Here is a 53,588-nt window from a genome sequence, read left to right on the forward strand (position 1 = left end):
GATACTGCACAAACAACTCCGAATCCAGCATATTTGACTTGGTATCGCTAAGATCAGATAATTACCAGTGCTTTACTTGGGAGCTGTTCAGACACCATACAACCTCTTATAACTTCCGCATCCACTACTTGTGATGCCTGGCAACGGCACGTTGCTAGCTAGGCTAGTGCCTCCCGAGGACGGATCCTTTCCCTCAAGGCCAAGCTTACTAGAAATCCGAAGGGTAATCGGTCAGTCACCGCATTTACTATCTACATTCCTCCATGTACTATATATAGGTTGTAATTTACATCAATAAACTTACAGTTAATTCCTTCACATACGGAGTATTTATAAATTCTTTCTAATTTTATGGGACCCTTCCGATCCATTATCTAATAATAATAATAATAATAATAATAATAATAATAATAATAATAATAATAATAAAGTGAAATGTCATTTTTATCCTCATATTTAACAGTCCTAACACTTATTTAACGGAGAGGAGGAAAATAGCCACTTCAAAAACAATTGAGGGGGATAAAGTGGTTACATAAACAACACAGGGGGAAAAAGTGTCATTTTCCCTTCTTCTTATTATATAGTACTTCACCCACATCAACATTCTCAACATTATTATTTTTATTCATAGTATGCTGAAACTTATATGCTAATTACTTATATATATTATTACTCCGTAATAAACATCAACAAAAAAAAAAAAAACTATTTCATTAGAAATTCATAACAATATTAAACAATAAAATTTATAATAAAAGACTTGATCAAATAAAATATTTAAAAATATAATTACAAGTTGCATAAAATAAAAAAAATAAAAATATATAAGTATTTATATGAATATTATGAAACATATATTAAAATTTAATGATGAAAAATTTGCTTTGTTCATGTATTTAGGGAGAATTAGAGAAAGTTAGGGATTAAAAAAATCATAGAAAAAAAAAATAAAAATCAATATAAACAAGCAATAATGAAGTAAAAATAATATTATTTCGAATTTTTAGATGAAGATTCTAAAGTTTAGGAGAGAGAGAAAATTGGTAGAGTTGGTATGAGGAAAATATAGGATAATGAAGAAAAAAATAATTTTATTGAATTTAGATAGGTTTATAGAGTTTAAATAGGGAGAAAAAAATAGAGTTTGAATAGAGAGAGAAAACATTCAAAGTCGTTAGAAGAAAATTTGAAATCTTGGGGTTGATGGTTGGATTTCAACTATTTATATTTGAGAAGGAAAAGTCTACAAAAGTCTTAAAATTAAAAATTTTACAAAAGTTCATAACTTTTTGAATACCACATGACTTTTAAAGACTCTTTAAACGTTTTAATCGAATACCACACGACTTTTAAAGACTCTTTAAAAATCTTGATTGAATACCGTCTGACTTTTAAAGACTCTCTAAAAGTTTGAATTGAATACCTCCAAACTTTTAAAGTTCATAAAAGTCTTTAAAACTCCATGAAAGTCATGATTGAATACACCCCCTAAAATAATTTCTGTGAAATATAGCCAAAATGATTCAATTCCGAAGGTCAAAAACGAAAATATTCGAAAGTCATTAAATTCCGCACTGTATAAATATTTGAAAGTCAACCAATATAAATACCGCTGCGCCGTCGCTGGCCCATTCGACGTCAGATCAGTCGTCGTCACCACCACAAATGTGTCACAATAATTTCAATATTTATCTGAGGAAAATTTGAATTTAGGTACTTATACAGTTAGGGCAACCCCAATAAGGGGTTCATTCCCACATTTTAGCACAGTAAAATCTCCATGAGTTGCTTTTCGACAAATGGGATAACAAAGTTTGGCCTACATTTTTCTCCTGCAACTCACAAAATTTTGTCAGAAATTTTATAAAAAAAAAAAAAACAATAAATGAAGGGTGAGACGCGCAGGTGCGTCTCACCCTTCTTCCTAGCGGTACACGCGCCCGCCAGGGCGTTTCAGAGTGGCCGCCAACTGGCGGCCACTCTGAAATTAAATTTTTTATTTTCGGCCGTTGCCATTGGCAACGGCCATGTTTCCGGCACACCTTATTTTTTGTTGTGCCTTGTTCTTATTTTTTTTTTTATATATTTTTTATTTTATTTTAATAAGTGTGATTTTATTTGCTATAAATAGTACATCTTTGCGCAAATTTGATTGAGCATATATAGAATAAATAATGGCAATTAATTTAACCGTTTTGTATTTTAATTTTTTATACGTTTGAATTTATTTTTAACCACTTTGTAGTTGTTTAATTTTCATTTTATAACTATCGTATTAATTAATTAGGCTTACTATGTTTATTTTAATTAAAATGGTGGGTCCACAAAAAGTTGTGAAAAAACGTAAACTAATGGGAAGAAGAGATTTTGTGATTGAGTGAGATATTGGATGATGAGGTGGATGTTGGGGCCCACAAAAATGTGGGGGGAAATCCTCAACTATTGAGGATGCCCTTATACCGCTTAATGGCCCATGGTAATTTTATTCTTTAACTTATCTTATATATGATACAAAGATATGAGAGTTTCTGTTTTTGTTTTCTTGTGGCTGCGGATGAAGCTGCTTTTCTTAGGCCTATCTAATCAAAAATCAATTGCTTTTCTTAGGCCTATCTAATCAAAAATCAATTGTTATGTGACTATGTCATGCACGACTGGAAATCAGTAATTTTTCGACCACCGAAAAGTGGTCGAAAATCGCCAAAATTCGATCAAAAACTCATGTTCCGACCAATTTTCCGATCAAAAAAGGGATTCGAAAAAAAACCCTCATCGGTACTTCCGACCACCCGATGTAGTGGTCGGAAATACCGTCCACATATATAGTGGCGTAGGAAAAGTTCGTCGCATGGAAAAGTTGGGCTGCCCGGGGTTGTCCGACCACCATCGGTGGTTGGAAAACTAAATGCAAAGAACATTTAACATTTCAAAGGTAGTCGGAAATGTACCCAAATATATATATATATATATATATATATATATATATATATATATATATATATATATAGTTTCAAGTTGGTAAGATATATGCTGAATATGCTAACATAAAATACACATTTCATATGCTTGAAGAGAATTCATTCATCAATATACAATCAAAATCTAACATTCCTATATAGTCTCTTAATAATTTCTAAATGTATAAACAACAAAGTGTACATTATTTGAAAGTATATCTGAACTCCCTTACTCACTTAGTTGCTGATAGTACCTACTAACTTATTTCTCACAGTGACCAACTTTCCCGCCTTTAGCTGCCACACAGCTGAAGTATACAAATGGAAAAACAAGCCAGACCTAGCACTGCAGCATAAAGACTATACTCATGTTTACATCACAAGGTCCTGTTTGAAAAAATCTTATCACCTAAACAGGTCTAATTGTTGAAATGTTCATAGTTCAAATGAAACTAACAAAGGTGTATTAATATGGGAGGGAAAAATCTTAGGAGCATATGCAAGCAGTACAAAATAACAAGCAGCACAAAATAAAAAGCTGTACACCAAAATAAAGCCATGGAGATTTTCTTGTGAAACTCAACATACAACAAAACGTGTGAAACAATGTCTAGTCTGGTTTGTTATAGGGAATCGAAAATCAGCTAGAGTTGTCTTCAGTTCAATCTGGGAGAAAGATTAACCAAAAGACATTATTTTTTTAGCGAAAGAAGTCAAACTACAAAAGGTCAATAGTTGAAAAATATTACTAACTGGAATAAATGAAATGTCATGTTAAAAATCATCGAACTTGTTTGGATAAACTTATGTAAGTCATTGATGAGCATACCTGACTCTATTATTGTGGTCTGGATATTGGTTTGTCACTGAATTGCCTTCCACATATCCTAAATCATGTTTAAATACATCCCAAAAATCATAAGCACATTAATCATATCCACATGTGTCGGTCGGTTGGAATGCGACTATCGGTAAAGACGATGGAATGCGTCGTCGTCTTGTCCTGCGTTGATGTGGTGTTGGAGGAGTAAAGAGGAAGGCCGAATGGGATGAAGGCACAAATTTGGGGCAAAATATGAGTGGAGGAGTGGAGGAGTGGATGAAGGCAAAACTTTGGGGCAAAATGTAAGTGAAGGTGCGAGGTTTTCCTTCTTAAGGTGTGTGGTTTTCCTTCTTACGGTGCATGATTTGTACTAAGTCAAAAGTTCCTTATACGAGACTTATGTTACTAACAAGTCATACGAAGATTATTGAATTGCTTTTCGAATTGAAGAACCTTGAAATAAAATGTTAGAAAGTTGAAAATAATGTTGCAAAAGCGGTTTCAATATAAGAAAGTGAATAAAATGTGAATTTCTTACTTTACCCCTAAAATTTTAAATTTTTTTTAATTTTTCTGTCAGTTTTAACGGTCGGGGACTAAATGAGCCACTTCGCTCATAACTGAGGGACTAAAAATTGATACGATCATAACTCAGGGACTGAGTCGTCACTACTATTATAACTCAGGGACCAAACTCGTAATTTTCCCTTAAAATAATGTTAAAGAATATGCTCTAACGAGTCACGATCCAAATGAAAATTGGAACTTTGAAATTGAATAGAATCTCTAAAAATGTATAACGGAACTGTCACACTGGACAAAATCTCTTAAAACGACATTGAAGAATATTCCTTTATTGAAGATGTTGAAGACTATATGTCTATAGATCATATGTGCTTATCGCCTTAACATTTTTTCAAAGGGCAATCATGACCACTGTCATAGGAGACACCGTAGCAGCGTTAGAGATGGTTCGCTCAGATGAAACAACGATAAAGCAATCTGGAATGGACGCCATGAGAAAATCTAGACTGCTGATACAATATGAATGTTTGTATTATGTAATAAAAATAAAACACAGTACAATACACGATGATATATAATACATTATGTAGGATTATGAAATTCAATAGAACTATAATTGTACAGTCCTAACAAGAATAAAAGTTTTAAAGAGTTGAAGTTAGAAAATTATTTCATGTATCTACATGGAAAAGGCAGCACAGTCTTATATTTCATAGCAAGAATAGTGAGAATGTATCTACTAGTAAACTCTCTGCATCATGGTCGGTTAAAATCGAAAAACAAATATGAGTGAAATAATCAATGATAAAAAGATAAAAATCATGTGGTCATCAAACCATTGAACCACAACAAAAAAAACAAAAAAAAAAAAAAAGACACAAATTTCCGACGGGAATAGTTGTAAAAATTTAAACTACCGAAAATATTTCCGACCACTATTTAAAAGTGGTCGGAATTTCCTACCACTCTTGGAAAGTGGTCGGAAACTTCCGACGACCCTAGCATTTGATGGAAAAAGGAAAAAAATTCACTTTTTGTGACCATATTTTGAGGTGGTCAGAAAAATGGTCGGAAAATCGCTGATTTCCCGCAGTGATGGAATTAGGTCCACCTTGCAGGTCCAAAACAACGGAATTCTGTGTGTTTGGAATAATGGTGTCGTTTCGTCAGCTAATGATTTTTTTTTTCCTGAATATAGAGTTAAAAAATTGTGAATATAAGATTCTGCAATTGTAAATATTGAGTTATGTAATTTTGTATATTGAGATCTAAAATTGTGAATATTCAGTTCTAAAATTGTGAATATAGAGTTCAACAATTGTGAATATTGAGTTTTGTAATTTTGTATATTGAGATCTAAAATTGTGAATATAGAGCTCAAAAATTGTGAATATAGATGAATGAATTCTGAAGACAAACGACAAGTTAATGACAAGGAAGTAAACAATTAAAAAAAAAATCAGATGAAGTTGTTTTGAAACGATGCCGTTTTAGACCCAAATTCAAGGTGGATCCTGGTCCACAGCATAATTTGCCATTAAAGAATAGAGACATAGAGTGGACATACTGTGACCACCTTATCCAAATACCACGCATATTTAACTTCCATCATTATATATTGGCATTAATATGAAGGGGATTTCTTTTTCTGTTTAAAATAAAATATAAAATATCACATTCAACTAGTTAAATTATTTATTTGTAATTAATTCGGAATAAATATTAGTCTTCCCTCAAAAATATTGAATCCTCAACCCTAAGAGCTCCACACTCCTGTCCGATAAAATATTTGAGATGATTAAATTAATGTGACTCAATGGCTCAGCAGACATGGCCAAATATCAGTGCACACAAGAAATATTTATCCACATTAAGCATAATCCCTACACTGTCGTTGCGGAATAAATATTAGTCACTCTTATCCATAGTTGTCTCTTAAATTTATAACATCATAGCTTAAAAGAGTTAATGTCCAATATAGTCATCAACTATAATGGTTTTACTCAATTTTGTCCTAAATGAATTTTTGTACTCAATTTAGTCATCGACTTTGATGGTTTTACACAATTTAATCTTTTGTTAAAAATTTTGTTTGTCGACAGTTAGAAATAGGTCCTAATGGTAATTTTTCATTCTTCATCCCATTTAGGATGATTCATTTTTCTTCCCCTTATTAAGCTCCACGTTGAAATAGAGATATTCATACCCAAATCAACTTCAATCCTAAATAAATAAATATTTGCCTACAGTTTTTTTAAATAGCTTTTTTAGTTAGAATTGGGTGCCCAGCCCTTAGAGAAGCAGTAGAGAAGTGGCAGAGAAACAGTAGTACACCGTCAATGTCTGCTCGGGTGCATTGCAGAACTCCAGTACACCTCCTACCGTCGTCGTCTACTGTCGTGGCATGTCGCTGAAGAACGCCGTCGTCGACTCCTCGTTCATTGCACCGTCACTCCATCGTCGTTTGCTCGTTGCGTCACTTCCGGCCGGCAAGTTAATTCAAACTTCCAATGGCTTCCATAATTCAATAATTTTATAATCTATGAAATTATCTGTGTGAGCCTTAATTAAGGAAGGAAACAGGTTAGCCAAATAGTTATTTATTCCTTATTTATTTATTTAGGGTTGAAGTTGATTTGGGTATGAAGATTTACATTTCTGCGTGGATCTTAATAAGGGAAAAAAAAGGAATCATCTCAAATTGGATGAAGGATGAGAAATTACCATTAAGACCCTATTTTTAACAGTCAAGTAACAGAACTTTTAACAAAAGACTAAATTGTGTAAAACCATCCATCAAAGTTAGGACTAAATTGACTACAAAAAAGTCATTTAGAACTAAATTGAGTAAAACAACTAGACCTGGCAATTACGGACACGACCCGTTAACACGACACGAAACCGGACACGAAAATAAAGTGTTAATGTTTAGCCTTAACGTGTTCCGCGTCGTTAACGGGTTGACCCGTTATGTTTCGTGTCTTAATGGGTCAACCCGTTAAACCTATTAAGAACCTGTTTAACCCGTTAATATTATCGTATAACCCGTTTACACAAACCTGTTTATAACCCGCTAAAACCATTGTCATGAATGAGATTACAAAAGATATCATGAACATGACTAATGATGAAATTACTACATTAGGTCAAGATCCTATACCAATTATTGATGATCAACAATATGAAATTTGAATTTTTATTGTGTTCAATTTTCTTCTAAAATCTAACATGGACTTCTTTAATTATGATTTTTGTATGTTATTTTATTATTTTATGAATGTTATAAATTGAATATTTTTTTTAGTTTATTTGATGGATTGAATTGTAGGTTTTATTTGTTTTTTATATAACTTAACTTTAAATTTTAATTTTTTTTAATAAATTAATAGGTTTAGCGGGTTTAAACGGATTTCGTGTCATATTGTGTCGACATGACCCGAAACCTGTTAATAAAACGTGTCTATCGTGTCAACCCGTTTAACCCATTGACAAATCGTGTTTGTGTTAAAAATTTGAATTCGTTAACCTTAACGTGTCGTGTTCGTGTTTAACCTTATCGTGTACGTGTCGACCCGTTAACGAACCTGTATACACGAATTGCAGGTCTAAAAACAACTATAGTCGAGAACTATATTAGGTACTAACTCTAGCTAAAAATTATAAGTTAATGTTATTCAATCACAAAGTCTTAAACATTATATTTACTTTTATAAAATATATACTCCTTAATATTCTAAAACATACATGCACATATAGAAATCTTCTTTTGGACATAGAAACTAGAAATGAAGGGAATAACCCATGACAATGGTTATGTGACTAGTATTTGATGATAAAAAATTAATTCGATACGATATATTATGATTAATTAATAATTTAATCATTAATTAACATAATGTACTATATTTAAATTAAAAAAAAAAACTTACTACAAAAATATATCTATCATTTTAAATACTATTGTCTAGGGATGTGCATAATTAAATAAAATTTTAGTTAATCGATCAAACTTATAAATTTTAATGTAAATTAACCGAATTAACCAATCTGCTTATCGAACTATATATAAATAAAAATGTTTTATTTTTTTTATAATTCATATATATATATATATATATATATATATATATATATGATACAATTAGACTAATTTTTCTATTTTTATTCATATATTGATATAATAACTATTATATAGTGTGACATTATGAATTGAAAATTTTTATTTATAAATTTAAATTTTTTAAAAATTAAATAGAATATTTTGATTAATAGGTCAATAGAAAAAATATCAGTTTATTTAATTCAAAATTAAAAAAATTTGTATTAAATTAATGATTAAAGTATTTTATAAATTTGGTTAATTCGATTCCGTTATTAATCAAATCCAACACCCTATGGCAAGGCATCCCACCAATCCACCATTGCTTCCGTGAATAAAGTTAATTTGCATTTAATTTGTTTGTATGCTGAAATGTAATTAAGAATTCAATTCCGCACTTCTTCTTCTTCTTTTATTTTTTTCCTTTTTTTTTTTTTTTGGAGAAAAACCAGATAATATATATATATATATATATATATATATATATATATATATATATATATATTAAGAAATCGTTGATACAAATCAAAGTAGAAAGATAACAAGGAATAGATTCAAAACACTCAACCATCCCGACCCTCGGATTACATAAAGACTTCTTAGCCAAAATCTGGGCCGACATATTTCCATTATCTCGCTGCACGAAACAGATCTTAACTGAATCAAGCTGTTGCAGGAGCGTATGAATCTCACTAATAATGGCACTATAAGGAGTAATATTGACTCCATGTTCAATTGCTTCCGTCACCACCTTAGCATAAATATGAATAAAGAATCTAAGCCCCGAATTCAAACCTATGACCACCCATTTTAGAATGGTAATCGAGATGCCATCACCCTACATGGTAGTTTGGCAATTATTTTACTCTTTAGTAATATATACACTCATGTCATTTTTTTGGAGAAAAAAAGATAAAATATATCATGCACAAATTGAATAACAAATAGATGGGACATACCGTGACAAAATCCAAACAAATTGTTTGTTTGAGACTTAGGCGATTATCATGAGACATAGTCGTTGAAGAGTAGGTGATGATAAAGGCATTAATATTTGGAAAGACAAATGATTACTCGACCATGAAGATCCTACGGTTTCAACTTTCACTTACTCTTACTTGGCATAGGCCAAAGTTGCCGCTACATTATGAAGATCTAGGGAAAAATTGGAATGAAGAGATTATCTGAGATATCTTGAACCGTAGGAATGTAGATCTTAGTAGATCTTAAATTTAATGAACCAATTACACAAAAACTATAAATTTAGTTTTGACACTACCCATAATAATAATTAGGTTATGATGCTAAGAACAAGAGAAAAGAGAAAGGAAGAGGGATTGAAGAAATAAGCTGGAGGCCAGAGGTACGGTCCTCAATATTATTATATTCTCAAATCTCAATCATTCAAATTTCTGTGACACCAAATTCTTCCTTCAATTCATTCTATCACAAATATGAAATATCTCAATCCTTAAGCGGCTTTCAATGTGTTCCCAATATCCAAAACAAATCTGTATTTCACATCCGCGTTGGCAAGGCGCTCAATTGCAGTGTTCACATAGTCCACTGGAACAACCTCAACCTCAGGTACTACGTTGTGCTTTGCCGAGAAATCAAGCATCTCTTGCGTCTCTTTTATCCCTCCTATCAGACTCCCTGCCACTACCTTCCTACCTGTTTTTCCAGTTTATGATAAATGGTACATTAGATTTCTCAGTTTACGCTAGACTAATTATATACTTGAGAGGAAGTTGCCCCATCAATCTCAGGTTTCCACCCCTGCCTTTAAAGTAAGACTTGGTGATTGGTTAAACCAACTGAGCTAATCTTGCCGGGCGAAAAATGTAAAGAATGAGTGAAGGACTTACCCATTAGCAAGGGGAAAACTGGGAGTTCAAGTGGCTTTTCTGGTGCACCAACCATGACAAGTTTTCCATTAGTCTTCAATAAGCTTAGCAGCGGCAGAAGAGGATGCACTGCAGCAACTGTGTCAATTATTCCATCCAATGTGCCTGCTGCACCCTAATTAAATTAATCCACCCAAAAAACATCATTAGAACAACATCTAAACATGATCAAGAATACAAAAAAAAAGTTGCCCACACCAGCATCTCATTATTTCTTGAATAGTAGATTGCCAGCAAGAACACATGATCGAGCCCTAAACAGTATGGATTGGGTGGGCTCCTTGTGAGAGCCAGGTACTCGTCATCCCACCTAATGGGTCACTAAAATGTCCCAAAAGAAGTGATTTTGTTACCTGCATCTGATCAGCATCACGGCTAATCAAGAAAGAGTCAGCACCAAATTTCTCAATGGCTTCTTGCTTCTTACTAGCTGAGGTGCTTATCACTGTCACATGACACCCAAAACTCTTAGCGTACTTCAAAGCCATATGGCCAAGCCCACCAAGACCCACAACGCCAATGTGCAATCCAGGCTTGTCAAGTCCGTAGTATTTCAACGGGCTATACGTCGTGATCCCGGCGCAGAGGAGAGGTGCCGCCTCCAATGGCAAATTTTCCGGCCAACGGACCACGAAGTGCTCATCGGCAACCATGATGTCGGAGTAGCCTCCGTATGTTATGGTCCCGGCAGCATTGTACGTCAATACGAGTTGTGGGCAATAATTTTCCAGATCGTTCTCACAGCTTTCGCATTTGCGACAAGATCCTACTAAACACCCAACCCCAACCTTGTCACCAACCTTAAATTTCTCAACCTTGCTGCCAATCTCAGTCACCACACCAACAATCTCGTGCCTGTATGTATATCGTATAATTGGAGTTCTGGGGGCTTAAGATTAATCTGGCAAAAAAAAAAGTGAAATAAAGATTGAAGATTACCCGGGCACAAGTGGATAGACAGTGTTACCCCATTCATTCTTCATTTGGTGAAGATCAGAGTGGCAAATGCCACAGTACAAAACCTTGAACTGCACATCTTTTTCACCTGTTTCTCTGCATCCATATACAAACCCAATCTAAGTACGACAAGTATAAACTCACAAGAGACCGATCGATACCAAAATGCGTCTCAGTTATAGCGATCCAATCAAAAAGTTATGGACTTTGCATACCTTCTGGAAAATTTGAAGGGAGAAAGAAGCCCAGATGTGTCCCTAGCTGCAAATCCAAGGGCCTTCACAGGGTGCTCTTCTTCATATGATGTTGCCATCCCGCCGTATAAGAGACAGATAAATCTCTGGAAAGAAATCAGAAATGCTGAGAAAATGGAATGGTGGTATGGAGAGCTAGCCAAGTGGGGTGTATATATATATAGGGTTAAGAACTGGAGTATAGGGTAAAATAAGTCATCAAACTTTATCCGACCCCTGAATTTTTTAAAATAAATTATTAAATCCATTACACTTTATCTATTTTATGTAATTAAAATAAATAGTCAATTATTTAAAGGTAACGAGTAAAAATGTTAACATGCTAATATATTAAAAAAAAAAAAGAAAATTAAAAATAGAGAAATCGACAACTTCTCTCTCCAAACTCTCGATGAAGAAGACAGAGGTCGGCGAAAAGGATGCCGGAAAAAGTTTATTACAAGCGATCATTATATATATAATTTTTAAAAATAAGTTATTTCTAATTTTTGTTATAAAAAACTTGCATGTCACCTTATATAACATTAGATTTATCGAATAATTAACTTAATTGTAACAATTTGATAAGTTATCAGTTTATTTGTATCAAATTGACGAGTTTGGCGGTCATTATATATATCTAAAATACATAATCGGCATCAAATTAATATCATCCGTCATTTTCTTATTTAGGCTTTGTTAATTATGATAATATTTTAAAATGCACAAGGAAATCAAATCAATTTTCATTTATTACGATTTTGGTTTAGGATGGAAAGCCGATCATAATACATTGAACTGATTGAAGTTGGATAATCATACAAATCTGATTGTCTCAATTAAGTTGTTTCAAAATTTCTCAAATGAAAAGGACTAAAATAAATATCCCAATAACGAATAACCTAATTTTGGAGGTGTAAAATGGATGAGTTAATTATCTACAAAGTGTTTTTTTCCGTTCCTTAGTTTTATTATAGTTGAGTTAAAAATAATGTCAATACTTATCAATATGAAAATGTAATACGTATATTGAAAGATGTAATACTAATTAGAAATAAAATATTTCTTACTTATAAGGGAATATGTAATACTTTTGAGGACAAAAGTAATATTTTTACATTTTTTCTTTAAAAAGTATTATATTTTACCATATAAGTAATAAATATTTTATTTCTTAGTAGTGTTACATTTTCTAGTATAAGTATTACATTATATTTTAACTGACCAATCTATGGACAATGATCCGTGAGACGTTCACACCAACTTTAACCATAAATTAAATGTCACCTAAATTACCATATTTTTTACTTTTCTGATCTTATTTTATTAATTAAAATATTTTGATTGTTATGGCATCCCAACTCTATCTTGGTCCTTATGACGATATATGAAGACGAGTTTGGTTGTTGTCATCCAAACCCAAATGAAGGCGAAGTGTCTTTCTTCCAAAATTGGGCAATGATGCTTTGTCTTCATCTAGACTAGATCAGAACCTGGAGGGTGTGGTTGAGTAGAAGAGATTCATCCATCCTTAACCAAAGGTTAATGGTTCGATCATTGACTTTGGGAATGAAGCAACCTTAAATCTCCAGATCAGCTGTCTGTGCCTACAATTTAGCTAAGGGATTAGGTCTCACCCAAAAGAGGTGCCTAGTCACTGTGTCCGACAATGGAAATCTGTGTATACCCAGAAAATTAAAAAAAAAAAAAAAAAGGAATAAGGGTCAAATAGGCCATCGAACTGCACAAGATAATGCAATTAGGCCACTGAACTTAAAAAATCAACAATCGGGTCCCTAAATTAACCAATTTCAAACAAATCTTCCAATTTGTAGGTTTCTAACGGATTAACAGGTCATCCTCCCAAATTAATTATTTTTTAAAAAATAAAATTTAAAAATTAATTATTTAATTTAAAAAAAAAAAAAAAAAAAAAAAAAAAAAAAAAACAGAAACGGCCGGAGACGAAGAAACTTCTTCGTCTCCGGCCAGTTTCTTCGTCTCCGGCCATGGAGACGAAGAGTTTCTTCTTCTCCATGGCTGGAGACGAAGAAACTCTTCGTCTCCATTGTCGGAGACGAAGAAACCGTCTCCACGGCCGGAGACGAAGAAACTCTTCGTCTCCGGCCGTGGAGACGAAGAGTTTCTTCGTCTCCAGCCATGGAGAAGAAGAAACTCTTCGTCTCCATGGTCGGAGACGAAGAAATCTTCGTCTCCGGCCGGGGAGACGAAGAAACTGGCCGGAGACGAAGAAGTTTCTTCGTCTTTGGCCGTTTCTGTTGTTTTTTTTTTTAAAAAAATTATTATTTTAATTTTAATAATTAATTTTAAAATTTTATTTTTTAAAAAATAATTAATTTGGTTGTTGACCTGTTAGAAACCTTCAAGTTAGATGAATTGTTAGGAATTTGTTAGTTTAGGGACTCAATTGTTGGTTTTTTGGGTTCAGTGGCCTAATTGTATTATCATGTGCAGTTCGATGGCCTATTTGACCATTTTTCAAAAAAAAAAAAAAAAATCTAGACTAGATCAGATGAAGATTGTCAAAGTTTAGATGAAAGGTCTTCATCAATCATCTAGATTTAAATGAAGCTAGCTTTGGTAGCCATTAACTAAGAAAAGATGTGGAGGGTTGTGGGCAAAGAGCATATATAGGGCCAGGCCACAAGCAATGGCAATGGCAATTAGAGTAATGGTCAACTTCATTCGTTTTATTAGTTTTTATAGCAACCAAGGTGAATGTTGTCATGGTAGTCGTTTTTTATTCTTGTTATTCGGTAGAACGAAAGAACTTTATCTTAATCAAAGATATAACTAGATTGTTATGGTAATTATTATTATTATTTTTTAAAGATGATGTTGCATCTAATATGACTTTTAAGTTCTTGTTCACATGTAATGATAGGCCATAATGGTTCGATTACTTCTTCTTCTTCTCTCTTTTTTTTTTTTTTTTTTTTTTTTTTTTTCTTAAAGGTTGAGCAATTTTTGGTAGTTTAATAGTCTAGCTGTATTTTTTAAAAATAATTTAAGGACTTATTTTACCTACCCAAAATTTTATTTGATAGAAAATAATTTTATTCTGTATATTCTATCAAAGAGCTATTAGATGAGATAAATTGCAAATCGACTAAAATAAAACTTTAAGGTGATTGGTCGAATCAACTAAGCTAGTCCCTTGTGGTCACTTTTTTCATTTGAATAATGGCTTAAATTGATTTAACTTAGTAAATACTTTAATATTTTTTTAAAAAAATATTTATTTTGATTAAATTTTTTAAGAAATATTTTATTATAAAATGTGAATATATTATATATGACATAATTAGGAATTTGTTAAATTGATATATAACGAGTTATTTATGTAAAAATTTATTAAATGATCAAAAATTAAAGAAATAATTTATATTGGCGGAACAAAAAAAAAAAAAAAAAAAAATAGAGCTATCTGTTGCATTGTGTTTTTGCATTAATTTATTTATTTTGGCAGATGCCCGCAAATTATGCTGTGCAACCGTGTGCACCATATATGGTGCACACGGTTGCAAAAACGACGTCGTTTTGACTAAAAACGCGTGTTCCACTTTAAAAAAAAAAATAAAAAATTCAAGTTCGATTCCTGACAATAGCATTTTTTGTGCATAATTTGAATTATATATCTACAAATTCATAACTATATATCCACAAATTCATAACTATATATACACAGTGAATGAATAACACAAAATCCAGAATGAATGAACTAAATATCCATAAATTCATAACTATATATCCACAAATTCATAACTATATATCCACAATAATTCTGTTGAGGGGAATCGAAACTGATTTTTTTTTTTAAATGAAACGCATGTTTTTAGTCAAAACGACGTCGTTTTGCAACCGCATGTACCATGCATGGTGCACACGGTTGCACAGCATAACTATTGGCAAATGACGGAACTAGTTTTGCGCTGGCCCAAACAAGTAAACATGGTTTTATTTATTTATTTATTTTTTGGGTATACACATGGTTTCCGCAAATTATGCCCTGGAAACGTGTTCACCATGAATGGTGAACACAGGTCCAAACGGTGTCGTTTTTACGAAAGATTTTTTTTTTTTTTTTTTTTTTTTAGTTAATGTGTTGTTAACGACGCGCGTTTGTTCAGATTATGAATTTTCTGTTATGAGATTATGAATGTACTGTAAATTCATAATCGCATAAAAGAAAAACATTTATTAAATTATGAATTTTCTGTTATGAGATTATGAATTTACAGTTATGTAATTATTAATTTTCTGTAAATTCATAATCTCATAACAGAAAATTCATAATTTCATAACAGAAAATTCATAATCGCATACCAGAAAATTCATAATCGCATACCAGAAAATTCATAATCTCATAACAGAAAATTCATAATTTCATTACAAAAAATTCATAATCTCATAAAAGAAAATTCATAATTTCATAACTGCACATTCATAAATCTATGTCTGCGCATTCATAATTTATGAATGTTGAAGAAACTTGCGCGAAGAGGAAGTGAAACCGCGAAATGTGAAAATGAAGAAGAAAAGTCGCGCGGTTAATTAAGAAAAAAAAAAGAAGAAGATAACGGTGCACCGTACCGTTGGAACCGTGTTCACCATGGATGGTGAACACAGTTCCATGGCATAACAATTGCATGGTTTCCACCATCGCTGAATTGTAGGCACCTCTTTTGGGTGGGACAGCTGACTTGAAGATTTAAGACTGTTCCATTCCCAAAGCCAATGATCGAACCATTGACCTTTGGTTAATGATGGATGAGTCTCTTCCACTCAACCACACCCTCCGAGTTATGGTTTTAATTTATGAAATCTATATTAAGATTATAAGATATCATTAGTGAAATTCTTGAGTGATACTTAAACATATTTATAATTAATTTATTATAAATATTATATTATAATTAAATAAATAATATTTTAAATTTTCAAACATTTTTAATATTTAATTGTTTTCTTATCAAATAAATTAAAATAGATCTTCAATTTTTTTTAAAGAGAATATTTGATAGATGGTAAATCACAATTCAACACATATATTATAAATATCACACTCATAAGTACAATACATATATTAGATGTGTTTAATTTTCACATATTTTACTTTATTGAAAAATCATAAGGCAATGTTTTTAAAGAGGTAAATGCTCAAGAAATATGATAACTTTACCAGTTAAAAAGTTTACAAGAAGTCAAAATAAGTTTACAAAGCCATCTTTTATTATAAATTCAAGGGAAAAGGGTCAAATAGGCCCTCGAACTTTAGCTTAAAAGTCAATTAAGTCCCTAAACTTTTTAAAGGTGCAATTACACCCATCAACAATTCATTTAAGTGCAATGAAGCCCAAAAACAAATTAATGACCTGCTATCACAAGTCATTAGGGTTCAGGCCACCTTCCGGCGAATTTTTCGACAAAAAAAAAAAAAAAAAGTGACCGGCGAAATTTTCGGCAAATCTGGGTCGGTTTCTGGTCACTTTTTTTTTTTTTTTTTGTCGGAAAATTCGCCGGAAGGTAGCCTGAACCCTAATGACCTGTGATAGCAGGTCATTGTTTTTGGGCTTCATTGCACCTAAATGAATGTTAATGGGTGTAATTGCACCTTTAAAAAGTTTAGGGGTCTAATTGACTTTTAAGCTATAGTTCGATAGCCTATTTGACAATTTTTCTTAAATTCAATAATAAAATTTTAGGACTTTACATTAGACACTCATTCATCCCAAAAGGTCGAATCCCCCAACCTAGAAGTTTGTTCAAATTTATGTTTTTGGTGATGCACGGGAAGGCGCGACCACACTTAAACTCAACTTGACCCCCATGCCATGTCACACTAGCTAGTAAGATTTGATCCCGAGTCATTGTGTCTAAACTTTATCCATGTGAACAACTAATCTAAGCTACACATGCAAGCATTACATTACACACTCATTACTATTGAAATAATACAAAACTTGCTCCGAATGACTTCTATGACCACAAATATTCGTTTGTAAAACCAAATGTGGTTTAATATGTGTTTATTGAGAATTGAGAGTTTTGGCAATGTCAAGGACAAATCTATATTTCACATCAGCTTTCACGAGACGTTCCAAAGCAGTGTTGACATAGTCCATTGGGATAATCTCAACATCTGGTGTTATATTGTGCTCTGATGAAAAATCTAGCATTTCTTGTGTCTCCTTCATCCCACCAATGCAACTCCCAGCCACCAATTTCCTACCTGTTAATTAGTTCACACAAATATGCATCAACATTAAGGTATGATAATAAAAACCCAAATCCCAATTTAATTATATATACAAGGATGGATATATATGATGTGCTTACCCAAGAGCAATGGATACACTGGCAAATCAAGTGGCTTTTCTGGGGCACCAAGCATTACCAGCTTTCCATTAATTTTCAATAAACCCAGTAATGGCAGAAGAGGGTGAACTGCAGAAACTGTGTCTATTATACCATCGAATGTGTTCATTGCAGCCTACTCAAAATACCAACCAACAATGATAGTATATAATAAGTACCATATCCCTTCAAGGCTAGCTTCAACCCACAGTAATTTATATATGTAATTAATGGATTATTATATTGTTACCTGCATTTGTTGTGGGTCAGGGCTAATCAAGAACGAGTCTGCTCCAAGACGTTGAATAGCCTCTTCCTTTTTACTAGCGGAGGTGCTGATCACCGTCACCTTAGTTCCAAAAGCCTTGGCGAACTTCACAGCCATATGGCCAAGGCCGCCTAGACCCACAACGCCGATGTGCATTCCGGGCTTGTCCAGTCCATAGTATCTCAAGGGGCTATAAGTTGTGATTCCGGCACAGAGCAATGGAGCTGCCTCCATGGGTAAATTTTCCGGCCATTGGACAACGAAGTGCTCGTCGGCGACCATGATGTCGGAGTAACCACCGTACGTGATGGTTCCGGAAGCATTGTAGGTTTCTACATTTTGGGGGCAGTAGTTTTCTAGATCATTGGCACAATATTCGCAGTTGCGACAGGATCCAACCAGACATCCCACGCCTACTTTGTCGCCAACCTTAAAATTCTCGACCTTGCTCCCAACCTCAGTCACCACACCAACAATTTCGTGGCCGGGTACAATGGGATAGGTAGTGAAACCCCATTCATTCTTGATCTGGTGAAGATCGGAGTGGCATACCCCACAGTACAAAACCTTGAGCTGCACATCCTTTTCGCCCGTTTCCCTGCACCCAGAAATTAATTTTCACAACTATATATGCATTCAATTCGCTACGGATCAAAATTGACCCAAACAGAAATTATTTGGCATACCTTCTGGAAAACTTGAAAGGAGATAGAACCCCAGAGGTGTCCCTGGCTGCCCATCCAAAGGCCTTCACGTGCTCGTTTTCATAACAAGTTGCTGTCATTTCCCTTATTGAGAAAATGAAGAAAAGAGCGATCAGAAATCTTGGAAACACAAGCAATTAGAGAATTGAGTGAGACTGTGAGAGTAATGGTCAGGGCAATGCGTTAATTATAAAAGAGAGAAGTTTTGTGAATAGTGGGTAGCGTGACGTAGGCGGTGAAGTACTCTTGCACTTAAATAAAAAATTCATTTAAGTGCAACGGGCCAAGTGCAGACATTTTTAAATAAAAAATTCATTTTTTTTAAAAGCAAATAAAAAATTCATACTCGGTGGCATATACACCATTGCATGTGGTGGCACCTTTCCCGAATACAACGAAGGGAATAACTTCTTTTACTTTAGCATACTGAATAATATATATATATATAGTTAGGATCATATGAGAACATGTGCTTAGGTGAGAATGTGAGAACACATCATGTGCATCCATTGAATATTTTTTAATGGTCTAGATTATATTAAGTGTGTGTGAACATGCATTAAATGTGTGCAAACACACTAAATCGCGTTTGCACACATTTAATGTGCGTTCGCACACACTTAATATAATCTAGATCATTAAAAAATATTAGATGAATGCACATGACGTAGCGTGGGTAGCGTGACGTAGGCGGTGAAGTACTCTTGCACTTAAATAAAAAATTCATTTAAGTGCAACGGACCAAGTGCAGACATTTTTAAATAAAAAATTCATTTTTTTTAAAAGCAAATAAAAAATTCATACTCGGTGGCATATACACCATTGCATGTGGTGGCACCTTTCCCGAGTACAACGAAGGGAATAACTTCTTTTACTTTAGCATACTGAATAATATATATATATATATATATATATATATATATATATATATATATATAGAGAGAGAGAGTTAGGATCATATGAGAACATGTGCTTAGGTGAGAATGTGAGAACACATCATGTGCATCCATCGAATATTTTTTAATGGTCTAGATTATATTAAGTGTGTGTGAACATGCATTAAATGTGTGCAAACACACTAAATCGCGTTTGCACACATTTAATGTGCGTTTGCACACACTTAATCTAATCTAGACCATTAAAAAATATTAGATGAATGCACATGATGTGTTCTCACGTTCTCACCTAAGCACATGTTCTCATTGGAACCCTACCCTCTATATATATATATATATATATATATATATATATATATATTAAGGGAAGTGGATGTCACCATAATCAACCGAAGCTCGAATCAACCATTTAGAGAGCAACTTGGTATCAGTATACCACAAAATTTTTGATATATTTATTCTTGTTTAAATATCTGATTTAATTTTTCATATTACATTTTTGTAAACATTAAATATTTTAATTAAAAACTCAATACTTTTATATATTATTATATATTAATTATTACTCTACTTTATCAATAACTCAATAATTTTAAATATTCTACAATAATATTCATTTTTCAACTGAATAAGTGTTATCTATTAATAATAATAAAGAAAATGTCAACACTATAGTATGTATATATAGTCCAATTTAAACAACGAGTCTAACAAACATGAATCTGGTGTGGGTAAACCAAACTATAAACATAAACAATAATAGTACATGTCTCGCAATAAAAACATGTGCATGCTGTTGAAAGGGAGTCACATATTCATTAAATTGGAGTGTAAAATTTGAATTATTCGTTTTATTCTTCATTTTAACACATACTTCACGTCAAAGTTAACAGAGACTATTTTGACTTAAAATTCAATAGTCGGAGGACCATTTTGGTTGCAATTAAAAGTCGATGAACCAATTTAAGAAAATGTCATAGAAGAAGGACCATTTTGAGAATTAGTTCTGATTTTAATTTCTGAACTCCTAAGGACAAAATAGAATTGGCATGGCAACATTGAACCAAGTTGGTTTGCTTGGTTTGATAACCAGTTCAATTCCGTGGGAACAACCTAAACCAAGTCAATCAGCTATGAATAATTCAATTTGTTTTTAGTCTTTTGTCAATTAAAATCACAAAGACTATAACAATATCGGAGCGTTATGCCATGGAATGGTGAACACGGTTCCAACGGTGTTAGTACACCGTTATCTTCTTCTTTTTTTTTTTTTTTTCCTTAATTAATTGCGTGACTTTTCTTCTTCATTTTCACATTTTGCGGTTTCACTTTAATTTGATGTGAACAATGATTTCGGACATTCATAAATTATGAATTCATGCCTGCACATTCACTTTGGAACCATGCCTACACATTCCCGTCCGAAATCACGGACATTCATAAATTATGAATCCATGCCTGCACATTCACTTTGGAACCATGCCTACACATTCACTTTGGAACCATGAGATTATGAATTTTCTGTTATAAGATTATGAATTTTCTGTTATGAGATTATGAATTTTCTGTTATGAGATTATGAATTTTCTGTTATGCGATTATGAATTTTCTGTTATGAGATTATGAATTTTATGAAAATTCATAATCTCATAACAGAAAATTCATAATTTGATCAACGCGCGTCGTTAACTCCACATCCACGAACTTTTTTTTTTTTTACCTAAAAACAACGTCGTTTGGCCTTGTGTTCACCATTCACGGTGAACACGTTTCCAGGGCATAATTTGCCAACAATATCTTTGGTTCATTGAATATGTTAGAAATAAAATATTATTATCAAAAATAGACCTATTCCGTCATTTGACAAATTATTTTATTTTTGAAAATAGTATTCCAGTGAATGATTTTATTCCCCCTCCCATCGGGGATGAGAGTTCTCATAATTAGCATAATTTGGTAATATATCATTTATCCTTATTTACTTTTATTATTTATAAATATCATAATTAGCACAATTTGGCAATATATATATATATATATATATATATATATATATATATATATTATAATCAAAATAACAATAATTATTATTTACTATGTATTCTATATATTATAATAACAATAGCAATAATTATTTATTATTAGGCTAATCTCTATTTGCTAAATCTAGAGGATAATTTTGTGTTTCAAATGTTTATTACGGTATATTTCTATTCTTCAACCTAACCAAACACTACAATATATTTTTACAATTAATTCAATAAAATTTTAAACATGATTTGGATAGGGGCTGCGCGAACGCAAGCCCCTGCTACCACAAATTATGACGTAGGCTCCACCTATTAGGTAGACCTTAGCCTAATGCCCCTCCAAAGTGCAATAGAGGTCACTAGCCTAAGCCATGAGTCTTGATGATCACTCATTGACTCCGTCCAGGTAAGTATGTTATTCGTTGTTCGTTGGTCCCTTTTTATTAAGCTCTACAGAGCTCCTGCTTTCGTTTTGTTTCGATGTGGGATGTAGGGGACAAAAATAGTTTCTTCTTAATTTGCTCCTTTCTTCTCATTTCTAGTCCCTTTTACTATAGTTCGTTTTCGTTTTCTTGCTTATGTTTACAATGGATCGGAAAAATGAATTAGCACATAGCTATACATATGAAAATTCCATAAACTTATAAGTTTTATCCTCCTTAAGTACTTGTTGAGCCGTGGCGGTGTTGTACCACCTTTGGAAGGTGAGAAATGTAGCGGTTTGGGAGGCTAAATTTTCCATACCGAAGGGTGTTTGTAAGGCGGTAGAGTCATCAACAACCAATTCATGGCGACTGGTCCATTACAGCCCGACGTCAGGAAGAGCCACTTTTGGTGCTGCTCTTTTCCTGCCAACTAGAAGTTTTAGTGTTGCGATGAACGGAGTCTTGTCGAATTGCTCATGCCCTCTGATGGCGGAAATGTTGGCTTGTAAAGAAGTATGCTTTCTTGGCTAAAAGAACGTGGGGTTTCCTCTATTATTTTACACACCAACTGTTCCCGGTTACACCATAATCTAACAGCATCCACGGTTGTGCTCCGGTCGTACGTTATTGCTACGGATGGTTGTAGGGAAATTATGTCTTCTTTTCTTCCCCTCTCATAATTAACATAATTTGATAATATATCATTTATCTTTATTTACTTTTATTATTTAAAAATCTCATAATTAGCATAAGTTTGCAATATATATTTATTATAATAACAATAACAATAATTATTATTTACTATGTATTTATTATTAGGCTAATCTCTATTTGCTAAATCTAAAGGATAATTTTGTGTTTCAAATGTTTATTACGGTATATTTCTATTCTTCAACCTAACCAACACTACAATATATTTTTCCAATTAACCAAATAACAATTCAATAAAATTGATAAATAAAATTTTAAACATGAGTTGGACAGGGGTTGTGCGAACGCAAGTCCCTGCTACCACAAATTATGACGTAGGCTCCACCTATTAGGTAGACCTTAGCCTAATGCCCCTCCAAAGTGCAATAGAGGTCACTAGCCTAAGTCATGAGCTTTGATGATTACTCATTAACTCCGTCCAGGTAAGTATGTTATTCGTTGATCGTTGGTTCTTTTTTATTAAGCGCTGCAGATCTCCTGCTTCCGTTTTGTTTCGATGTGGGATATAGGGGACAAGAATATAGCTTCTTCTTTGCTCCTTTCTTCTTATTTCTGGTCCCTTAGCTTTTTCAGTAGTTCTTTTTCTTTTTCTTACTTAGGTTTACAATGGAAAAATGAATTAGCACATAGCTATACATATGAAAATCCCATAAACTTAGTTTAATCCTCCGATCCTTAAGTGCTTGTTGGTTACATCCCGACGTCAGAAAGAACCGCTTTTGGTGCTGTTCTTTTCCTGCCAACGAAAAGTTTTAGCGCTACGATGAACAGAATCTTGCCGAATTGCTCATGTCCTCTTATGGCAGAAACGTTGGCTTGTAAAGAAGTCCTTTCTTGAATAAAACAACATGGAGTTTCCTATATTATTTTACACACCGATTGCTTCGGGCTACACCATAATCTAACAGCATCCACGGTTGCGCTTCAATCGTACGTTGGCATTGCTACGGATGGTTGTAGCGAAATTACATCTTCTTTTCTTAATTGTTCTATTCGTTTAATTCCTAGATCTTCTAATAAGATAGTTCACCTTTTAGTTTCTAAGGACTATTCTTCAGGCTAACTCACGTATGGAACTCTGTCCCACATGACTTTATTTCCACTCTTATGCATTAATCTACCTCTTTTGATTGCTTTCAAAAAAGTTATTGTTCACGTGTAATGATAGGCCATAATGGATAGATTACTTTTTTTTTTTTTTTTGTCTTAAAGGTTGAGCAATTTTTGAAGTTTAATAGTCTAGTTGTATTTTTTGAAAATGATTTAAGGACTTATTTTACCTATCCAAAATTTTATTTGATAGAAAATAATTTTATTCTGTAATTCTACCCAAGAGCAACTAGATGAGATAAATTGCAAGTTGGCTAAAATAAAATTTAAGGTGATTGGATGAACCAACTAATCTAGTCTCATGTGGCCATTTTCTTCATTTTAATAATGGCTTAAATTGATTTAACTTATTAGTAAATTCTGAATTTTATAAAAAAAAAGTATCTATTTTAAGAAATATTTTATCATAAAATGTGAATATATTATATATGACATAATTAGGAAGTTGTTAAATTGATAACGAGTTAATTATGTAAAATTTTATTAAATGAAAAAAAAATTAAAGAAATAATTTATATTGGCGGAACGAAAAAAAATAGAGGTAGCTGTTGCATTTTATTTTTGCATTAATTTATTTATTTTGGCAGAGGCCGGAACTAGTTTTGCGTTGGCCCATATTATTGTGTGGACTAGGTCCACATAATGTTGTGTAAATCATAATAAAAAGTACATTTTTAAAATATTAAAAGTACATTATTTGTATACTGAATATACATTATTTAATAATATGGCTCACACAATAATGATTGAGTAGACATCATTTTAATTTTTGAACTCTATATTAAGTTACCATTAGTGTAATTCTTGAGTGATACTTAAACATATATATTATTAATTTGTTATAAATATTATATTATAATTAAATAAACAATATTTTAATTTTTCCAACATTTTTAATATTTAATTGTCTTCTTATCAAATTAATTAAAATAGATCTTCAATTAATTTTGTTTAGAGAAAATATTTGATAGATGGTAAATCACAATTCAGCACATCTAATATTGTAAAGAGTTAATTACCAAAATGGTCCCTTGACTATAGCGAAATTATCAATTTGGTTCTTGACTATTTTTTTTTTAACCAATTAAGTCCTTCAACTTTAAAATTTTTAACCAATTTGGTCCTCCGTTAGTTTGATCGTTAGTCAACCGTTAACTTGGGACCAAATTAGTAATTCCGCTATAGTCAAGGGACCATTTTGGTAATTAACTTTAGGGGTGGACAATTCAATTTAGTTTTCTCGAACCGAACCGAACCGAACTAGTTTGGTTCGGTAATATACTGAACAACCGAACGGTATTGGATTCTTGTATATCGAACGGTTTGATAAAAAACTGATCCGAATTGTTCAGTAAAAAATTGAACTGAACCGAATACCGTTTGATTTTTTTTAAACAATATAATAATAATAATAGTTCTATATTATGTGTTATGGTGTTTACATAGTCAATATCCAAAGTCTAATATATAAAAAAATAACAATCCAAAGTTCAAACGGTATTCGGTTCGGTTCGAATTTTTACCGTACAATTCGGTATACAAGAATCTATTACCGTTCGGTTGTTCGGTATATTACCGAATCTAACTAGTTTGGTACGGTACGGTTCGAGAGAACTGAACCGAATTGCCGACCCTTAAAGTTATTTACCAAAATGGTCCCTTGACTATAGCGAATTACCAATTTGGTCCTAAGTTAACGGTTGACTAACAATCAAACAAACGGAGGACCAAATTGGTTAAGATTTTTAAAGTTAAGGGACTTAATTGGTCAAAAAAAATAGTCAAGGACCAAATTATAATTTTACTATAGTTAAGGGACCATTTCGATAAATAACTCTATTATAAATATCACACTCATAAGTCATAAGGCAATGTTGTTAAAGAGGTAAACGCTCAAGAAATACAATAACTTTACCAGTTAAAAATTCAACAACAAGTCAAAATAAGTTTACAAAACCATCTATTATTATAAATTCAATAAATACGATAATAAAATTTTAGGATATTATTACATTACACACTCGTTTACTATTGAAATAATACAAAACTTAGAATCTCTCAAAATTATAATATTGTTCTCCGAATGACTTCCATGACCACAAATATTCTTTTGTAAAAGCAAATGTGGTTTAATGCTTAATCAGATTTGAGGGTTTTGGCAATGTCGAGGACAAATCTATATTTCACATCGGCTTTGACGAGACGTTCCAAAGCAGTGTTGATATAGTCCATTGGGATAATCTCAACATCTGGTGTTATGTTGTGCTTTGATGAAAAATCTAGCATTTCTTGTGTCTCCTTCATCCCACCAATGCCACTCCCAGCCACTAATTTCCTACCTGTTAATTAGTTCACACAAATAAGCATCAAATATTAATTATATATACAAGGATGGATGGATATGATGTGCTTACCCATGAGCAATGGAAACACTGGCAAATCAAGTGGCTTTTCTGGGGCTCCAACCATTACCAGCTTTCCGTTAGTTTTCAGTAAACATAGCAATGGCAAAACAGGGTGAACTGCAGAAACTGTGTCTATTATACCGTCCAATGTGTTCATTGCACCCTACTCAAAATACAAACCAATTAATAATGATAGTATATAATAAGTACCGTACCCCTACAAGACAGTAATTTATATATGGAGAATTGAATTGTTACCTGCATTTGTTGTGGGTCACGGCTGATCAAGAACGAATCTGCGCCAAGGCGTTGAATAGCCTCTTCCTTTTTACTAGCGGAGGTGCTGATCACCGTCACCTTAGTTCCAAAAGCCTTGGCGAACTTCACAGCCATATGGCCAAGGCCGCCTAGACCCACAACGCCGATGTGCATTCCGGGTTTGTCCAGTCCAAAGTATCTCAAGGGGCTATAAGTTGTGATTCCGGCACAGAGCAATGGAGCTGCCTCCATGGGTAAATTTTCCGGCCATTGGACCACAAAGTGCTCGTCGGCGACCATGATGTCGGAGTAACCACCGTACGTGATGGTCCCGTAAGCATTGTACGTTTGTACATTTCCGGGGCAGTAGTTTTCTAGATCATTGGCACAGTTTTCGCAGTTGCGACAGGATCCAACCAGACATCCCACACCTACTTTGTCTCCAACCTTAAATTTCTCGACCTTGCTCCCAACCTCAGTCACCACACCAACAATTTCGTGGCCGGGAACAATGGGATAGGTAGTGTTACCCCATTCATTTTTGAGCTGGTGAAGATCGGAGTGGCATACCCCACAGTACAAAACCTTGAATTGCACATCCTTTTCGCCCGTTTCCCTGCACCCATTAAAACCCAGAAATTAATTTTCACAACTATATATGCATTCAATTCGCTACAGATCAAAATTGAGCCAAACAGAAATTATACCTTCTGGAAAACTTGAAAGGAGAAAGAACCCCAGAGGTGTCCCTGGCTGCCCATCCAAAGGCCTTCACTGGGTGCTCGTTTTCATAACAAGTTGCTGTCATTTTTCTTATTTAGAAAATGAAGATAAGAGCGATCAGAAATGTTGGAAACACAACCAATTAGAGAATTGAGTGAGAGTAATGGTCAGGGCAATGCGTGCTTTATATAGAGAGTAAAGATTTGTGAATAGTGGGTAGCGTGACGTAGGCGGTGAGGTGGGTGGAAGTGGGGCCGTAAAACGTTCCGCTTGGTTTCCCAATGGATGAACAGAAAAGTCAACACGACAAGCCGTCAAGCACCCGAATTTGACGGAAGAATCTTCGATTCCTTAGAGTCTTGCACTTACGACCAAGTGCACACATTTTTAAATCAAAAATTCATACTCGGTGGCTCGGTAGCTCGGTGCTATACACACCATGCGGTGCCACCTTTCCCCACCTCCTCATCGGTTGTACATTGAAACAAATTTCTAACTTGTTCCACCGACTAACTCAAATTGTTCGATCAATCACTTTAAAATTCATTTTAGTCAGCAAAGAACTAACTAGATAACTTGTGATTTATCTTTAGGGTTCGGAGAATTTAAGATTAATATGATTTTAAGTTAAAAAATCTAAAATCCTCCTATTTCATTTTCTCATTCAAACTTTTGTAGTAAAACTTATTTGGTAATCAAATGTAAAATGGAAATTAAATAAAATCTATTAATTGATAATATTGTTTCCATATTTACGTATTAACCTAATTGGTAAATCTATTAATTGGTAATATTTTTTCCTTATATTCATTTATTTATGAAAAAATTACATCTTTAGTTCCTGAGGTATAACTAAGTTCCAACTCAGTCCCTAAGTTATGACCGTATCCGAGTTTAGTTCCTCAATTATGAGCAAAGTGGTGAGTTTGGTCCCTAGCATTAATATTTTGTGCTAACGAAAAACTTAAAAACAATGTAATAATAGATGGGTAAAATATGAATTTCAAATTATAATCCCCTTCTTATATTGAAACACATTGCGCAACAGTCATTCTTTTCTTCTTATACCTACAATCGAAGGTCTTTTTCTTCCCCAAAACTCTGAAATCTCAAATTCGTCCACTTCCAAGCTGTGAAATTCACAAGTAAGTTGTTTCTCTATTTTATATGTTTAAATAAATAATCAATATTTTTCGTATTTATGAGAATAAAAAGTAACTTCGAGGAGGTGTTTGCTAACTTCATGAAGAATATTGATTACTTTTTTTTTCTTGATAATCAATATCCTCCAAGTTACATATGAATTTAGTAAAATAGAAATCCCTAATTTATATTGATTTTTTAAAAAATATAAAAGAATAATTTGCTGAAAATGAATTTGATATTACTAATTGACTTAAAATATAAAAGGATCACTAATTGACTAATACTCTACCATTATATAATTTTACCCAAGTCATCTATCCAGATGGACTGAAGGTGTTAGCTCTATATGATGATGGACAGGATTGCGTTGCTACTACCAATGTCATCTACAAAGAGGTTTCAATAATGTGTAAATACAATAGTTGATATTATGTTTTTTTTTTTAAATGACAAAATTGCTATATATCTAGACAATATATCAATATATATATATATATATATATATATATATATATATATATATATATATATATATATATATATATATATATATATATATAGGCTATTTTTCTGGTGTGAACCATTAGTAATGTGTGAACTAGTGGATCAATCGGGAGCATTGGTGTTTTAGATCGGACGGCATCAAAGTAGACTACGCACATTGCTACCCTACAATACGCATCATGGGATACCCCCCCCCCCCATTACGTAACTCCCTCCCAAACGTATTTGAACAGAATTTCACCGTCCATACACCGCTAATAGTTCGCGTGGTTTACGGCATTGAGTGACGATGAGCATATCCGACGACGACGAACTCACAGGTACCCCCGCGTTCTTGCCGCATGGGTGACCGCCGGTGTCGTTTTTTTTCCCACCCCCCTACCCCGCCTAATATTCGACATGTGGTTTTGCAGAAGGCCGAATGGTGTCCCCGGACGCACATCGTTCTGTAGTGGGGTCATCACCGACTGAAGACCACCAATGGACACCACCCATGGATGCTTCATTAATGCCAGCAGTGGGACAAACAGGTATGCGGTTGCAATTTGAATCCCAATTTCGCTGTTATTATTCGTGTTTAGACCGATCCTGTAGTAAGCATGTGAACTGGTAGCTTTATGTGCATGCTGATGTAGTTCGAGGTTCAATTAATGCTTTAAACTTGTTTGCACTGCATTTAACGAGTGTGCTGCCATGCCTTGACTTAGGGGGGTGTTTTTGAATAGTTTTTAACATGTTTGTATGATTAATAGATTCGTACCACTCATATCAGAACGAATGAGCCCCCACCGAACGCTATATATTGTAGTCGGGTTTTTTTTTTTTTTTTTTTTTTTTTTTTTTTTTTTGGGTTGAATTTCACTACTATGTGGGCGTACAGCCAGTTTTAATATTGCCTAGTTGTTAGGATTGCATGGTTATAGTTTTTATTTATACCCTACCATGTGGCCTCTACTCTAGCTTCTGCCCTCATTAATACCAAAATAAAAGAATAAAACACCATTAGCACTTGAACGCCATATTGCACAAGTGTTCACAATCACTATTTTTTACGAGTTGCGGAAAAAAATAGAAGCAGCTTGTTTTGATTCTTTTGTGGTTGGTTTACGCCACGACGGGGATAACACCTATTATGACATTGCAGGTGAGGGCAACATTACTTCGACCGTACACTACAAGGCGGGTGGTAAAGGAACGTCATGCAATTGCAACTTGTTCCAAAGAATGGGCCTGGTATGTCGGCATATGTTCGTTGTTTTTCGGGGTGCACAGATGGAACAGTTACCCCCTACTACATTGTGAGCCGTTGGTGCAAACACCTCGACTGTGGTGCATACACGGGCCTACCCCTTGATGGCGACAGGCCAACGCCCGAAGTAACCCAACTATGGGCCGAGATAAACATGTGCGTGGGGATGGTAGGCAACAGCCTAGAGCGGCAAACGCGGATGGTCTTGGTTCTGAAGGATCTTACCACATTGCGATCTAAGCATTATGCGGCGTGGAGCCACTGGAAAGAATAAAAATCTTAGCCCCCGCCCAAGCGAAGAATAAAGGTACTGGGAAGCGTATCAAAAGCAACAGGGAGATGGCCATTGAGAAAAGTGCCAAACCCGAAAGAAAGTGTGGGATTTACGGGAAATACGTTCGGCATAACGCCCGTAGTTGCCCTTCAAAGTAACATGCCAGGAAATTTTAGTCTGCACTGTTATACCCTAACTGGGTAATTAATTCCCCTTCACTTTTGACTGTACTGCATTCGAGCCTGCACTGTTTACCCTTGACTGGGTATTTTATTCCCTTTTACTTCCGACTCAAGTTAGTGCGTTTTTTTTTTAAATTCTGTTACTGCATTCTTGTTATGATTGATTAGGTATTATATTCCCATTGACCAACTTAGGTACGTCGTTTGCATATAATCGGATTGGAATAAGCTTTTGTTAACATAAGAGAATAGACATCCAAGTTTCACCCGCAAAACGAGGAGCAACTGCAAAGCACTGCATATTTTATGTCTTTGTCCCATCAGTTTGCGAAAAATAATACTCCGCAACAGCTAGGCTCTTATCTTTTTAAACAAAAGTATCTTTTATGTGCGAGCCACCGAAAGCTAGAAGATGGTAATTCAGTGGACTAACTACTAGTAATAAATAAACTAACGAAAACTAAGCTCATCTACCCAACTAATGCTACCAAATGCGCTAAAGGCTGCTCCTCCGCTGTTTTGCTACCCGCCGTGCTTAGTGGAGCAGCTGCGCTACTCTCTGCCGTTCAAACTCACCCACGCGCGCTGCAATGTTGTGCGCATGCAGGTTGGCCTCACTGAGTATGATATTATGCATGTAGCGTTTGCGGAGGTTTACTATTTGGATTGCATTCCCACGTTGTAGGCCACTGTCCGAACTCGCACAATCCTGTCCAGCGAATGCCTCCATGTGCCGCAACGTGAAGATCCCGGAATCCATTGTAGAAGTCGTATCCCTCCACGCCATTTGCATCCTCTTTGGTTTCATGTTTCGTAGACGCGCAGCCCATGAGCCCTGAAGGTTGGAGTCTAGGTAGGTAGCAAGACACATGATCTGCAAACACACACATTTAGTATACATTACTTAGGCTCTTTTAGGGGGGTTGAATTGGATATAAATATGCTTGAAATGTGTTTGTTTTATGTTACCCGCATTCTTGCCTGGGGAAGGATCAATAAGGTTTGGATGTAACACGCATTACCTCACGCGCAACGCCCCCATCCAACACTAGCGGTGGGGTATGGAACTCATCATCCGTCCCGCTTTCATTGCCACTTACCATGACTACCTAGTGGTCATTATAGCCTGTACACAACAACAAACGAATAAAAACACTTTGAAGGATAACGAACTCAGTCACAAATGCATGTGGCCAGTAGGGGACATTACTTTCTGTTTTTTTTTTTTTTAATAACAAAACAACGATTTAAAACTGCACCAACAACACTGATGGGGTGTGAACCCCATGGGCTCGGGGCCCAAGAAGAAAAGAGATCAAACCCAGAAGAAGAAGAGAAGCCCAAGAAGAAAATGGAGTAAGCCCAAAAATAGATATGGGTCAAACCGAGGGGTCGGCTCGACCCAGGAGTCGGCTCGACCCAGGAGTCGGCTCGACCCGGAGGTCGGCACGGGTAGGGGGTCAGTCTAACTAGCCGTTATTCCTACATTATCACCCATGAAACCTATTTACTACCCTATTATTACCTAATCATTACCCTACTTACTAACTAGCCGTTAGACACTTTATCAACCAACTTAATACCTATAACCCCCTAATTATCACCCATCAATACCCTACTAATGGTCCAACGGACACTTTTGGGGATGTGCTAGCTATAAAAAGGAGAAGAAGAACACAAGGAAGGGGACCACTCATTCATACACACATGGGAGGACTCTCCCAAATACTACCACTCACTATTCTTTCATCCCCAAGAAGGCTCCATCACTCTCCCAAAGAGGAGGCACTCTTCCACAACCACTCTCCACTCGTCCAAGCAAGAAGACCACATGAAGAAGACTCTATATGGGAAGACTCCACCACTCTTCCACATACTCCATCTCAATGTACAAAGTATAGCTCTCTCCTTACACAAGATTTCCATATTACATATACAAAATAGCCATACAACATGTACAAAAGCACCTACAAAACACATAGTGGAGTTAGGCTTGTCACCGCCCAAAAAGGCCCGTGGTTTTCCTTTTGGTTTCCACGTACAAAAGCATTGAGTTATATGTTTCTACTTATTTTTCTATAAGCCGCATGTGAAAGGTGAATCCACCGACCAAGGTTGTGTTGGACCTCCTTGGGCCCGAAAACCCAAAAACCAACACTGGCGCCGTCTGTGGGGATCGTGACAAAAGGTCGCGTTTACCTCTTTGCCTGAGTAATTTCGAAGAGCGTCCGGTCACTACGGACGGAAGATGGAGAAGGTTCACGGAGAGCCGTAGACCAAGAAGAGGATTAGATCAGAGGAGAATCAAGCAAAGGAGACCGCGTGTTGAGGTCTACAAGAGGTAACCCCGAAATTAGACGTAATATTTAGATTAAAACACTCGGTAGTCGTTGGCAAAGAGTGGTCGGTCCCCCATACTGAGGGACTCGGCCGGGGGAATCAAGAAGTCGGGACGCCGAATAAATGGTTCCCCCATCACGACCTTAACGGTAGACACCGTGGTCACAATTATTTTCTCTATTTTTCTCTTGAGTATACGAAAAGCTTTGATTATATGGAGCCCGACAAGCAGTATGTTGTTAAAAGAGGCAATTGAGCACGCCGACAACGATCGTGGGGTTTTGCCCTTGGGATCAGTAAGGTGCACGATAACCAATTAAGACAAATTTTGAGGCATATGAAATGCCTTAGCCATCATGCATTCGCATAGCTCAAAAAAGGGTTATTCAAAATGAAGTTCTCAAAGTATGAGAATCAAAGCAGCACACACATGGCAAATAAGGATGGGGTACACCTATCTACTGTGTGGGGCAATCAAAAAGGGAAAATGGCCATATCTTTTACACATGGCATATGAAAGGTGGATAACCACTGTGCGTAGCAATCCAAAAAAAAAAAAGGGTTGATTTTCTACATCTCTACACATATGATATATGAAAAATGCATATCAAGTGTACGTGGAATGTTATGAGAAGACATACTTGGGAGTCTGACATACCCCCCATAAGCCAATAACAAAACAGTGCAAAAGGAGCGAATAGAGGATGCATCAACAAATTCTAAAGGACACATCTATACATGGAAGTTTTTATATCTAAAAGAAGGGAATGCATAGCCTACCACCATAGCAAGACTGGAGAAACACCTTGGTTCTGGTCTCTCTCCACCGACGCTACGCAGCTACTGCCGACAAGCCCGCGAGCTAATACCACTGCCAAGCGACTCCCGACCACGGACAGCCCTGCCACAGCCGACTCCTTCTCCAGGTACAGGGGTGGTCTTTCGAGTCCGCCGAGTCATACAGACGCGGTCGTTTGCTCATCAACCTCAAAAAAAATATTTAAAAAAAAAAAAACTCTCTCAAGCAGGAGGAGTTCATCGCCATGCTCCGCCGCGTTCTCGGCTCCTATCTCCGTAACCACGCCAAGTCCGGCAGCGCCACCTGCAAAATCCTAGCAGTCGATGCCCCTTCACCGCCTGGTCGCCGAAGGGGAGAAAAGAGATGCTGAGAAATTTATGTATCCAAGCTTTGTTCAGGAAAAATTGCATCAGAATGCATGGGGCTTTACACATGGCAAATTGCATAATTTTTGCAATCAAATACTCAAATATGGCTTGCAAGTCGCAATGCACTCGTAGCAACACAGGAAATTTTGTTTACCGTTTCTTGAGGAGTACATAGACACCTTGCGGTGGAGTATGGCAGCGCAACATGGAAATATCACCACCAAGCAATGATGGACTCGGCGCAGTAACCTGGTCAGTAATCCGGCGACTGCCCGCTTCACGATAAACAAGGATCAGTCTCTCACCGTTTGTTTGCGCCAAGAGAGTCGGCGAGAAGGACGGAAGGTAGTCTAAAAAAAAAAGTCGGTCCCCGGGGCATTTGAATCGGCTACAGTCGGGGTGAAGCAGATGAGTCGCAAGGCTTGCAGTCGGCGGATGGCGAAGAAGAGGACGGTGATCAGCCGGTGGCCAATCCACGGCAACTACATAAATCAACCGACTCCCCTGTATTTAAGAAAGTTACGCGGAGGTATTCCCACTGACTCCCATGTACCAGGGAACTAATGAAAGCTGGAGGAATTACAAAATTGCCAGGGTGTAGTTGGCCTCAAGTGAAAAGTAAGGCTTACTCGTTCCTTACTGGGGATACAAGCAATGCCCAGCGTGATGAGATGTACAAATCTTTGGAGGAAATTTGCGAGGAGATGAGAGTGGCAGGGCAGTCACCAAATACCGATTTTATACTTCAAGATCCTGATATAGATATACAGACAGAGAGAGAAAGGTGACACATTTTCCGTTACAGACGCCGGATTCTCTTCTCATTTCATGTGCTCCTCCACCGCAGGCACTCGACCTCATCAAGACGTTGTGATCCCCTTCAAAGATAATAATCATCGAGACTGCAAACGTGGAGCGTTACTGTCGCTGGTGATTCTTGTTGTCATATTCGTGAACCTCATGGAACAAAGCGTTCATTGTCGTTTCTCCAAGCCTGCTGAGTCCACATTATGCCGATCCCGCATTACTCGACTCGGCGATTAGACTCATGACACGGAGTCGGCGTCGATGGCGACAAAACTTCAAACTAGCAGTGCCGCCCACAAAATCCCAGCAGCCACAGCCGATTAGACCGCAAGTTGATGCCACTGCTGATCGATCGCAAGCCAAAACACCACCACCAGATCTTTCGATTGTCGACATGGGAAGAGTCGGAAAAAAGACGGACTCAAATCTTCATTCATGGATCGGTAGAGCGAGTAGATATATTTTAGATGAAGATGATGATAAGTCAGATCGTGACTTCGATAAACCACTCACCAAAAAGTTTATTGATGACCAACATCCGGGAGATTCATCAGAAGACAATCACATATAGAAATATAGTTAGACAGAGAAGGGCAGTCGACCACCATCATCTTTCACCAGAGTCGGCCATCAAGTTCTGAGGGGGCGATTGGCAGTATTTTATAATGAAAGGGAAGCAACTGGTTCTCTCTACCAAGAGCAGGAAATTATAACACGAAGCTTGGTTGCCCGGACTCCTTCGATCGAAGAATTAGCGTGGAGAAAGCTATAATCGCCATCATTACCCGCACCGAACAGACGAGTCATGCTCAAAATGTTACCACCATCATGCTCTGGAACTGGCGATGAGCAGAGTGAACCAGCAACTTGGAGTTACGGAGGAAGGTTTAGATGATTAAATATGGAGAATATGGGGCTTGCACGGTAATCGAGGAAAGATTATGGAATGTGCCATCTTCAACTCGCCTCCGGCAGACAGATCTAAATTATCCCTTTTTATACGCATTCACATATGGGAATTTCAAATTCATGCGTCAATTTCGCACATGAAAGCAATTAAAGAAAATGGGAAAATTGTGGAAGTTTGTACACATACGCGCAACGCCTGCAATATTTCGGGAAAAATAAAAGGCATATGGGGGGAGGATATCAGCATTATAGATGAACATATGGAGCTTCACAGCAAAGATTGAGTATGTGAATTGAGCATACGTGGTCATTGGTGGTGAAGTGGCGGACTCTAGGCACGAAAGAAAATAGCGTACCAAGGGTCCATAATGCTAGGTGCACAGATGCTGGTATAAAAATCAAAAGGGAGGCAGAAGCATGATGGAAATATTAAGGCATGAATGTATACATGGCGATGTATGGTGATGGAAAGCATGCAGATTTGCGAGGCCGACTCCAAGAGTCTGACCGAGTAGGTCCGCCCATTCGCGCTGGGCCGATCACTCCGTGTCGGACATTGGATTGTCCACCCAATCAGCTTCAAGGCCGACTCCAAGAGTCTGACCGAGTAGGTCCGCCCATTCGCGCTGGGCCGATCACTCCGTGTCGGACATTGGATTGTCCGCCCAATCAGCTTCAAGGCCGACTCCAAGAGTCTGACCGAGTAGGTCCGCCCATTCGCGCTGGGCCGATCACTTCGTGTCGACATTGGATTGTCCGCCCAATCAGCTTCGAGGCCGACTCCTAGAGTCTGACCGAGTAGGTCCGCTCATTCGCGCTGGGCCGATCACTCCGTGTCGGACAACAGGATTGTCCGCCCACCTAGATTCAAGGTCAACCGCCGAGCGCCTGGACCTCAGGTGATTGACCCATCCAGTTATATGGATAGAAGATGAAGAAGGGGGAAAATTACAAACACGCAAAAGTACCGACGATCTCTCCAAAGTCAGTGAAAATAGTAAAAATAGAAGGGGTACGTATGTGGCATACAATATGGGAGCACGACTCGCCATGGAAATTTAGTGGCAGAAAATGCATATACATTCCAAAATATTGCTCAGAGAATTCCTCATCTACAAGGGGCTATATGAAGGAAGAAGAAGTAACGCTACAACCGGGAGTCACTCGAGTTAGTAAAAGAACCAAGAGTCCAAGAAGTCTACTTAGAAAAGAAGAATCATAGCCAGGACTCGCCTCGAGCAGGGACTCGGCGAAAGAAAAAGAAAAGAAACAAGGGCTAGGACCCTTAGAAAAAGCCAAAAGAGTCACCTCGACTGAGGGACTCGGCGAGAAAAGATAGGAAACAAGGGCCCAGACCCTTAGTCGTTTCCGAGAAAAAGCCAAAAGGAGTCGCCTCGACTGAGGGACCCGGCGAGTATATAAAGAAACAATGGGGCACTGACCCTAAACAGTTTCTAAGAAAGAAAAAGCCTAATGGGTCGCCTCGACTGAGGGACTCGGCGAGAAGAGATAGGAAACAAGGGCCCAGACCCTTAGTCGTTTCCGAGAAAAAGCCAAAAGGAGTCGCCCCGACTGAGGGACTCGGCGAGTATATAAAGAAATAATGGGGCACTGACCCTAAACAGTTTCTAAGAAAGAAAAAGCCTAAAAGGTCGCCTCGACTGAGGGACTCGGCGAGAAAAGATAGGAAACAAGGGCCCAGACCCTTAGTCGTTTCCGAGAAAAAGCCAAAAGGAGTCGCCTCGACTGAGGGACTCGGCGAGTATATAAAGAAACAATGGGGCACTGACCCTAAACAGTTTCTAAGAAAGAAAAAGCCTAATGGGTCGCCTCGACTGAGGGACTCGGCGAGAAAAGATAGGAAACAAGGGCCCAGACCCTTAGTCGTTTCCGAGAAAAGCCAAAAGGAGTCGCCTCGACTGAGGGACTCGGTGAGTATATAAAGAAATAATGGGGCACTGACCCTAAACAGTTTCTAAGAAAGAAAAAGCCTAATGGGTCGCCTCGACTGTGGGACTCGGCGAGAAAAGATAAGAAACAAGGGCCCAGACCCTTAGTCGTTTCCGAGAAAAAGCCAAAAGGAGTCGCCTCGACTGAGGGACTCGGCGAGTATATAAAGAAACAATGGGGCACTGACCCTAAACTGTTTCTGAGATAGAAAAAACCTAAAAGGTCGCCTCGACTGAGGGACTCGGCGAGAAAAGAGAAAAGAAACAAGGGTTCCGACCCTTAGACGTTTCTAGAGAAAAAGAGAAAAGAAACAAGGGTTCCGACCCTTAGACGTCTCTAGAGAAAAAGAGAAAAGAAACAAGGGTTCCGACCCTTAGACGTTTCTAGAGAAAAAAAAGAGAAAAAAGACAAGGGTTCCGACCCTTAGACGTTTCTAGAGAAAAAGAGAAAAGAAGCCAGGGTTCCGACCCTTAGACACTTCTTAGAGAGAAAAGAAGCTACCGCCGAAGAGTCGCCTCGACTGAGGGACTTGGCGAATAAAGAAGGAATCAAGGGTCCGAACCCTTAGAAGTTTATTAGAGAAAGGAAAAGTTATAGCCCAAAATTTACTTCGACGGCTAAAGAAAAAAGGGGGCTCGAAGTTAGAGGGTCACATCCACTGAAGCAGTCGGTCATATGGCAAACGAAGAGGAGTCATGAGGATGGAGTCATTTGGGATCTTGAATAAGGAGTCGGCAAAAATCGAGGCGGCTAATAAAAGGAAATTTTGAGGTGAGACAATATACTTTTCCATGCCCTGCTGAGTACGAGACATAGAAAAGTGAGGGACTAGTTGATGGGGTGTGAACCCCATGGGCTCGGGGCCCAAGAAGAAAAGAGATCAAACCCAGAAGAAGAAGAGAAGCCCAAGAAGAAAATGGAGTAAGCCCAAAAATAGATATGGGTCAAACCGAGGGGTCGGCTCGACCCAGGATTCGGCTCGACCCGGAGGTCGGCACGGGTAGGGGGTCGGTCTAACTAGCCGTTATTCCTACATTATCACCCATGAAACCTATTTACTACCCTATTATTACCTAATCATTACCCTACTTACTAACTAGCCGTTAGACACTTTATCAACCAACTTAATACCTATAACCCCCTAATTATCACCCATCAATACCCTACTAATGGTCCAACGGACACTTTTGGGGATGGGCTAGCTATAAAAGGAGAAGAAGAACACAAGGAAGGGGACCACTCATTCATACACACATGGGAGGACTCTCCCAAATACTACCACTCACTATTCTTTCATCCCCAAGAAGGCTCCATCACTCTCCCAAAGAGGAGGCACTCTTCCACAACCACTCTCCACTCGTCCAAGCAAGAAGACCACATGAAGAAGACTCTATATGGGAAGACTCCACCACTCTTCCACATACTCCATCTCAATGTACAAAGTATAGCTCTCTCCTTACACAAGATTTCCATATTACATATACAAAATAACCATACAACATGTACAAAAGCACCTACAAAACACATAGTGGAGTTAGGCTTGGCACAGCCCAAAAAGGCCCGTGGTTTTCCTTTCGGTTTCCACGTACAAAAGCATTGAGTTATATGTTTCTACTTATTTTTCTATAAGCCGCATGTGAAAGGTGAATCCACCGACCAAGGTTGTGTTGGACCTCCTTGGGCCCGAAAACCCAAAAACCAACAAACACCACTGTGACCCCACAGATCATCAACACGATATCACCTTTTAGTATCTGCCCAAATCTATGCATACTTGAATTTCATTTTTTGGTTTATGTGATGTTTCTTAGTAGTGTTTTTCCCCCCAAATTTCACAGGTAATGTTGTTGATTCAAAGATCTGCCACCCTACCAAAAGTGCATGAATGAAAAATAAGCAAGCTATTTAGAAGCAAGCTATATTATTATACTCAATAATTAGAAGCAATAACTACAATAAGCAGTAACAAACTTAGTATTTGGAGAATTGAATATTTGAAAAATTGAAATAGTGAGCATTGCAAATTAAAGAGATAGCGTTTAAGAAAACCAGGGAAACCAAAATCAGAGAAATTCCCCTGCCACCATCTTGAGTCCAAAAATCCCACCAATAACACATATTTGTTAATGCAACCCAGATTTAAACCGCGACCCGAACGCACGCCTACGGGAACCGGCTGAAGGCGGAGTCATAAGCGGCAATTGAACGACGTTACTCCCCCGCTTCGACCGGCGTCCACCAATCGACTTCGCCGTGATCGCACGAGCTTACGAATAGGGTCACCGACGAGTGTTTACAGTTAAGTGCCCTACGACTAGAATTCGGGTGTGGAGGTCCAGCGGTATAGCCAGACAAATTAAGACTCCTTACGCTACTGTACAGTGTAATAGATAGTGTGCCACGCGCTCACGGTGTGAGCGGTGCACCTACGCTTGATACCGTACATCACCAACAAACGGACGGCAGATAACAGTTCACACGTCCACACTTTAGGCAAAGTTCACACCGGAACTGCACTCTCTCTCTCTCTCTCTCTCTCTCTCTCTCTCTATATATATATATATATATATATATATATATATATATATATATATATATATATATTCCATACAAATGAATTAAGATAGCAATTCATTCATGAGTTGCTAGAGAACGAACACATTTGCCTAATTTATAAAAAAAAATAAAAAAAATACCCAACAATGATAAATAAAATCTCCAAAGATACATCACCGCAGATGTACATCTACACATTAGCTATTAATTTGAGCAATTATTTGCTCGAATTCAAAAAATGATAACATCAAAACACATAAATAATCCAAACCATATATTCAATTGCACTATATAATATTTGATGTTTTATATTCAAAAATTAAAATCTCAATTCTTTATTACTTAGCAGAGGGATGGTTGGGGGCCTTTAGAGTGGACCTTCGTGGAAACACCGGGCTGGGTGTTCGGCCGCGAAGGTAAAGAATTCTGGAAAGCAATCCGATTGCAAAAATGCAGGGAGCCAGCAGTAATTAGCACATTACCCGACTGAGAGACTCGATTGAATAGGATAGATAGTCAGTCATAGGAATATGATCGACTGAAATCAATTCTGACTACTTTGAAAGATGAGTGAAAACCGCCTTGAAAGATGGGTGAGAGTATGGGAATATGGTTAGCAAGAAACGGATGAGTGGGCGAGGAACGCTGCATAAGCCGTTTCCCTACCCCGGTTGTGAAGTTAAAGCAATGTGTGAGTGGGTAAGGAAGGCATAATGAGTGGTTTTCTAAACCCAAACAATGAATATTGAAGAAGTGAGTCTTTCATTTATACATTACCATACTGAAATATATTTTTCTTACGTTAAAGTCAATAATTATGGACAAATACGCGAAAGCCTAGTGATTATGGTAAAGATGATGGTAATTAGTGATTTACCATATCAAGGCATCTGTACATAGAAGGTTTTAGGTTTCTGAACGTGGCAAATTGGGGAAGAAGAAGAAAAACAGGAAAAGATTTACATGCACCAACAAAAATAAAATCGAATTCATATTCAACACGAATGCTAATTGACTGTAAAAATTAGAAGAAAAAAAAAAACTTAGAATTGAAGACGAGCCCTCAATGTTTAAATCTGCCTGGTCTGTACTTTTGAAACACCCACCAAATCTTGATTGACTGCAAAAATAAAATATAACAGTGTAGCAGTGAACATTGTGAATATTGAGTTCTAAAATTTTGAACATTCAGTTCAAAAATTCTAAGCATTGAGCTTGCAAATTGTGAACATTGATTTTACAAGTTGTGTTTAACACAATAGTTGTGAACATATAATTTTGTCAATAATCGTCAATAAAATTCACCAAAATTACATACATTGTAAATAATCAAATGTAAAACACGAACATGAAGATGAGAACTGTAGGAAATTGTATATTATGAACTGTAGTTACAATGTACATGTAAGGGGAATATATATATATATATATATATATATATATATATATATATATATATATATATATATATATATATATATACTAATAAGAGCCCAAGAGAGTTAGGCCTATAATGGGTAGAAAAAATGGCGGTCACAGATTTTAATCAAACGAATGGCTCAGATTGATTAAAAGATTGATCAAATTTAAATTTTATACTAAAATTTCCTAAAATACCCACACACCGTTACTAATTTCGTTAAAATTTTAAGAATTGCCGTTAGTTCACCGTTAACTTACTCATTTATTTCAATAAAAAAAAAAAAAGGTCTTAGGTTCGAACCTCATCCCAATCAAAGTTGGCATAATTAGTACTCTATTTTACTCTTATTAAATTATATAAATAATAATTTAGTAGTTACAACAAAAAAATAATACATATGCATTTCTTTAATTTAGAATTATGTGTCCACAATGTCTTTATTAAAAAAAAAAATATTCATTATCAATAAATTAAATAAGATAAATAATTTTATTAGTTATATTGTCTTTATTTTTCTTCAATATAAAAATTCTTTATATTCAAATTTATTAATTGATTATATTCGCTACATTGTCCTTACAATGTCTTTATTCAGTGAAAAAACATTATTAATTATCAATAAATTAATTAAAAGAAATATTTTCATTAGTTATATTGTCTTTATTTTTCTGAAATGTAAAAATTTTTACATTCAAATTCATCAATTGATTATATTCACTACATTATCTATTATTTTTTTTGTGCACTATTTTCTTAATTAAATATCAAAGTTATAACATAAAATAATGTTATATATTTATTTACCAAGTATTTTATTATTACCATGAAAAAATTAAAAAAAATATAATTAATAAAGCCAACCATATTAACTACTTGAGAGATTTTGTGACAAAGAGAGTATTCAAATCACACAATAAATTGAAGTGAGAACTACCTCACAATGTCCTTGTTTGACAATCAGCAGTTAGCGGTTAGCGTTAGCGGATTATACTAGCGGATTTGACCAGCGAATTTATTTAATTATTAACATTGGGTAGAAAAAATGACTGCCAAATTATTAAATGAAATGAATGGTTCATATTGTTCAGGTTTTAATTTTTTTCTTTTAAGATTTTCTAATTTATTCTTAATTATATGATTATCCATTTAACTTTTCCGTTCATTCACCGTTAGTATAATTCTAATATTAAAGTCTAATATAGAATTATAACTACACCATTAATCTAATTCTAATATTAAAGTCTTAATAGAACTTAACCACAAATCCTAATGTCGGAATCTCCTCAAACAATATTAGTATATATTTAATATTTTATGCCCTAATTTTTATTTGTTCTCCCTTATGTCCCGTATTTGGTTTCAACCATACCTATACAATTATTTTATTGACAATTATAATCAATATTGACTATATTATCTTGCATTTGTAAACTTAGAATTACCTATTTAACCCGCACGGGCTTAGCTCAATGGTTTAGTAGGTAGTATTTGGGAGAAGAGACCAAGGTTTGAACCACGGCGGCGGCAATGCGGGAATTATGTCCAAAGTGGGCAGATTCCTTGTGCGTATCAGCATTTGGCCCTGTCTGCTGAACCATTGAGTCATCGTGATTTACAACTTCCCACAATGCTCTGTCGGGTCGGAGTGTGGGGGGCCCTTGGGGTTAGGGACTCAACCTTTGGGAGAAGAATTACCTATTTAAATACGCAAATTCAACCTTCAATTATCTATGCATGAACAATTTCAATATAATCTTGCCTTAATATATTTTAAAGTACTTATTTAAAAAAAAAAAAACATTGGGCATTATCCCAATCGCGCAATGCGCGTAAAAAACTAGTATATATAAGAAGAATCACATGGAGACTAGTATAAAGAGTCATACTATGACTCAAATACAAGAATCCTAATACTAGTCCTAATACTCCCCCTCAAGCACATGGTATACTTGTAACTTGTAGCTTGTCTCTGAGAAAAGAAGATTTAGGACCAGGCAATGCTTTGGTAAATATGTCTGCAAGTTGATCTTTTGTTAAGATGAAGTTAACTTGAATTTCTCCAGCAGCGACTCTATCGCGCACAAAGTGATAATCTATTTCGACATGTTTGGTGCGAGCATGAAAGATGGGATTGGCACACATATATGTAGCTCCGAGATTATCACACCATAATTTAGGGACTGAAATATCTAGAACATGAATTTCGCGTAGAAGGGACATGATCCAAATTACTTCAGCACAAACATCTGCTAGAGCTTTATATTCAGCTTTAGTAGAAGATCTAGCATCAGTTCTTTGCTTCTTGCAAACTCATGATATGAGATTAGACCCAAGAAAAAACAGCAAAGCCACTTGTGGATCTTCTATCCTCGGGACAGCCAGACTAGTCAGAATCAGAGAAGGCATGAATTTCTCTTGAAGATGACTGTCTGACTCATAGACCAAAAGTAACAGTTCCTTTAACATACCTTAAAACTCTATTTAGTTGTTCCCAGTGAGCAACTGTAGGCGCGTGCATGTGTTGACATAACTGATTGACTACAAAGGAAATATCAGGACGAGTAATAGTTAAATAATATAATGCACCAGCTAGACTCCTGTACTGTGTAGGATCATCATGTAAATCTATAGTGATGGGCACGCCTTTCAACACAGGAATAGGAGTATACAAAGGTTTGCATTCTGTCATTCTAGCACACTTTAGAATGTCATGCATGTATCTCTGTTAGGAAAGCAAAATTCCATCACTGTATTTGACTACCTCAATTCCAAGAAAAAATCATAGCTCACCAAGATCTCTAATTTTAAAAGGAGTAGAGAGTTTCAAAACTAGGTGTATAACTAGATTCGTATTGCTGCCCATCATAAGTATATCATCCACATAAACCAATATATATACACAATCATATCCCTAAGAGTAGTAAAATAAGGATACGTTCGTTTTTTATGCATGAAAACCAATAGATAGTAAAAAGGTGTGCAAACGATTAAACCAGGCTCTAGGTACCTTTTTTAATCCATAAAGTGACATTTTCAATAAGCAAACATGATTTGGATAGTAAGCATCAATATACCCAGTTGGTTGCTTCAATTCATATATACATTTTCAGAGAGTTTCCATTCAAGAAAGCATTATGAACATCCAATTGTTTAATAGACCATCCAGATGATAAAGCTAGAGAAAGAAGCAATCTGACTGTGGTTGGTTTAACCACTGGACTGGACGTGTCAAAGAAGTCTTGACCGGGCACCTGATTAAATCCTTTTGCTACAAGTCTTGCCTTATGTATCTCAATTGAGCCATCAGCTTTTCGTTTCGTACGAAAAACCCACTTACACCCAATAATGTTCATGCCCTGCTGAGATGGCACAAGCTGCCATGTTTGATTTTGTAGGAGGGCATTAAATTCTTGATCCATAGCCTCACATCATTCTGAATATTTAACGGCTTGAGTATAACAAGTAGGATCTGAAGGACAAACCTGAACAAATTGTGGAGCCTGAGACCGGCTCCGAATGTGCATCTCATGAGTCCAAATTGTGGACTTAACCGTCTTCCCACGAGGACGACCGTGAGGGCGTTTCACGGGCTGGTCCGCTTGGTTACGTGGCTCACGCTCGGGCGAGCCCAAGTGATTGGCGGTGGCAGCATGCAGCGGTGGAGGCGGCACGGGGTCGTCATCGATGGAGCTAGGTCGGACGGCAGTCATGCCAAGAGACGTAGAAACGGCAGCCGCGAGATGAAGAACTGACTCAGCCCACGGATGATGCTGCGCCGGTTGAGATGTCTGTGCAGTATTTTTAGTAGTAAAAGGATAAACTATTTCATCAAACCTTACATGCCTGCACACATAAACCTTGTTAGTCTGTAAATCCATGCATCTTTACCCCCGAAACGACTCATGATAGCCTAGGAAAACACACGGGGAGGACCAGAATGAGAGTTTGTGACGATTGTATGGCCGGAGATATTGATAACATAGACACCCAAAGACACGAAAAAAAGAATATGAATGGTTGGAATTATGCACTTTAAAATAGGGACTGAGATTATTTAATACAACAGATGACATTTTGTTAATTAAATAAACTGTAGTTTCAAAGGCAAAATCCCAGAACTTATATGGAACAGAGGTGCGGGCTTGAAGAACCAAACCAGTTTCAATTATGTGTCTATACTTTCTTTCGACACGACCATTTTGTTCATGAGTGTAGACACCGGATTGTCTATGAAAGATGCCTAATTGAGTAAAGGAATGATGTAATTTTTTGTATTTGGCTCGCAGATCAGACTGAATGGCTTTAATTTTTTTGTTAAAAAGCCGTTCAATCATTGTGTGAAACTTATCAAAGATGACATACAAATCAGATTTTAATTTCATGGGAAAATACCAAGTGTAGCGAGTATAATCATCCACAAAAATAACGAAATAACGATAGCCATCAATTGACAAAAGAGGGGCTGGACCCCAAATGTCTGTGCATATTAAATCAAGAACACTAGAACTGGAGGACTCAACACGTGCCAACGAGAATCGAGAGGATTTACCCAATTGACATGCATTACACAAACTATAATCATATCAAATAGAATTAATAGACGCATTAACCGAACACGACTGAAAAATATGAAGTAAGACACGATGATGTGGATGTCCTAAACGATCATGCCACACTGACGGAGATGTACGAGCTATAAGAAAAGCAGAGGGAGATGGTGCGGCAATTGGAAATCTATAAAGACCCCATGACTATTGCCTTTAAGTTGAATTTCCTTGGTGTTGATATCCTTCACAACAAAAAATGACGGGTGAAACTAAAAAAACACCTTATTATCTGATCTATTGCAAATTTTTGAACAGATAATAAAGATGTAGACAGACCGGGATCATGAAAGATATTAGACAATTGAAAGGAACGAGATGGGGTATTAAAAGAAGCATGCCCTACACGACTAATAGGAAGTGCCTTACCATCACCCATGCGCAATGTGTCATTACCCGTATACTCTTTTGATGTAGATAAGGCCGCAATATCTGGAGCCACGTGGTTGGTTGCTCCAGTATCTGGAATCCAAGCCTGAGAGCCATCTGAGTGGTCATTCTGATATGTCAAATTTGCTTGTGGAGGAGGATCATAACGATTGTAACAAGCCAAAGGTGAGTGCCCCGTACGACCACAGATCTGACAGACGAGCATTTCGCCGTTGTCGCCGCGTCCACGCTGACCGCCACGGCCAGTTTGCGACTTGCCGCCGCCACCTCCACGCTGGACACCTCGACTATTATTCTGTCCGCCGCGGCCTCCACGATGGGTCTTCCCACCTCGCTGAACGGCGAAGGCCGCCGGTGGGGCTCCAGGAGCCATACCACGGATGAACTCCTGAGCACCAAGAAAGTCAGCCAGCTCACCTAGGATTACGGCACCGCGAACAGAGAGAGATGCGGTTAGGTTTTGAAACTCTGGCCGTAAACCCCAAAACACATAAATATTCATCTCGTCTAACCCGACCGGCCTACCAGCCAAAGCAAGATCCTCTAAAATAACACGGGCTCAACCAATATAATCATCAACCGTGGAATCTCCCTGGCTCAGAGACTGGAGTTGGCCAAAGAGATTTAACGAGCGGGCGCGAGATACGGAAGCCAAAAACTGTTCAAATGACTCCCAAACCTCCCGTGATGTACGGCGTCCAACGGTGAGGTGCATAACTTCTTCACTAAGAGAAGAGATCAACATAGACATAAGAGCCCGATCATGCCGAAACCACGTGGCATGCTCGGGATTTGGGGCCGGCGAGGCACCGTCGACGGCGGGGAGGAAGGGCACCGGACCGGGATGAGATCCATCTACGAACAACATGAGACCATGTCCGTCAAGAAACGGAACGACTTGTGTCCTCCAAAATAGATAATTTTTATGGGTAAGCTTAATACTGATAAAGTGATGAGCAGTAGAAAGTGAAGTAATAGCAGAGCTAGTAGAAGACGTGATAGCTGAATTGGGAACGGTCCGTTCGGAGGAGTTAGCAGATTCGTCAGCCATTGGGATAGAGGAAAAAACCCTAGCTTAACTGATACCAGATGAGAATTGTATGAAACTGTATATTATGAACTGTAGTTACAATGTACATGTAAGCAGAATATATATACAAGAGGAATCACAGGGAAACTAGAATAGGGAGTCATACTATGGCTCAAATACAAGAATCCTAATACTAGTCCTAATAATGAATAAATCATAATTGTAACAACAAATTTGTCGCACTAACAACAAAAAAATAAAATCAAATTCATAATTCATCTTTTTACACATCGCTAGAAAAACCATAATCAACACGAATTGCTAATTGACTATAAAAATCAAGAAAAAACCGGAATTGAAGACGATCCATCAACATTTAAATCTGTCTGATCTGTTGCATCCTCCATCAACAAAATCAAAATTCAAACTCAGAAAACGAACGAAACAACGTAACAATTAAGCCATTTAGGAAAATAAAAGTGAATTCTTTTTTATAACTAAAATAGCATCGTTTTGAAGTAAAATGACGCCGTTTTGAACCCGGGTCCACTAGTAAACATGATTTTATTTTCTGCAGTTGTTATACCATGGTCACAACTATTGGTGAATACTAAATTGTGTATTTTTAGTATTGGAATTGTGAGTTTTTAAAATATAAATTGTGTTTCTAAGTTTTGAGAATTTGTGAATACAATATAGGGTCATCACAAATTGTAAATTTTTAAAAGGTAAATTGTAAACATTCAGTATGTAAATTGTGTATCTTTGGATCCGAATCCACCTTGCCGGGTCCACAGAATAATTTACCTAATTCTTGAACTCTATATTAAAATACAAATTAGTGTAATTCTTGAGTGATACTTAAACATATTTATAATTAATTTATTATAAATATTATATAATAATTAAATAAACAATATTTTAATTTTTCTTCAAACATTTTTAATATTTAATTGTCTTCGATCTTATCATATTAATTAAAATAGATCTTCAATTATTTTTTTTTTAAAATATTTGATAGATGGTAAATCACAATTCAACACATCTAGTATTATAAATATCACACTCATAAGTACAATAAATATATTTGATGTGTTTAATTTTCAAATATTTTACTTTAGTCGAAAATCATAAGGCAATGTTGTTAAAGAGGAAGAGTGAAAAGAATAAATTCTTGAGAAATATGATTACTTTACCAGTTAAAAATTCAACAAAACCACCTTTTATTATAAATATGATAAATAACTTTTAGGTCATTATTACATTACACAAACCTAGAAATTAAACTCTGAAAATTATAATATTCTTTTCGGAATGACTTCCATGACCACAACTTTTGTAGAAGCAAATGTGGTTTAATGTTTAATCAGATTTGAGGGTTTTGGCAATGTCAAGGACAAATCTATATTTCACATCAGCTTTCATGAGACGTTCCAAAGCAGTGTTGACATAGTCCATTGGGATAATCTCAACATCTGGTGTTATGTTGTGCTTTGATGAAAAATCCAGCATTTCTTGTGTCTCCTTCATCCCACCAATGCCACTCCCAGCCACCAATTTCCTACCTGTCATTAGTTCACACAAATATGCATCAATATTAATTAAGGTATGATAATTAAAGCCCAAATCCCAATTTAATTATATATACAAGGATGGATGGATATGATGTGCTTACCCATGAGCAATGGAAACACTGGCAAATCAAGTGGCTTTTCTGGGGCGCCAACAATTACCAGCTTTCCATTAGCTTTCAATAAACTCAGTAATGGCAGAAGAGGGTGAACTGCAGAAACTGTGTCTATTATACCATCCAATGTGTTCATTGCACCCTACTCAAAATACCAACCAACAAAGATAATATATAATAAGTACCGTACCCTTTCAAAGCACTAATTTATATATGTAATTAATGGAGAATTGAATTGTTACCTGCATTTGTTGTTGGTCATGGCTGATCAAGAACGAGTCTGCGCCAAGGTGTTGAATAGCCTCTTGCTTTTTACTAGCAGAGGTGCTAATCACGGTCACCTTAGCTCCAAAAGCCTTGGCGAATTTCACAGCCATATGGCCAAGGCCGCCTAGGCCGACAACGCCGATGTTCATTCCGGGCTTGTCAAGCCCGAAGTATCTCAAGGGGCTATAAGTTGTGATTCCGGCGCAGAGCAGTGGAGCTGCCTCCATGGGTAAATTTTCCGGCCACCTGAGCACAAAGTGTTTGTCGGCTACCATGATGTCGGAGTAACCCCCATATGTGATGACACCATTAGCGTTGTAAGTTGGTACAGCTCCAGGGCAGTGGTTTTCAAGATCATTGGCACAGCTTTCGCATTTGCGGCAGGAACCCACCATACATCCCACGCCTACTTTGTCGCCAACCTTAAATTTCTCGACCTTGCTCCCAACCTCAGTCACCACACCCACAAATTCGTGGCCAGGAACAATGGGATAGGTAGTGTTACCCCATTCATTCTTGAGCTGGTGAAGATCGCCGTGGCATATCCCACAGTACAAAACCTTGAATTGCACATCCTTTTCGCCCGTTTCCCTGCACCCATTAAAACCCAGAAATTAATTTTCACAACTATATATGCATTCAATATTGACCCAAACACAAATTTGGCATACCTTCTGGAAAACTTGAAAGGAGAAAGAACTCCAGAGGTGTCCCTGGCTGCCCATCCAAACGCCTTCACTGGGTGCTCGTTTTCATAACAAGTTGCTGCCATTTTCCTTATTGCAGTTGGATTGAGAGAATAAAGATAAGAGCGATCAGAAATGTTGGAAACACAACCAATTAGAGAATTGAGTGAGTAATGGTGAGGGCAATGCGTGCTTATATAGTGAGAGTAAAGATTTGTGAATAGTTGATACGGTGACGTAGGTGGTGAGGTGGGAATAGGCAGTGGGTAAAACGTCTGCGCTTGGTTTCACAAAGGGTGAACAGTAAAGTCAATATCCGAACTAATTCAACTTGTTCCACGGGACTAATTCAATTACTTGGACCAATCAAAAATCTCAACTCTATAACGTATTTACAAGGTCATTCGCTAGTATTTACTTGTATAATTGAAAATGTTTTTGATACGTTCACTGTGAACAAATATTAAAGGTGCAAGAAAACTACAACAACCACAAAATAAAGAGTTAAGGTTGGAAGGAAGGAATTAAGGAGAAAAATAATTATAATTCGGTGGAAAAAAAATAAGGTGAAAATAAAGTAGGAATTACAATTACATTGTTTGGTAGGGAGAAATAATGAAAACGAAAGAAATGATATAAAGACTAAAATACCCTTATGTAATAATATTAATAAGGAATAAGGGTCAAATTTGCCATCGAACGTAACGTGAAAATGCAATTAGACCATTCAATATTGTAAAGTCATGCAATTTGTCCCAAGTGACCTACAATGGCAGGTTACCAACAAGTAATTAATTAAAAATTATTTTTTTTTAAAAAAAAAAGACTAGCTCCTGTGATGGCGGGCTGTCGACGGTAACCTTCTTCCACCTCTCTTCCCCCGATGCGTACAGCTCTTTTAATTTCTTTTTAAAAATTTTAATTAATTACTTGTTGGTAACATACATGCTATTGCAGGTCACTTGGAACAAATTGCATGATTTTACAATGTTGAATGGTCTAATTGCACTTTTTTTAGTTGAGTGGTCAAAATTGCATTTTCACGTTACGTTCGATGGCTAATTTGACCCTTATTCCTATTAATAATAACATTCAAAAGTCAAATATGTCATTTCCTTCCATTTCACTTTTCATTGTATGGATGAATTCATTGAATTGCAATTCAATAAATTGAGGGAATTGCAATTCGCTCCAACCAAACAATGTAGTTTATCATTTCATTGAATTGCAATTCAATGCCAATGCAATTCATGCCAACCAAACACCCATTCTTTTAGTCTTCAGTCTTTTTCCCTATTCTTATATATGTTTGATTCAGTTTTCTTATTTTCATGCTCTTTACCATTACTTCCTCTGTGTATTTAAATTAAGAACAAGTTCACAGAGTTTAGGATCATCATTATTATTGTGTAATTTTGGCTAATGTCATTGGAGAGAAGAAGAACTCCAATTTTCTTCACGAGTATCTGTGCTTTTGTTTTCCTTTCGATATTTCTGCTTCCATCTGTAATCATAGGTAGAAGCCGTGGAATCGTTCCACCTCCAGCTGCCACTTCAGCCCGGTACGCCGTCCAGTGACGCGATCCCATCCGCCCCGGCCTGTAACAGTTTTTAAATCAAATTCTTTTAACAAATATTATATGTAATGATATAGCTGTAGGGATTTTAAATTTGACATTTTAAATCGATTGAAGCTATTAATTATTATATTTAAAAAATTAAATATCACCACATAAATTGAAGTACATGAACTATTCGTAGTCGGATTGCATTTTATTTGGCCTGTTGATGTTATTTTGTCCATCACTTAAGTAATTAAAAAAGTTAATTGACCTAATGTTGTCCCATGCATATTGGCCGCCGTTGGTTTATGTATTGGAGCGCAAGATTATGATTCAAAAATGATGTTGTTTTGTTTAAATTAATATAGTCTTTAATTTTTCTTCTACCTTTTCTGTTTAGTTTTTAATTCTATCATTGTTGTAATAAGTTGATAATATCTTAATTGTATGTAAATAAATTTATAACTAAAGGTTCATAAATGGAGTGTTTGACATGTAATCATGATTATAGTATAGTTGTAAGGAATATTTGATTGAAAACTAGCAAGTTTTTATTATGAGATTAAAGAATTGATTTTATAAACTTTTTTTTGTACATCAGACAAATAAAAAAAGTCCCAAAGGTAGAACTGTCAATAACTCAATACGGCTGGCTCGTCACAGGTTGAAGAAAAACGGGCTGGCCTGTTTTTCATACGGGTTGGGATACTAGGGGGAACATGGGAATCTAATTTCTTGAAAATGAGAGAATTTTAATTCCGTCAAATTGCAATTCCCTCCAACCAAAAGAATGAATTTGCTTGCCTTCGGAATTATGTGGGAATTAGGTGAGAATGAAATTGTAATTCCCTCCAACCAAATGCCTTGTCAATCCTTTTCTTGTCCCATATTAATAAGAAAATTTGTATGTATGTAAGTATGTTGCCTTTCACATATAGGGCGATGGGTTAGAAGGAAGGAAGGAAGGAAGTAGGAAAAGTATTGTAATTGAAAAAGAATAAGATGGAAATAAAGTAGGAATTCAAATTACATTGTTTGGTAAGAAGAATAGAATTATTTAAAATGAGGAAGGAAAAAGTGATATAAAGATAGGATTATTAAAATACTGACCGGATACCACATGGTACTTTGATAAATTTTAAAACATTAAATTAAAAATACACATTAACATTAAACTATTCACATAATGCATGTATAGTAACTAGCAGGGCCGGTCCTATCATTTTATAAGCCCGGGGCAAGATAAAAAAGATGGGCCCCGGTTAATATATATTTCATGCCTAAAATTTAAATTAAATAAAGAAAAAAATTATTAATATCAATAACTTTAAATAAGATTAACAAGCATTCAAAAAAAAAAAAAAATAAGATTAACAAGTTTTTAATAATTTTACATACACAACAATAATCACAAAATTTTTTTAGGTGATTTTCTTAATGTAA

At 36.2% G+C, this 53,588-nt stretch overlaps 4 protein-coding genes across 6 annotated transcripts; all 4 read right to left on the reverse strand.

Moving 5' to 3' along the window:
• Positions 1-9,738: 9,738 nt before the first annotated feature.
• Positions 9,739-27,648, reverse strand: LOC109180303 (8-hydroxygeraniol dehydrogenase-like). Of its 3 annotated transcripts, none has more exons than XM_019329799.1 (5): positions 27,397-27,648; positions 11,254-11,367; positions 10,668-11,169; positions 10,276-10,429; positions 9,739-10,081 (listed from the first exon to the last, which is right to left on the reverse strand). In XM_019329799.1, exons 1-5 carry the CDS (start codon positions 27,495-27,497, stop codon positions 9,879-9,881), a joined length of 1,074 nt encoding a protein of 357 aa, XP_019185344.1. In that variant the 5' UTR covers positions 27,498-27,648; the 3' UTR covers positions 9,739-9,878. The 3 variants fall into 3 exon arrangements, with proteins under 3 accessions (XP_019185344.1, XP_019185345.1, XP_019185343.1); XM_019329800.1 differs by lacking the exon at positions 27,397-27,648 and adding an exon at positions 11,487-11,644; XM_019329798.1 differs by lacking the exons at positions 9,739-10,081; positions 10,276-10,429; positions 10,668-11,169; positions 11,254-11,367 and adding exons at positions 25,970-26,365; positions 26,441-26,594; positions 26,690-27,305 and having other exon boundaries at positions 27,397-27,596.
• LOC109180307 (8-hydroxygeraniol dehydrogenase-like) lies at positions 17,540-18,967 on the reverse strand. Its single transcript, XM_019329810.1, has 4 exons — positions 18,837-18,967; positions 18,133-18,748; positions 17,865-18,018; positions 17,540-17,757 (listed from the first exon to the last, which is right to left on the reverse strand). Exons 1-4 carry the CDS (start codon positions 18,932-18,934, stop codon positions 17,555-17,557), a joined length of 1,071 nt encoding a protein of 356 aa, XP_019185355.1. The 5' UTR covers positions 18,935-18,967; the 3' UTR covers positions 17,540-17,554.
• Positions 25,964-50,745, reverse strand: LOC109180304 (8-hydroxygeraniol dehydrogenase-like). The gene is made up of 5 exons (XM_019329802.1): positions 50,569-50,745; positions 49,873-50,488; positions 49,619-49,772; positions 49,294-49,508; positions 25,964-26,130 (listed from the first exon to the last, which is right to left on the reverse strand). Exons 1-4 carry the CDS (start codon positions 50,667-50,669, stop codon positions 49,306-49,308), a joined length of 1,074 nt encoding a protein of 357 aa, XP_019185347.1. The 5' UTR covers positions 50,670-50,745; the 3' UTR covers positions 25,964-26,130; positions 49,294-49,305.
• LOC109180253 lies at positions 47,473-47,964 on the reverse strand. Its single transcript, XM_019329743.1, has one exon. It carries the CDS (start codon positions 47,962-47,964, stop codon positions 47,473-47,475), a length of 492 nt encoding a protein of 163 aa, XP_019185288.1.
• Positions 50,746-53,588: the final 2,843 nt, after the last annotated feature.

This window comes from Ipomoea nil, unplaced genomic scaffold (assembly GCF_001879475.1).
Source record: "Ipomoea nil cultivar Tokyo-kokei standard unplaced genomic scaffold, Asagao_1.1 scaffold1026, whole genome shotgun sequence".
NCBI classification, from domain to species: Eukaryota; Viridiplantae; Streptophyta; class Magnoliopsida; order Solanales; family Convolvulaceae; genus Ipomoea; species Ipomoea nil.

Excerpts from the sequence above, each read along its gene's own strand:
- LOC109180303 (XM_019329799.1), bottom strand. The coding sequence starts at position 27,497 with ATGACAGCAACTTGTTATGAAAACGAGCACCCAGTGAAGGCCTTTGGA. Across the intron at positions 11,368-27,396 it reads CCTTTCAAGTTTTCCAGAAG|AGAAACAGGTGAAAAAGATG; the intron begins GTATAATTTCTG and ends ATATGGATGCAG. Across the intron at positions 11,170-11,253 it reads GTCTATCCACTTGTGCCCGG|GCACGAGATTGTTGGTGTGG; the intron begins GTAATCTTCAAT and ends ATATACATACAG.
- LOC109180253 (XM_019329743.1), bottom strand. The coding sequence starts at position 47,964 with ATGGCTGACGAATCTGCTAACTCCTCCGAACGGACCGTTCCCAATTCA.
- LOC109180304 (XM_019329802.1), bottom strand. The coding sequence starts at position 50,669 with ATGGCAGCAACTTGTTATGAAAACGAGCACCCAGTGAAGGCGTTTGGA. Across the intron at positions 49,773-49,872 it reads ATGACCAACAACAAATGCAG|GGTGCAATGAACACATTGGA; the intron begins GTAACAATTCAA and ends TATTTTGAGTAG. Across the intron at positions 49,509-49,618 it reads AGTGTTTCCATTGCTCATGG|GTAGGAAATTGGTGGCTGGG; the intron begins GTAAGCACATCA and ends AACTAATGACAG.
- LOC109180307 (XM_019329810.1), bottom strand. The coding sequence starts at position 18,934 with ATGACAGCAACTTGTTATGAAAACGAGCACGTGAAGGCCTTTGGATGG. Across the intron at positions 18,749-18,836 it reads CCTTTCAAGTTTTCCAGAAG|GGAAACGGGCGAAAAGGATG; the intron begins GTATGCCAAATA and ends TTCTGGGTGCAG. Across the intron at positions 17,758-17,864 it reads AGTGTATCCATTGCTCTTGG|GTAGGAAATTGGTGGCTGGG; the intron begins GTAAGCACATCA and ends ACTAATTAACAG.